Consider the following 72,089-nt stretch of genomic DNA (forward strand, 5'->3'; position numbering starts at 1 on the left):
GCCAGAATAAGCGGGTTGCGGCGTTCGAGATTATTGTGCCGCACAGACCACATCAGCAAGTCACGAGCAAGTTCCTCTGCCTCGGCGGTTTTATTTTGTATGTCATAAGACAACATTTCCGCGTCGCTTAGGGTTTGAGCTAGCGAAATCTCTGAGTTAGCATGAAAATTACGTTGGTGCATTTCCTTGAGCGAAATGGCAAACCCCGTCAGGTCATTCTTTAAGTTAAGGACGTCATCTTCAGGCAAAAATATGGCCTGCATATCCACTTCTATGACTATATTACATGACACTATAAAAATGTCGTCGGTTCTCTCGATAATCGAGCCATGATTAAATTCTATTTCTTTCGTCTTAGCGCTCTTTCCATACAACAAAGATGTCTGAACACACAATATCACTCCTAACAATAACAGATTCATTTTTGAAAACCTGCAATGAGTAAAATATATGTAATAACTCGTGTAAAAGAATAGGTTTACATACAAATATGATTAATATATATATATATATATATATATATATATATATATATATATATATATATATATATATATATATATATATATTATATATATTATTATACAAGTTTCATAAATACAACCATTTTTTTCCCTCACTCCATCTACCTTTCTTTAGATTCTGGATATGTGCCAATGGAACTATCTCACATCAGTGGGTTTGGATACATTTTGAACCCTAAATCTACTGGCGTTAATATTTCTAAAATGTTAAACGGGCCTTCAAACTTAGGTGTCAGTTTATAATTTAAACCTTACGTACGTATACTTGTATGTATACCTGATCGCCCACGGCATATGTTCTAGTTGGCTTAGCTATTTTATCATGATTTCTTTCATTATTATTTGTGCTTCTAGATTCTTACGAAGTATATTATATCGACTTATGCTTGCATCCATAACATCCTTTAGAGGATTTGATAAATTAGTTGTAGGCGTTAATACATGGAAAGGTTGTTCTAGCTGGGATACCGTACAGTGCCTCGTGCGGTGTCATTTTAATAGACACATGATACGAGTGATTAAGTGTGCTTAGTACCGCAGGTTATGGCAAATGTCCAGTTTGGGGTCTGCCCCCCCCCTCCCCCCTAAGGTGTGACCCTTAAAATGTTTTAAAACCTTACGATTTGCCCTTTCCACTCTAGCCCATTAGACTCTGGGTGATAGATCATGGTATTGATTTTCTTATGCAAAGGAATTCGCACAAGGAGTTAAGGAAATGATTATTGAACTCCCCGCCCGAGTCTGATATAATGATGTGTGGAATTCCATGTTTACAAATGTAGCACTCGTAAACTTTCTAGCGCACTCACTGCGGTTTTTGTTTTAAGCGCTATCAGTTCTGTATATCGAGTCAAAGCATCTATGATTACTAGGAGGTGCTTATTTCCTCTGTCTGACTCGTAAATCCTGTTAATAAATCTAAGTGTACTCTTTCAAAGGGTTGATTTGGCACGGGGTAAGCCCCTAGGCTGACAGGTGTCTTCGTGTGCCCTTTGTATTCTTGACAAGTGCGACAATTTGCTATGTGCTTTTTTTTATATCTGTAAGACATCGTATGCCAATAAAATAAGGATTTGGCTTTCTGTGACATTAGGGAATAACCCGGGTGTCCATGCAGTGGATTTTCATGCAACCATTTTAAGACAGTGGGTATGAGTGAGATAGTACCACCACCTGGTTGTTATTCAACTGTGGTGTGTTGCGGGTTTTCCTCGTCACGGATCTACACAGGATATTATCTTTGATGATATAATTCTGCTGCTTATACTTTATGTATTCCTTTTCCTTCGGATTTCCGTTTAACGCAATGATGATTTTTTTCTATTTGCGGATCTTTTCTTTGTTCCGTCTGTAATAGTTCAGCACTCCAGCCCAGATCTTCCTGTTCAGATATAGTTTAAACAATGGGTGTGGAGGTTGAGATATCTATTAATTCAGCTAATGGCTCGGTACAGATGAAGAGGGGTTGCGTGATAATGCGTCAGCAATGATATTTGCTTTCCCAGGTAAATACCCGATCCTCGCGCCAAAGTCCTGGATGATCATGTGCCACCGAGTTCGCTTAGGGCTGTGACTAAAGCCTTTAAAGAAGTCGGTTAGGGGCTTATGATCAGTGAGAACCTTGACAGGATAACCGTATATTATAAATTTAAAATGCACGAGTGAATTAACAATAGCGAGCCCTTCCTTGTCTATTACTGCATATTTACTTTCGGGAAGGTCCTCGTTTACGTGAATAAAAAAGCTATAGGGAAAAACTGTATCATATTGTTGAAGCAATACCCCACCTACTCCTAGGTCTGAGGCGTCTGTTGCTATGAAGAATTCCTTACCGAAGTCAGGAAATTTCAAGATAGGAGAACTACACAGTTCATCTTTCAATTTATTGAACGCCTGTTGATGAATTTCAAGACCATATGAAATCTACGCCCTTTTTTATAAGATCGGTTAGGGGAGCGGCTATGATGGAGTAGTTCCTAATGAACCTCCTATAGTATCCGCTACACCCTAAAAATTGCTGTATTCCCTTGACGTTAGTAGGTATCGGAAAGTTACGGATAGCCGATACCTTATCATGGACTACTTTAAGACCTTCACTAGAAACCGTGAAACCTAAATAGACTAGTTCTGTTTTAAAAAATTCACACTTATCTTTATCCTTAAATTATGCTGCCTTAGTCTTTGTAGCACTAACTCTAATTTACGTAGATGTTCTTCTAATGTAGTTGGGAAGATTACTAGGTCGTCCATGTAGGCATGTAGGATATCTCCTAACAAGTCTCCAAACACAATGTTTATCATTCTAGTAAAAGTTATGGGAGCACAACGTAAACCAAAGGCATACACAAAAATTCATAATGTCCCCTGGCTGTGCTGAAGGCAGTGTATGGGAATACTCTCTTGTTCCAACGGAATCTGATGAAATCCTTTTAGTAGGTCCAAGCTGGTGAAATATTTGTTCTGACCTAGTAGAGATAGGATATCATCAGTACATGGTACTGGGAATCGGTCAGGGATTGTTTCTTCATTTAAACGACGAAAATCGACGCATATCCGCCAAGTTCGATCTTTTTTTCGGTACTACTATTAACGGAAAATTATAAGGCTGTTTGATTTCCTAATGACTCTTTTCTTTTAGCATTTTACCTACTTCCTCTGTTATCTCATTCTGAAATTTCATAAGGAAGTCGGGTATAACGAAGGTACATAGTTTACTTTCTGTTTGTCCTTGAGCCTTATTTGATGCTCGATGACATCCGTTTTTCTAAGGTTCCATCCGTAGTGGAAAAAACATCATGATATTCAGTTAAAAGATTCAAAAATTTCTGCTGAATTTCTTCTTCTTGAATGTCCTTATTGATTTTGTTCTTTATAGATTGCAAAAGGGATACATCCGCAACTGATTGAGCGTGATTTATCTCAGCTACGGTAAGAATGCGATGTTTATAAACTTCCGCATCCAAGATATGTTGATTTTTGTGGATTACTAAAGTGGTATTCAAATGATTACAGACTTCGATGTGACGTTGTTGTGAGCCGACTGTATAAATGGCTTGTGTGATGGATAATCCGTGTGTTTTCAGAGTTTCGGAAAGGATTAACGTTTCAGATCCTGGCAAGGTTTTCTTTACACACACTAATATGTTCGAAGTTACGTTCGGCTCGAGAGTTTGCGTGCAAGCTGATATTCTGTTGGGTTGCATGTATTATTTCTTGGTTCATGAGACAGGTGATTGGTTCTTCAATGTAAGTGACTACTCTGTCTGTCTCTTTATTATCTAAAACTGATTTAGGGTATTAGAAGACTTATAGAATTTTCCTTTGATATACACGCCGTGTTTTGCAGGTGCTAAGGTAATATTTTGAGTGCCCATAGACGGGTATCCGATAATTACTGCGGGATACATATTGTTTTGTACAACGATAAAGGTATCGGAAAACGTGCGCTTACCGACCTTGTACTGAACATGAGTTACTCCTACCACATTTAATTCATTATTTCCTATGCCTGAGAGTCTTATTCCGGACTTCTCTATAGGGAAGTTTGAAAAGAGTAAATGATGAGTCCTTAAATCCATGATATTACGTGGACTACCAGAATCAAAGAACAAAGTGAATGACTTATGGTCCAAATTTACTGCATGTAAGGTTGGTCGTAACTCGTCTTGACTAATAATTGCATGAATTTGTTGCAAATCTATGGGAACCTGCACAGATTTTTTGGATTCTGCCGTGTGTTTCATAGGAAAATCAATTGCCTCACAATGATCTGATAAATGATTAAACTGATTATTTGATACAAAAGATGTTGATATTGATGACCCAACATCGCCCTCTCCCCCCTTGGAGCGAACTACGTGGTATTTGCTTTGTTTAGCACACCTTGAAAATTCGCTTGACCTTGCAAGTTCTGGCTAGACGGCCCAGGAACAGAGGTACCTGAAGCACGATTTGTTTGACCAATTTTAGTCTCTTCGCTTTTGCGAAAGACTGTTTGTTTCTGCTGTTGTGCAGCATTGCCGTTTGCTTGTTTCTTTTTATAGTACTGAGGACCCTTCTTTTTATTTGCACTGGCAACTGGTTGCGTGTTTGTAGGATTCTGCTGTTGATTCCTCGAGTAGCAACGATTATATGAATGAGTGGAACTATTATGTATTGAACAAAAACGCGTCCGACAGTCTGAAATCATGTGACCTGGTCGTTTACAGTTATAACAAACCACCCCTGCAAATTGATTATTATTATGTACCACGTTTACTTGTTGTGACTTATTCTCATTTTTTGCAAAAACTTGAATGAGCGAAGGATCTAGGTCGGTACATTTAGACGTGTTTTTTTATTTGTTTATACACATCTTATTCCGTACTGCTGGGCTGCAATTTTTTGTCAAAACACCGCACTAAAGCTTCAGGCAACATTGCAGTAATACTCGTAAGGTAAATTAAACGGATAAAATCTTTCACGGCGATTCTGGCACTCATAACCCACCCGGAGTTACTTAAACTAACTTTATATTCATTTAGCCGGTCGGCAATTAGCGCCGCCCGCTCGACAACATTAAGCTGAGTCATGGAGGCTTGGTTAAGGATATTTCTCAATGCCAATACTACATCTAAAGCCTCTTCACTCCCATACACAGCACGTAATCTGATTTTGAACTCGTCCCATGTAGTCGCCTCTTGGAAAGAAACACCCCTTAGATAAGCACTTGCGTCTCCTTTAGCAAAGTCTATAAAGCTTTTGGCCTCCTGTAATTGTACTGCTGGGTCTGTGATGCTTTTTGCATTTAAATGAGCGTCTACAAATGAGATCCATGCCTCAACATTTTGAGGCAGGAACCCATTGACCCGACCTTGAAAAGGGACAATTGCTGACCTCGCGCTCACGAGAGTCACCACATTGGGGTTGCCAGCCGGAGTAGTTGCCATGTTCACTTTTACTTTTTTCTTATCACTTCTATTCCTTGCGGTCCTATCAAAATATCTATAAGAGTACACTCGACCACTACGTAAACGCATATGCAATATACTGTATAAATGTGTTATAGTAATAGGAAAATCCCCCAAAAGATACAAAAATACAGATAATTTGATAAAAATATTATACGGAGAATTCCTGCAAGAAACAATTAGCAACAACGAGAAGAACAAAAATAATCTGCGGGCGAGAACTCGTAGTTGAAGATTGATTCTGTAATGAAGGAAGATTAAGATGGCGAACAACTCACCCCCAGAATACTGGACGATCAACTCTGATGAACACACTTCACTGAGGAAAAAACCTGAATAGATAAAATGGTACTTAGCTCAGGATTATATGCTGAAGGATTGTTGACATGGGATGACGTCACAGTTCCTGTCGTCTTCGCGTCGGAAGTCGTGATGACGTCACGGTCTCCTCTCTGGCTCACGTTGCATGAAGAAGTCCAAGATTGATGACGTCACAGCCTCCGTCCTCGCATTGCTTCCTCTTGCCCTACTCTTTGCGTCCTTGCTAGTGATCGCGCGTTGTTTCCTTTGTGTTTCCTTTATGTGTTTTCTTCTTTCTGTTGAAGTTCGATGCTGCTCTCGTCCGGTGTTGATTCTCGGAGATAAGTGACAACAGTCATTCAAACGTCGATGTTGATGCTTGTATTCTTCTCGATGAAGGACATATCTTCGTCTTCATAAAATGTTGCGTTGATTGAAGATCCCGTTTCCTCTGTTTAGTATTGATTTTGTAGGTGGAAGTTGGTTATTGTAGTTCTTCGGTCGGCTGATATGGGTCTTGTTAATCTTATTCTTCGTCTAAAGCTGCCACCAATTTTAGTCTCTTCGCTTTTGCGAAAGACTGTTTGTTTCTCCTTACGACTGTCATTTGTAAGTATTTCTGGTTCCTTCCGTCTCCTATATGATATCTTAGTAGAGTGGTTCTTCTTAAACTAAAGGAGAGGATTCAAACAGATAAGTTGAAAAAGGTATAACAACTTTATTCTGTAACTCCATAATAAGAGAGACAGTTCGGTCAGGAGACCGATATGTTTGATCGCTGGTACAGAACTGAACTTCTAAAGCATCACGTCAATAGCGAAACATTAGCTATCTCAGCGATTCACATAAAAACATACGTAGTCCGCCGGCTCGGAAGTTACAAGTTTCCGGCGTAGGTTAACAGGTCAACCGCTTCCCATGGAAGTTGTTGTGCAAAGTTATCAGTAATGCAAAACGATGACATATCTAAACAGATTTAAACCAGGCTACTGCAGACAGCGCATAGCGTAATCTAGATCTGCATTGGTCACGTAGGACCCTCCTAATGCCATGACCTCAGGTCATGGGTTTTTATTTACAGATAATGTAATTCTAAAAATGTATTTATTACATATACAATTAAATGGCCCACCCAGCCTCCCCTCAGGAGACAGCTGGAAGAAAAAATATGAATTAGAAAACGGGTATGGTTCCTATTCCCGCCACTGGGGTAGATCACCTGACCTACCTGCTGCGTGTGCCGCGAAATTCGAATTTCTGTCGGGGACGACGGAGTAATAGCTATGTATATATCTGCCAGGTAAGTATGTATAAAACTTTATTGTATCATAACAATATCATTTTTCTTTGTGCTTTAGCATTGGCTAGAAGGATCAGTGAGCTCCATGCGATTGATAAGAGGGTTGGGTTTGCTAAGGGAAAGGCCATTTGCTCATCAATATTGGGATTTTTGGCTAAGAATGAAAATCCCTCCCATCCTTGGCCTCGTTCTTTCTCTATAAAGAACATTGCGGAGCTAGTGGGGCCTAATGAGCCTGAATGTCTTCTCTGTCCAGTGAGAGCACTTAGACATTATGTGCAAAGAACCAAAGGTATAAGAGGTAAGAGTGATAACCTGTGGTGTTCAGTGAAAGATCCTTCTCGTCCTCTTTCTAAAAATGCGCTCTCCTTTTTAAGGAATTTGATTACTGAGGCACACAAAGAATGTCAGGACTCAGATATCAAAGTGCTTAGAGTCAAAGCTTATGAAATAAGAGCAGTGGCTACGTCTATGGCGTTTAGACGTAATCTGTCTTTGAAAGACATTATTAAATCTACATATTGGAGAAGCAATTCTGTCTTCGCATATCATTATCTGACAGATTTGCAAACCACATATGAAAATTGCAGTACATTGGGGCCATTCATTGTGACTGACACGGTATTGGGTGAGGGAGAGAAGGATGTCTCCCATCCTCACTAACTTTTCTCCTTGATTTTGGTTTTTGTTTTAAGGTTGTCTGAAGATACATGGGGTTTTTGAGTATCTTTCAGTCTTTTAATGTCTTGGTGTATATTTTTTAACTGGGTGTGGTGATCCCTCGTTTCTTTGTGTTTTTTGTGCTTTGTACTGCGCCCTGAGCAGGGGCATTATAGTCTTGTCCTTTACGGTCACGTCCTCAACGACAAGTACTTATTATTGTGTCCCGGATCCATATATCCTGTCGGTACAATAAAGGCCAGCAGACTACAGAGGCAGTAACCACTGAGTCAGCTGTCTTTAAAGGTAAGGAACCTATATCTTCGGATAATTCCAACAATTGTTATTTTAGCTGCCATTGTCCCACCACTTAAATGTGTCAATCAGCTATATGTAACCACTGGGGAAGTTGTATAAGTGAAAATGACATTTTTATAATAATATAAAGTTTCACTTATACTTACCCGGTGGTTACGTATAGCTGTCGTCTCCTGACGTCACGGCAGAATTTGAAATTCGCGGTAGCGCTAATGGTTTGACAGGTGATCCCTCTACCCCCGCCCTCTACCGGGTAACAGGAACCATTCCAGCAAAATGTCAGAAGTTTCATGCCTACCTGTCCATATGAGGGGAGGCGGGCAGGCTTCGTTAAACCACCGGGTAAGTATAAGTGAAACTTTATATTATTATAAAAATGTCATTTTCATACAATCAACTTACCTGTCAGATATATACTTAGCTAAGACTCCGTTGTCCCCGACAGAAATTCAAATTTCGCGCCACTCGCTACAGGTAGGTCAGGTGATCTACCGGCCTGCCCTGGGTGGCAGGACTAGGAACCATTCCCGTTTTCTATCATATTTTCTCTGTCGCCGGTGGTATCAACATTGTTGTTACTACCTCCTGACTGGAATTCGCTTTTCAAGGCAATTGATCAACTTTATTGGACTTTTTGGTGACGTACCTGGATCGTTGTTTTGGCATTCGCTACCGTGGACTGGATTTGGACTTGCTTTTGATTTTTCTACTAGAATGTCTGATTCAAGTGTTAGTGTGAGAGTGTGTGAATGTAGGCTGCAAGGTGAGGATACCGAAGGCTTCGGTTGATCCTCACACTGTATGTCGTAAGTGTAGAGGGTTTGAATGTTCTTTAGCTAACACCTGTCATGAGTGTGAAAGGTTGAATCCTAATGAATGGAAGACTAACTTCTTACTTGAAGAAGTTAGAGAGGGATAGATTTAGACGGGCTGCACAAAAGGGTGTGAGTACAAGGCCTATTGAGCCTTTTTCTGAGTAACTCTCCTTTAAATAATGTATTTGATTCTCCCTCTGTATCTGAACCCTCACAGGCTTTGCATTCAGATTCGGCTTCTGAAATCGCCGATTTGAAGGCTACTCTTCATAAGATGAGGACAAAAATGGCGGCTATGCAAGGTAAGGGAAGTGATAGCGATATGCTTAGTGAAGTGAGTGTTCCCAGTGTTGTGGAGGGGGCGTCTGACCGTCCTTGCGATGCTCCCAGGCCTAGACCTCTTCCAAGCTCACATACCCAGAGGAGAAGGAAAGTCGAAAGCCTTACGGAGGTCGTGGGGAATCCCCAACGGTCAGGCGTCCCTTCAGCAGGCTCTGTTTCGCAACAGACTGCTCAGGACCGCTTCAAAAGGAGCGTCCTACGAGATTGTTTCTCTTCGTCCGGTTCTCCTTCACCTAAACGAGGGTGGAAGGACTTGGATCTATCTAGGCCACTGAAAAGGCACTGGAAGGAACCCGCTTTTGACTCGAGCCCAGAGCGCTTCTCGGAGGAAGCCCCCTCATCTATAAAGAAGGCAAAGATGGTCTCGACGTCTCCACTTTCTGAAGTTGAGGATCGTACACCTTCGAGGTCTCCTGCTTCTCCCATTGAAGAGGACGCGGGTGTGGCTTCAAAGAGGATATTATTAGCTGTGCAAGAACAGTTAGCCTCTTTAGTTGGAGTTCTTTCAAGAGATCCTCCTCGCAAAAAGGACGCTAGGCTTCCTATTAACCCTTAAACGCCGGAGCGGTAAATAAAAAAATGACTCCCGTATGCCGGAGGGGTTTGAGAGTGAGCGCTTAAGCGGAAAAAATATTTTTTTCAAAAAATCACAGCGCGCTTAGTTTTCAAGATTAAGAGTTCATTTTGGGCTCCTTTTTTTGTCATTGCTTGAAGTTTAGTATGCAACCATCAGAAATGAAAAAAATTATCATTATCATATATAAATAATGCGATATATGATAGCGCAAAAACGAAATTTCATATATAATTGTATTCAAATCGCGCTATGCGCAAAACGGTTGAAGTTAACAAGTTACTTTTTTTTTCGTTGTAATGTGCACTAAATTGCGATCATTTTGATATATAACACATTGTAAAACGATAAAAGCAACACAGAGAAAATATTATCACAAAATAATGCATGAATTCGTAACGCGCTTACGTAAACACATATTTTTTTCAAAAATTCACCATAAATCTAAATAATGTCCTAGAGACTTCCAATATGTTTCAGAATGAAGACAAATGATTGAATATTACTATACTGTAAGAATATTAGCTTACAAATGCAGTTTTCGACCATATCTGACGAGCTAAAGTTGACCGAATGTCGAATTTTTTATATATATATTTTTTTATATGCAATTATTTCGGAAATAAGAAAAGCTACAACTTTCAAATATTTTTCGTTTTATTCTACATGAAATTGCGCACATTTTCATATATAAAACTCTATGAAATGCCTAATATGAAACGGAGCAAATATTCCGAGAATGGGACTTACGCATTTCGGAGATTTGTGGCGGAGAATCCGCGCGGCGGAGGGAAGGAAAGTTTTTAAAAATTCACCATAAATTTAAATTTTCATACAATCAACTTACCTGTCAGATATATACATAGCTAAGACTCCGTCGTCCCCGACAGAAATTCAAATTTCGCGCCACTCGCTACAGGTAGGTCAGGTGATCTACCGGCCTGCCTGGGTGGCAGGACTAGGAACCATCCCCGTTTTCTATCATATTTTCTCTGTCGCCGGTGGTATCAACATTGTTGTTATTACCTCCTGACTTAGATTCATTTTTCAACATTTGATCAACGTTTTTCGGCTTTTTGGTGACGTATTTGGATCGTGTTTTGGCATTCGCTACTGTGGACTGTGTTTGGAATAACTCTTTTGGATTTTTCTCAGTATGTCTGATTCTAATGTGAGTGTGAGAATGTGTGAATGTAGGCTGCAAGTGAGGATACCGAAAGCTTCGGTTGATCCTCACATTGTATGCCGTAAATGTAGGGGGGTTCAGTGTTCTGCTATTAACACTTGTAAGGAATGCGAGGGTTTGAATGCAGAAGAGTGAAGACTTTGACTTCTTATTTGAAGAAGTTAGAGAGGGATAGAGTTAGACGACTGAAAGGTATGAGTTCAAGGCCTATTGAGCCTTTCACGGATAATTCTAACCCTACTACTGTAGATTCTCCCTATAGATCTCATTCTCAGAGTGTCTTTTCGGATTCGGCATCGGAATCGCCAATCTGAAAGCGACTATTAGAGACGTCAGCAAAAGACTTGAAGTCCAAGATGGCTGACTCGAAAGGTAAGGCTAGTGATAGTGAACATTTTAGTGAAGTGAGTCCTATCAGTGTTGTGGAGGGGGCGTTTGATCGTCCCTGCGGCGCTCCCAGGCCTAGACCTCTTCCAAGCTCCCATGCCCAGAGGAGAAGGAAAGTCGAAAGCCTTAAGGAGGTCGTGGGGAATCCCCAACGGTCAGACGTCCCTTCAGCTAGCTCTGCTTCATGGCAGCTAGCTCAAGGGCGCTATAGGAAAAGCGTCCTTCGCGAGTGTTTCTCGTCCTCTCCCTCTCCCTCACCTAAACGAGGGTGGAAGGAGTCGAACTTATCGAGACCGCTGAAGCGTCATATGAAGCAAGACATTGATTCGAGCCAAAGCGCTTCTCGGATGACGCCCCGTCTGCTATTAAGAAGGCGAATGGTGGGCGTCACGCCGTTACCTGACGCTTATGGGGAAGTACCCCATCATGCTTCTTCCCCGAGTGATGACGAGAGGCGTCATGCACTAGACGTGGGAGAAGCGTCAAGAAAGAGAATTATGGCGGTTCAGGAACAACTGTCATCTCTTGTGGGAGTTTTAGCGCCCCGTCGGAAGGACGTGACGCTTCCAATTAAGAAGTCTCGTCCTCTCGCACCTGCTCGAAGAACGGGGGCTGACGAGAGTGTTGTAAGACAAGAGAAACGAAAGACGTCTTTTAGAAGTGAAGCGTCATTTCAAGCGGATCTTAGACGTGACGCTCCGTCCAAGATTGTGACGCAAAGTAGGAAGCCCTTAGAGAGCGAAGCGTCTTCCAGACGCGAAGCGTCATCAAGACGTCAACAAGAGACGTCATAAATGACGCTCGAAGAGCGGGAAGCGTCATACAAGACGTCTTCTAAAGCGCAAGAGAAGCCGCAGGTTGTGACGCCTTCCAAGTCGATCAAAACGGGGAAAAGGAAAGACTTTCATTCCCTTAGCCCCTCTCCTATCAGGAGTTTGTCTCCTCCAGAAGAGGAAAGTTCTGAAAGGAGAACGGAAACTCAGAAGTATCACGAGTTTGAGGAAAACTCGGATGATGATGATCATGGAAGAGAGGGCTTGTCCAACTATAAAGTGTTGACTATCCTGCTTCTGGAGGAATACGGAGACGAGTTGACTCCGGCTGCTCCTCCTCATCCGCGCTCGCTCTTTTCGAGTGCGAAGGCGAAGAAGCCTTCGTCCTTTTCTGAAGATGAAGCCCACCATCTCGATGAAGCGGGCTTTACTCGCCTTAGACTCCTGGATTAGTCGAAGGAAGGACTTAGTCGGACAGTATTTTGCATGCCTCCAGCAAGGTTAGCTGGGAAAAGAGGCAGATGGTACAAGACGGGGGAGGATATGGGTATCGCTCTCCCTTCTACAACAGAGGCAGATTTTTCGACGTTAGTTGACGCTTCAAGGCGTCCAAGTCTTAATTCCGCTCGTATTACATGGAGTATTTCAGAACTGGATCATCTCCTCAAGGGACTTTTCCATGTATTGGAAGTCTTCAACTTCTTAGATTGGTCCCTTGGGATGATGTCCAAGAAAGCTCTCGATTCACAGGGAATCGAACCTGAAGCCCTGTATGCATTTTGTCGTGCATCGACAAAGCGGTACAGGATGTATCTTTTTTAAGTCTCTTCATTATTTGGAGCAGGTCTTTTGAAGAAAAGGACGGTGTATGGCGCCTTCTTAACAAAGGCAGTCTCACATGCGCAGAGGGCAGCTCTACTGGATGCACCTCTGTCTGACTATTTGTTCCCTTCTCAGTTAGTGAAGGACGTGGCTCACTCTTTAACTGAGAAGGCGACTCAAGATCTTCTGACGCAGTCAGCTAGAAAGAAGAAACCTCTTTTTGTTTCTGACAAGAAAGAACCTAGCACTTCTATGCAGCCCTTTCGAGGTGGTCCGATCTCCAGACCTCCCGCAAGAAGGAAGGCTCCAGAGAAGAGAGGTAGGTCCGCCTTTCGTCCCTTTAAAAAGGGAAAATGAAACATTTCTCCTCCAAGCACCAGTAGGTGCCAGGCTCCTGCGACGCTCCCAGGCCTAGACCTCTTCCAAGCTCACAAGCCCAGAGGAGAAGGAAAGTCGAAAGCCTTAAGGAGGTTGTGGGGAATCCCCAACAGTCAGACGTCCCTTCAGCTAGCTCTGCTTCGTTGCAGGCGGCTCAAGGGCACTATAGAAAAGCGTCCTTCGCGAGTGTTTCTCGTCCTCTCCCTCTCCCTCACCTAAACGAGGGTGGAGGGAATCGAACTTGTCGAAACCGCTGAAGCGTCATAGGACGCCTGACAGGGATTCTAGTCCGGAGCGTTTTCTCAGATGACTCTCCGTCTTCTAGCAAGAAAGCGAAGGGGGCGTCAGCGTCACCTGAAGTGTACGCAGAAGTACCCTTTCTTTTTTTTTCCCCAACGAGTGATGACGAAAGACGTCATGCACTGGACGTGGGAGAAGCGTCAAGAAAAATCATTATAGCAGTTCAAGAGCAAATGTCATCTTGAACGCAACGTCGGAAGGACGTGACGCTTCCAATTAAGAAGTCTCGTCCTCTCTTACCTGTTCAACGACAAGCGTCATACAGAAGGGAAACGGCTAAACGTCTTACAGAAGCGTTTAGTGCGAGAGCGAGAACAGGTGCTTACGAGAGTTTCGTAACGCCAGAGAGAGGTAAGACGTCTTTTAGACACGAAGCGTCATTGGAAACGGAGCATAGACATGACGCTCCGTCCAATATTATGACGCCAAGGAGGACGCCTTTGGAGAGCGGAGCGTCTTCCAAGCGAGAAGCGTCATCGAGACGTCAGCAAAAGACGTCATCCATGACGCTTGGCAAACGGGAAGCGTCATGTAAGCATGAAGAGTCTTCTAAAATTCTAGAGAAGCCGAAGCTTATGACGCCTTCCAAGACTATGAGAGCGGGAAAGAGGAAGGATTATCATTCTCTTAGCCCCTCTCCTGTTAGGAGTTTGTTTCCGCAAAGAAGAAGAATGTTCGGAAAGGAGAGCGGAGACGCTTTTAGATCCGAGTTAGAGGAAAACTCGGATGACGAATATAGTGGAAGAGAAGGTCTGTCTAACTAGAAGGTGTTGACTACCCTTCTTCTTGAGGAGTACGGGGACGAGTTGACGCCCAACACCACCCCACTTGCCTACATTCGGAAACAGGGAGGGACGCACTCCTCGTTCCTTCATACAGAAGGGACTCTACACGAGGAAGTGTGTCTCGATCTCTGGTCTCTGTGGGGAACTCCTCATGTGGAGTTCTTAGCAACATTCATTTCAATTAAGGCTCCCAGTGTTTTGCTCGGTCGTGGAAGATCCCAGAGCTCTTATGGTAGATGCCTTCCTGCTAAAATGGGTCTCGAGAGACGTTTATGCTTTTCCCCCATTCAAAATCCTGGGGTTAGTAATGAAAAGTTTGTGGCGTCAAATGAGACGAGGATGACGTTAATAGCCCCCTTTTGGCAGGCCCAGGAATGGTTCACGGAGGTGGTAGAGTGAATCGTAGACTTTCCAAGATCCCTACCCGGAAGGACGGATCTTCTCATACAAACATCAAACCTCTCCGCTCTCGCTCTGACTGCCTTTCGACTATCGAAAGACTTGTCAGAGCGAGAGGCTTTTCTCGCGAAGTAGCAAGCGCGATCGCGAGAGAACGCAGAACCTCCACTACGAAAGTATACCAGTCGAAGTGGAAGGTATTTAGGAGGAGGTGTAGATCCTAAGAAGTTGTGTCTCCTCCCTACCTCTATAGCGGAAATTTGCGGATTTCCTGCTATTCCTGAGAGAAAAATCTCATCTAGCCGTATCCACAATAGAGGAATATAGAAGTATGCTCCCGGCTGTATTCAGGAACAGAGGATTAGATCGGGCAGATAATGAAGATCCTCCTCATCTCATAAGTCTTTTGAGACTTCAAAGTCTAAGGAACCAGTACCTCCGAACTGGAACCTAGACGTAGTTCTGAAGTATCTGTCATCGGAAAGATTCGAACCTCCTCATCGGGCATCGTTTAGAGACATTACCCGAAAATGCCTATTCCTATTATCTTTAGCTACGGCAAAGAGAATTAGTGAATGGCATGCTCTGCAGGATGAAGTAGCATTCAATGGGAGACCCTCAGCGAGTTGTTGCTCGTTTAAGACCCTGTTTTTAGCGAAAAACGAGAATCCTATCGAATCCCTGGCCTAAGTCATTCGAAGTCAAAGGCATGTCGAGTCTCGTAGGCAGAGAAACAGAGAGGTCTCTCTGCCCTGTTAGAGCTCTGAAGTTCTACCTTCAGAGAAAGCATCAAATGGGAGGCTCTAGACAAGGTCTTTGGTGCGCGGTAAAAGACCCCACAAGACTGATGTCCAAGAATGCGCTGGCATTCGTTGTAAGAAACGTCATTACAGACACTCATAAGGCCTGTCCTGACGAACAGTTACAACTGTTGAGAATAAAAGCTCATGAAGTTAGAGCTATAGCGACGTCTCTCGTTTCATAAGAATATGTCGTTAAAAACATAATAGATACGACATTTTGGAGATGCAACTCAGTATTTGCATCTCATTACTTGAAAGACGTGCGTGTGACATATGAGAAGTGTTTTTCTCTAGGTCCTTTCGTATCGGCGGATACGATTCTGGTACGGGAGCAGACGCCAATCCTTAAATGTTTTATACTTTTCTTCTTTTGGATATGGGGTCGAGTCTCTTCTAACAATAGAGGACTTAGGCTAGCACGGGCGGCCGTCTATGTTGTTCAGTAAGAGAATTCTTGTCATATCCAATTAGTTGAGTATGAATTTGAAAATTATGTATGTGTGCTAGTGATTTGAGTTACGATTGTTGTGACGAGTTCGGGATAACTCTTAACAATCTGTAGTTCTAACATATGGTTAGGATCAGGTGGTCGGGATTGGTTGTGTGCTCCTTCATAAGTGTATTGTCATATAAGTGGATCAGCACCCATTGACAAAGTCCTTTTAGGCTCTGCCGAGTAAGTGGGTAAGACCCCATCGGCAGACCCACAAGAACTCTTGGCCATAGATCATATATCTCGCTAAAGTTTCTTGAGGTGATGCAGACTACTGGGCAAACACCCACGAAGTCTACCACCTATCAGGTAGGAACCAAGGTTTTATTTATACCTACAACATATGTTGTTTACCTGTCTATTCCATATAGAAGCTGTCTCTTACCCTCCACCGAAGGGTGCCAATCAGCTATGTATATATCTGACAGGTAAGTTGATTGTATGAAAATGATATTGTTATGTTACAATAAAGTTTCATACATACTTACCTGGCAGATATATACAATTAAAGGCCCACCCAGCCTCCCCGCAGGAGACAGGTGAAGAGAGAAAATATGATAGAAAACGGGGATGGTTTCCTAGTCCTGCCACCCAGGGCAGGCCGGTAGATCACCTGACCTACCTAGTAGCGAGTGGCGCGAAATTTGAATTTCTGTCGGGACGACGGAGTCTTAGCTATGTATATATCTGCCAGGTAAGTATGTATGAAACTTTATTGTAACATAACAATATCATATTGTGCTAGAGACTTCGAATTTGTTTCACGATGAAGATAAATGACTGAATATTACTAGACTGTAAGAATTTTATCTTACAATTGCGTTTTTCGACCATTTCGGTAGAGTCAAATTTGACCGAACGTGGTTTTTTTTCCATTTATCGTGATTTATATGCAAATATTTCGAAAATGAGAATAGCTACAACCTTCAACTATTTATTGTTGTATTATACATGAAATTGCGCACATTTTCATATATAAAACGTTATGTAACGGCTAATTTAAAATGGTGCAAACATTCACCACAATCGCACGTATGATTTTTTCGGAAGAGTTACCGCGCGGACGTAAAGAAAATGTTATTTTTTTCATAAATTCACCATAAATCGAAATATTGCGCTAGAGACTTCCAATTAGTTGCAAAATTAAGGTAAATGCTTGAATATTACTAGAATATAGGCGTTTTAGCTTACAATTGCGTTTTTCGACCATTTCGGTAGTCAAAATTGACCGAAGGTTGAAAATTTGTCACTTATCATTTTTTATATGAAAATATTTCAAAATTGATAAAAGCTACAACCATGGGTTGTTTTTTAGTTGTATTGTGCATGAATTGCGCACATTTTCATATATAAAACTTTATGTAACGGCTAATTTAAAATGGTGCAAACATTACCACAATCGCATGTATGATTATTTTCGGAAGAGTTACCGCGTGGACGTAAGGAAAAAGTTTTTTCATAAATTCACCATAAATCGAAATATTGTGCTAGAGACTTCCAATTAGTTGCAAAATTAAGATAAAATGATTGAATATTACTAAAAAAAAAAAAAAAAAAAAATAATTTTAAGAGTTTTAGCTTTTTTTTTTTACAATTGCGTTTTCGACCATTTCGGTAGAGTCAAAGTTTGACGAAGAAGGTTGAAATTTGGCACTTATCGTTATTATATGAAAAATATCCCCTTTAAAACTGATAAAAGCTACAATCATGAGTATTTTTTTGTTGTATTCTACATAAAAATGCGCACATTTTCATATATAATACTCTATGTAACGGCCTAATTTAAAATTGGTACAACAAAATTATGTCAAAGTGACGAAATAATTTCAGAGATGTGTCACAGATACTTTTTAGTGCGGCAAGAAAGAAATTCGCGCTTGCGCGCCTGCGTAACGATTGTAAACAAAACAACACCTTGATCCGTGAACTCCCAGCATCCCCCAAGGCGCGTGATTCAAGAGTTTTCGGCTGGTAGGCCTAAAAGTATTTTTCCGCAAATTTTAAAAAAACTTTTGTATGTCGACGTAAAATACGTCCAGTCGGCACCCGAGAGACAAAAAATGTCGACGTAAAATACGTCCAGTCGGCGTTTAAGGGTCAAGAAGTCTCGTCTCCTTTCTCCTGCCAGGCGCGAGACTCCGGCCAGAAGTGAGGCCTCCTTTTCCAGGCACGAAGCGTCCGCCAGACTTACGGTACAAGATAGGCTAGAAAAGTCTTACAGGTCCGAACAGCTTTCTAGGCACGAACAACCTACCAGATATGGAAATCTTTATAGGCATGAAGAGCCTTCCAGGCGCGAGACGTCTTCCAGACGCGAAGAGCCTAACAGGCACGAAACGCCAGCCAAGCGCGATGCCCCAGACAAGGATCCTGACAGGCGCGAGATACCAGCCAGGTGCGAGACGCCAGCCAGGCGCGAGGCGCCAGCCAGGCGTGAGGAGTCAGCCAAGCGAGAAGCGCCAGCCGAGCGCGAGGCGCCAGTCAGGCGTGAGGAGTCAGCCAAGCGCGAGGCGCGAGGCATCAGCCAGGCGTGAGACGCCAGCCAAGCGAGAAGCGCCAGCCGGGCGCGAGGAGCCAGCCAGGCGTGAGAAGTCAAGAAGGCGCGAGGCACCAAGAGAGAGAGACTCGGTTCACTCGATGAGTCCTTCTCCTAGTAGGAGTTTGTCTCCCGCAGGGAGAGAAGTTTGTGAAGATCCTCTCGTATTTAAAGCGGATTCTCCTCCCGGTTTCGACGAAGATTCGGGAGACGAGGCTATTGGTAGAGAAGGTTTCTCTAATTATAAAATTTTGACAGCCCTTCTTTTGCAAGAGTATGGAGATTCTTTGACTCCCGCTGCTCCTCCTTCTCCTCGATCGCTATTTTCGAGTGCAATTGTGCCAAAGTCTTCGTCGGTTCTGAAGATGAGACCGACTATCTTTATAAAGAGAGCTCTACAGTCTCTTGACAATTGGATGTTGACAAAGAAGGAACTTGTCAGAACCACCTTCTGTATGCCTCCAGCCATACTTTCTGGAAAGAGAGGTGTGTGGTACTGGACTGGGGAGAACATGGGCCTTTCTCTCCCAGCCTCGGCTGAAGCTGATTTTTCAACCTTAGTTGATTCCTCGCGTAGACACGCATTGAACGGAGCTCGTGTGAATTGGTCTATTTCTGAGACTGATCATCTCCTCAAGGGACTCTTCCATATTTTGGAAGTGATGTCAAAGAAAGCCCATGACTCGGAAGGTCTAGACCCCCAAGTCATTCTTAGTATACTGTCATGTATTGACAAGGCAGTACAAGATGGATCGGGAGAAGTCTCCTCCCTCTTTGGAGCGGGACTCCTTAAGAAGAGGATTATTTTTAGTGCTTTTCTAACCAAGGCTGTTTCACACTCACAGAGAGCAGCCTTGGTTTTTGCTCCCATGTCAGACTTTTTGTTTCCTTCTCAGTTAGTGAAGGACATTTCTCGCTCACTGACTGAGAAGGCGACACAAGATCTTCTCCTTCAGACTGCAAGGAAGAAGAGACCGCCTGTTGTGGTTGAGAAGAAAGGACCTATTTCTTCTGTTCAGCCCTTTCGAGGAGGCCCTCCCTCCAGAGCTCCCTCAAAAAGGAGAGGCCCTGAGAGGAGAGGTAGACCTGCTTTCCGTTCCTTTAAGAAAGGGAAATGAGACAACCAGCCTCCAAACACCAGTAGGTGCCAGGCTACTCGAATTTGCAGACGCCTGGACAATCATAAACTCGGACGCCTCGTCGATGTCAATAATCAGGAAGGGATATCTTATCCCCTTCCAGGACAGTCCTCCCCTAACGACTATTCCGCGGGAACTGTCAGCCAGATACAGGGACCCTGTACTGAGGGATACTCTTCGTCTGATGGTGGATCAAATGTGGGACAAAAGAGCTATAGAATTAGTACTGGATCAAAACTCTCCGGGGTTTTACAATAGTCTTTTTCTGGTCGCAAAAGCCTCGGTGGGCTGGAGACCGGTACTAGACGTCAGCGCTCTAAACAAGTTTGTTCTAAAGGAGAAGTTCTCTATGGAGACTTCGGCCTCAGTCCTTGCGGCTTTACGACAAGGAGATTGGATGGTGTCTCTGGATCTCCAGGACGCTATTTCATGTCCCGATTCACCCTTCTTCGAAGAACTACCTCCGTTTCATGACTGGGGGAAGGATCTTACAGTTCAGGGCCTTGTGTTTCGGCCTGTCCACAGCTCCTCAGGTCTTCACAAACCTGATGAAGAATGTGGCGAGGTTTCTTCACCTCAAAGGCGTCAACATCTCTCTGTATCTGGACGATTGGCTCATCAGGGCCAGATCAGAGAGACAGTGTTTGGAGGACCTTACTTGACCCTAAACCTGATAAAGTCGTTGGGACTACTCGTCAACCTCGAGAAGTCACAGCTGATCCCCAGACAGAACTTAGTCTATCTGGGGATTCAGATGGATTCTCGGGGTTTTCGAGTATTTCCTTCTCAAGAGAGAATCGTGAGGGGCTTGGAGAAAGTCTCTCTCTTCTTAGGGAAAGAACGAACTTCGGCGAGGGAATGGTTAAGCCTTCTAGGGACCCTTTCCTCGCTAGAACAGTTCTTTCCTCTAGGAAGACTTCATCTTCGTCCTCTTCAGTTCTTCCTAAGGAGATCTTGGAATTGGAAGACGGGACTTCTCTCCGACAGTTTTCTCCTTCCAATAGAAATGAAACCACACCTGGAATGGTGGTTGTCCCCTCTAAAAGAGAACAAGGGAATTTCTCTGGAAGTTCCGAACCCAAGCCGAGTGTTATATTCAGACGCATCGGTAAAGGGTTGGGGAGCAACACTAGGACCGAGAGAAGTGTCAGGCACCTGGAAGGCAACACAGGTGCCCTGGCACATAAATTGCAAAAACTTCTAGCTGTACACTTGGCTCTAAAATTCTTCTAACCATTTGTGACAAACAGTGTGGTCCAAGTGAACGTGGACAACACTACCGCTCTTTCCTACATTCGGAAACAAGGAGGAACACACTCCTTGTTCCTATACGAAATAGCAAGAGATCTGCTACTTTGGACCTCCCAGAGGAACATCTCCCTACTAACGAGATTTGTTCAGGGAGCAAGGAACGTCAGGGCAGACAGGCTGAGCAGGAGAAGCCAGGTCCTTCACACGGAGTGGACCCTTCACTCAGAAGTGTGTCAGAGTCTCTGGTCTCTTTGGGGCACTCCCCATGTAGACCTATTCGCCACATTCCTTTCCAAAAGGCGGAAAGGTCTTTGCTCAGTGGTGGAAGACCCAAGAGCTCTCGTGGTCGACGCCTTCCTGCTAGATTGGTCACATGTAGACGTGTACGCTTTTCCCCCTTTCAAGATCCTGGGGCAAGTATTGAAAAAGTTTGTAACGTCCAACGGAACAAGAATGACCCTGATAGCCCCCTTTTGGCCAGCACAGGATTGGTTCGCAGAGGTGCTGGAGTGGACAGTAGACTTTCCCAGATCCCTTCCAAGAAGGATAGATCTTCTCAGACAACCACACTTCGAGAGGTATCATCAAAATCTCCCCGCTCTCGCTCTGACTGCCTTTCGACTATCGAAAGACTTGTCAGAGCGAGAGGGTTTTCTCACAAGGCTGCAAGCGCTATCGCTAGAGCCCGCAGAGCTTCCACTAGATGAGTCTATCAGTCTAAGTGGGAGGTTTTTTAGAAGGTGGTGTAAGTCTTAAGAAAGTTGTCCTCCTCCAGTACCTCTGTAACCGAAATCGCTGATTTCCTTTTGTTCCTGAGAGAGGACTCTCACTTGTCTGTATCTACTATAAAAGGATACAGAAGCATGCTTTCGGCGGTCTTCAGAAATAGAGGCCTAGAGCTTGCTGACAATAAAGATCTACACGATCTTATTAGATCGTTTGAGACCACTAAGTCTAGAGAACCAGCTCCTCCCAGCTGGAACCTTGATGTGGTTCTCAAGTTCCTTTCGTCTGAAAGATTCGAGCCTCCTCATTTAGCTTCGTTTAGAGATTTGACAAGGAAATGCTTGTTTCTCTTATCTCTGGCGACAGCCAAAAGAATTTGTGAACTTCATGCCCTAGAAGATGTAGTCGGATTCAACAGAGACTCGGCCTTCTGCTCGTTTAGAACCCTTTTTCTTGCGAAAAACGAAAACCCCTCGAATCCCTGGCCCAAGAGATTTGAGATTAAAGGCTTATCAAGTCTCGTTGGAAGAGAAGCAGAAAGGTCTCTTTGCCCTGTAAGAGCCCTGAAATTCTACTTGCACAGAAAGAAACAAATGGGAGGCTCTAGACAAGGTCTTTGGTGTTCGATTAAAGACCCCACAAGAATCATGTCAAAGAATGCGTTAGCTTTCTTCGTAAGGAGCGTCATTACAGATGCTCACAATTTCTGTCCTGATGACTCTTTTCCACTTTTAAGAGTGAAGGCTCATGAAGTGAGAGCAGTGGCGACGTCTCTCTCTTTTCAGAAGAACATGTCGCTTAAGAAAATCCTTGATACGACATATTGGAGGTGCAACTCGGTATTTGCATCTCACTATCTGAAAGACGTTCGCGTAACCTACGAGAAATGTTTTTCTCTGGGTCCATTCGTATCGGCGGATACGATACTGGGTACGGGAGCCAAACACCTAATCCTTAACTTTGTACATACCTTCTACTAGATATGTTCTAGATTTCTGCTGACAAAGAGGGCTCGATGCTGCACAGGCGGCCAGTCACTGTTGTTCAGTAAGGAACTCTTGTGATATCTTTTTGGAGGAGTATGGTAAAAAAAAATTTTGGAATTTAATGTATGTATGCGTTTTGTGTTTTTGAGTTATGGTTGTTGTAATGAGTTTGGGGATAACTCAGAACAATTCTTTCTACTAACATGGTGGTTAGGATCAGGTGGTCGGGATTGGTTGTGTGCTCCTTCATAAGGTGTATTGTCATAGAAGTGGTCCAGTACCCATTGACAAAGTCCTTTCAGGCTCTGCCGAGTAAGCGGTTCATACCCCATCGGCAGACCCACAAGAACTCTTAGCCATAGATCACATATCTCGCTAAAGTCTTGAGGTGATGCAGACTACCGGGCAACAGCCACGAAGTCTACCACCTATCAGGTAGGAACCAAGGTTTTTCTTTTATACCTACAACATATGTTGTTTACCTGTCTATTCCATTTTAGCTGTCTCTTACCCTCCACCAAAGGGTGCCAATCAGCTAAGTATATATCTGACAGGTAAGTTGATTGTATGAAAATGATATTGTTATGATACAATAAAGTTTCATACATACTTACCTGGCAGATATATACGATTATTGGCCCACCCAGCCTCCCCGCAGGAGACAGGTGGAAGAGAGAAAATATGATAGAAAACGGGAATGGTTCCTAGTCCTGCCACCCAGGGCAGGCCGGTAGATCACCTGACCTACCTGTAGCGAGTGGCGCGAAATTTGAATTTCTGTCGGGGACGACGGAGTCTTAGCTAAGTATATATCTGCCAGGTAAGTATGTATGAAACTTTATTGTATCATAACAATATCATTTTTCATATGAAACTTGAATAACCTCAACCCAGTATACTTCAGTTTCACTTACTGATAAAAAATGTTCCATCATGACGAAGAGGTTTCATTCAAGCCCTGTAAAAGACAGGGTCATAAAGGAGAAAGTCGAGGTAACACGTGACCTCCACTAAAGATTCTTATTAAGCAGTGGTTTGTAACTACGAAATCTCGAAATGATTTAAGCATGGTCTTGGTTATGTTTATTATAGATTTCATTATAAACTAAGACAGGTTCATACCTTTTACAAGGGAGATATGTGGTATTTCATGAAAACAATTGGAGTACATTCTTTTCCCCTTCAGCATTGCTTTACGCTTCTCGAACAGTGCAATTTGCGATTACAAAACCACGCTCTTGCTTAATTTGCACACTTATGTAAGGTCATGAATCACAGTCAAACTTACCTTTGAGTGGTTAACAACATCTTGAGATGAAAACCAGTTTGTATTTCCAGTCCATCAATTATGAAGGTTATTGCTATTAAATGAAAGATTACCATCACTACACAGGGACCAAGTCTATCCCTGGACAAGGACATCTAAAAATAAAGAATGATAAAATTGCAATGGATTTTGATGACTGACTCCAGAAATGTGCTACTCATACAAGAAGGTATTTTGAAGGAGCTGTTAAATTTTTCCAGAAGAGTTACTTAGATTTGAAAGAATTGAATTGAACAATTTAGAAGACTAATTAAACTAGAATTTAATCCACTGTCCTTTATATGTCCATAGATTTTAATTGTATTATCAGTTCCTTAAACACCCATGAGATTTGTCAGAAATAAAGAAAAGGATATGATGGGGTACCTTTTTTTGATTTTGCTATGCCAAGATGTTGCCCAAGAATCAATTTTCTGTGTCATTAGTGTTCATCACCAATGGGTGTATTGACCCCCTTGATCATCTTTGGAAGTGCCGCCTCAGTGCTTGGCTTGTCAGTCCAAGGTTCATCTATCATTATAATCATCATAAACATTAAGTTGTAGACAACAAACTTGACCAACTATTGTCTGAGTTTATTTTGAAAGGTACTTTGGTTTCCATTTTTTTGGCCCCCAAAAAAAATTTTTTTTTTTTTTTGAAGGTTACTGAAAGTTTCTACTTTATTTCAGGGCTTCCCTCAAGTCATCAGTTGAGTCAAGCATGCCACCTGCCTTTGTAGGAGTTGATGGAACTCCTTTCCAGATCTTTCAAGATAAGATGCTCATAGATTTCAGCCTTATTTGCCAAAGCCTAAAGGTAAGTTTTTCACTTGATATTAGTATCTATATAAAAAAAAACAGGTAAATGTATGTTTGTGTCACAGATTGTGAAGGCAGAAGCCTCTAAAAGGAATTTAGAGAACTAGACAGGAAAAAGGGCTAATTACAGTACAATACATGGAGCTAAAATACAATAGAGACCTGGACCTCGTTCGTATTAGCACTCGAAATAATCGGATTTCAACGGAAAATTTTGAGTAAATGTTGCATCTGAGCTCGACCAAAAATCTGGAACCGACCCAAGGAATCATATGATTTTTGTAAACAAAAGTGGTTCAGTCAGTTTTGGTTTAAAGCTGGGGACATAGCTTTAAACCAAAGTGTTTTAAGAGTGTTTAAACCTTTAAAATGACTCTTGATTGAAAAAATACATCTATTTTGATGTAATAGGTGTTCCCATGCTAATAGGTGTTCCCGTGCTTATTTGGGGAGGAAAACGGTAAGAATCACAATTGAACTTGAGATAGTTGAAAATATATAAAGTAAGAGGCATTCTGCGACAACTTGAAATCCTGTGATAATTTTAATGATAGGCTAACCCTTGAAGTGCTGATAGTTGTATCAGTAGTAGGCTACAGTTACAACTATCGACACTAAAGAAACATTTGTAACCTAATATTAATGGTAAAAACCAGGCTATCCAAGTGAATCACTAGTGATACAACTTTTGATACCGTAAACAAAACAACTAATTACAGCAATTACCGTAATTACCATAATTAGATGTTAGGAGTTCTTACTTTGTTACCGGAGTGGGATCTCTATCCATAATTCTAAAAACCGAAAAGGTCTCTAAGCCTAAACATAGATATTTTCTGGAGAAAATGATAATTCGAATAAGTGAAACATATTTTATAGAATATGTACAAGCACTGTCATCGTAAGCCGCTTGCACTCTTGTAAATTAACAAAGTTGGGTTTAAAAGTGGCACAATACTTGATTGTATAAGCGTTAAGTGTGATTTCGCTAGATTTGAACATCATTTCGCCTGCGCTTTATTTTTCTTATGGTGACAGCAGATGACGTCAGTCAGCTGTTTCTCGATTTTGTTGCTTATGTCTGTACTACAGGTTTACAATCGCTTCATCCGTAATTTATAAAATTGGGAATGAGAGAGAGAGAGAGAGAGAAGAGAGAGAGAGAGAGAGAGAGAGAGAGAGAGAGAGAGAGAGAGTGACTGTTGCCTGGGTTAGGTTGTTACACTGACACATATTCATTAGCAAAAGTCGAAAATATTTGTACTATATTGAGAATAGTCATGTAATGTCATCAGCACTTGACTTGAGGCACTAGGTGGTTATATTTCCCATATCATTTGAGCTCTTTCCAGTTTATTCTGTTTTGTGCACTCTTCTGTCTGCATTCCCACCAGATAGCAATGCAGACAGAATTTTCCAGCCTTTAAATCTTCCTCTTATTCCATTTCATTTCTTGTCTTATGTCCAGCTACTGGGATTGGCTGAAAGTAGTACCCCAGTGCATGTCTTCACAGCCTCATTTTCATGAATAGTTGTCATTCTCTTTGGCCCAGGCTTTCATGTATGGTTTTCCACCATAATAGCAGAACTTTCTTATTGGTCCTTGTTTCATGTTATTTCTTCATACTAACTGTTCCACATCCCTTGTCCAAACCATAGAGATTTTTGAGATCAGTGTCTCTCCACTTGCTGCTCAGCTCTACTTCACATGATACTCTCATACACTTGCTAAGATTCTCATCAGTTTTCACCCCCTGCAGGAACATAGCTGTGCCTTCAGTGCACCTGATGTGGTGCACTGCAGGCACTGCTAAAGGGTGTATTCAGCATCCCATGAGCCTTCCAGCCTGTCGTTAATTTTCTGAATTGATCTATCTCGCTTTCCAGCTGCTCCAACACCCTTTTCTCTTGAGTGCTGAATGGCCAAGATTGTCATAAAATCAACTTACCTGTTGTCACCTGCTTTCAAAGTAGTCTCCTTCTTTGCAAGGGCCACTTTTTTGCTGCAAAGAGTAGTATTGGCCATATAAATGCACCCAGTGGTCTTTTTACTTAATTGTAGCTGCTGGTATTTCCTTTTTCATACAACTTTTACTTAATTGTAGCTGCTTGTATTTCCTTTTTCATACCAGCTTTTACTTAATTGTAGCTGCTGGTATTTCCTTTTTCATACCAGCTTCTCAAGCAGCATTTCTTCAAGGCTGATTTGAGATGCAGTGTCAAATTCAAAACTTGCGTTTATGGTGTTTATATAGAATGAAGCCAAAGGTTCTGGAATTTCCTAGTGACCTTACACACCGTTGAATACCAGCATGAGAAATTGGAGAGTACAATGTGTGTCCAGTAGCAAAAACAAGTAATTTGTAAAAAGCATAAAAATACGATGAAATCAAGAGATAAAAGATAAGAAAAAGTGCTTTAGCAACCCTTGAGTAAGAAAAGACCAAATGTGTGACTGTGGAAGACCTTGACACAGTCAGTGTTGGAGATTTGTGTTTTATGGTTTTCATGAAGCCAAAAAGTTTGCATCTTGGATGACCTGGCAGCTGTGGTGAAAGCCACAGGCATACTTGATAAAGCAAAACTATTGAACAGTGAATTAAATCGATTTGAGCAGGCTTGTCATTATTCAGTAGATGGTGTGGCTGCATAACCTAATTCTGTTTTGAGTGGAATGATTAGAATTTCAAATGCTTTATGTGTAGAGCTGAATATCTTCATTACAGTTTAGTGGTGTAACATAAATCAAGTGGTAGTGTAAGGTTCTTGTAGAAATATTGAATCAGGTTGACTTGTAAATGACATTTTTGTGCATGTTTGCAATTCCTCGTATTATTGGATGTGCTGTCTTCAGGAAACTATGCACCCAGTAAGTGGCTAGTGCAATCACTGAATCTCAGAGTGCACTGCAGTCATTAAAAAAGTTTCTTTGCAGCCTCCCTTCATCCCATAGCTACAACCCCTTTCATTCCTTTTACTGTACCTCTGTTCATATTCTCTTTCATCTAACTTTCTACCCTCTCCTAACAATTGTTTCATAGTGCAACTTTCAAGATTTTCCTCCTATTACACCTTTCAAACCTTCTTGACACTATTTCTCTTTCAGCGCTGAATGACATCATAGGTTCTAGCACTTGGCCTTAGTCCTAAATTTTATATTCCATTCCATTCCATGACCCTATGTAGCATGCTTCCATGGCATTGAAACCTTGTTATGCAAAATAAAGAACTGAGAAAGTGGTTTAGTTGTTCAGATAACTGCTGTACAAAAATTTTAAGTTACAGTTGTCAACAAAGACAATAAATAAATCTTGTAATTGAATCCAATTAAGTAAGAAGTAAGATACATTCTGTTTGAATAGACAATACTAAGCCAGCAAGACAAATGAAGACGTGGTTCAAAGTACAGTGGTACCTCGAGATACGAAATTAATCCGTTCCGAGACGGCCTTCGTATTATGAGTTTTTCGTATCTCGGAACACATTTTACATGTAAAATGGCTAATCTGTTCCAAGCCCTCCAAAAACACCCCAGTAAATTATATTTCCAGGCCTAAAACACATGTTCTAGGGTTACGACGGAAGAAATATGTCTCTAAAAAGGCAAAATACTGTACATACTTGAGTAATATTCAACTGCATGTAATGTTCAACCCCATTTTTACTGCATGTATTAGGACTTTAGCATATGTCCCCTAGCAATAAGCATAGCCTATGTTAGCGGTTGCTACTGTAGCCTAGTCTATGATTCTGACATCTAAACCTAAGAGCTAAAAGCTTAGAATATGCCAATAAAATTATAAATAATCAGTATGTACTCATTTCAAATAATTATTAATTAATCATTAACTATAATACACAAACAAAGAAAAAACAAACCTTCCAATCGATTGTTTACATTCTTACGAGTATCGAACGAGCGCCAAGCTATCATTTTTCCTAGCACACAGTAAGCCATAAATTGTCATTAATATCTCTCTTCAACTAATGAAACCACCAAACAGTATAATAACCATTCATTTCTATTCTTTATTCTATCTTTACCTAATGGAGATACCGAGTTACTGACAGCTGTAATGAAACATACGTAATACGTAATGTAATAATAAAACAGAAGAAGAATTCTAAAAAATACCTATTTGTTGGCAGACTGATTTATTTTATATTTTCTGATATCTAATTCACAATTTTTTTATTAAATGTATTGCATGTACTCATTTCAAATAGTTATTAAGTAATCACTAACTATAATAAACAAAAAAAAAACAAAAAAAAAAAAACCTTCCAAACGTCTGTTTACATCCAGCACTTAGTACTAGTATCGAACGATCGCCAACCAATCACTTTTACACAGTAAGCCATAAATTTTCATTATCTCTCTTCAACTACTGAAACTACCAAACAGTATGATAACCATTCATTTCTATTCTTTATTCTATCTTTACCTAATTTTTTTTTTTTTTTTTATTAAATGTATTGCATGAATAAGTTTTTCAATTTACAGCAACTTTTTACCAATAGAATACTTGAAGCACAAGGGTTAGATGCTGACCAATAGGAGAGCAGGACCTTATGGGGTGACTAGCATCAGGAACCAATGGGAGAGCGGGAGGATGGTGGCAAGTTTACTCAGTTGGCGGCGCGGGAGTTTTAAAATTGTTCTCGGTGGTCCGGGCGAATCTCGGGACTTTACAGCAACAACCTTTCGTATCTTGAAAACTTTTCGTATGTAGAGCAGTAAAATTTTTCGCATTGGCTTTCGTATCTCGAGTTTTTCGTAAGTAGAGCCTTTCGTATCTCGAGGTACTACTGTATTGTTTTTGTGGTCACGAGATGACGAGAATTAGTCAATCAAGTAATCTTTTGAGGTTATGAATGGTTGGCAATAATTAAATGAAAATGTCTTTAGTACATTTTTAAACTGAATATTCTGTTAAACATCAACCTTCCGTAGTGGACATTAAAAAGCAAGTGGTTCAGTGTATAACCTTGGTATGTCGGCTCAGGTGTAGATAGTTGACAAAGCAAGTGTTGCTTTAGAATAGTGTACATAAATAATAATATGTACAGACTTTTCCTGTTGTGTAATTTCCAAAAACCAATTGTAATATTTACAAGTTGCATTTTTTGAGTTTTGGTTTAAAAAGGTTGATGAAGTATGAAAATATATATAGTATATTGTTTGACTTGTTTTTGTGTTTGAAAAATAATTTACAAGTGATTTGAAATTTGCTGGTAAGGGTTGAATCTTTTGCAGTATTCGCATGTAAATATCATTATTATTAATTTGTGATTTAGGTTTCAATGTGTGAATGAAATAGACTCCCTTTGTAAGCTTGTTTGTGAACTAGGCCTCATATTCTGAAATTAACACCCCGTTTGTGAGCACAGTTGTTGATTGGGCTTCATGTTGTGAAATACACTCCTTTTCATGTTGTTTCACTTTGTTTGGTTTTATGTACAGCCCTCCGCGGTGATAATTCCCTCTCTGGCAGGCCCCGTACAAATCCAAAATAGTCTGCTGGGAAGGTTTCTTCCTGACATCTCAACTTTTCTTTGTTTTAATATCACTAGCAGTTCACACCTTATTGGGCATTCTGTCCTAATTGGACATTCAGGTAGAGAGAGAGACCTTGTGCATAAAGTTGTATGGCTCTATATATATGTATTAGATGCTTTATTCTTTCTGCTTAGTGAAATATGCTTGGTGACATTCATGTTAATGTCCAATTTTTCCTTTCAGAAATGAGTGCCCTGGAGTCATGCACAGATCAGTACAGTATATCTTACTGGTATCCCCATGGCTTGGATTTGTCAGACCTGTGGAGCCTTTCAAAGGAGCACATTTCTGCCAATGAAGCCACAGTAAGTAACAAGGTTGTTTTAATAGTCATAAGCCTGTGAAAGGTTATTTAGAAACTAAATACTCAAACCTTATTCTATCAGTTTATTTAAAAAATCATGCACGGCAGACAGTCCAGTTCCACGTGACAGCACAAACCTTACTTAACCAGTCAGCTAACTTAAACCTAACGCAAGTTTACTTGAGGTTCTTTAAAACGTCCTTTTAGCCCCAAGCTGCAACCTCCTTCGTTTCTTTTTGTACTTCTGCTCAAATTTGCCTTCTTCCGTAGTACTTTCCACCCTCTCCTAACAATTTTATTATAGTGCAACTGCAAAAGTTTACTTCCTGTTGCACCTTTCAAACCTCTACTCTCGGTTTTCCTTTTGGTGCTGAATGACCTCATAGGTGTCAGCACTCGACTTTTGGCCTAAATCTATATTCCTTCCATCCTTCCTGCTGAAGGAAAGCCAGATTTGATGAACAGCAGCACTGATAAGCAGTAAATGTGCCTTGTTGTTGAACGTCTCCCAGTTCCAGAGGTTCTTTATTCCTCGCACCTGTGGAACAGTCTCCTTACTGAGGATGTCGTGTGCAATATGTTGAGTTTCATACAGTTGCAAAGCAGTTTTACAAAACTAGTGTATATTATTTACTTACCAAGTTTTCATTTTTGAGTGTTTAAAATGCTGGCCAGGTAATTTTCCATTGCTTAGTATTATTTAGTGTTTTGTGGGAAAAGTTCTATAATTGCATTGTTATCACTTGTGGGAATTATTGGCAATCCATGCATGATATATGTTGGTGACACCTATGATACACCAGAGGTGTAGAGAAAGTGTTTTTATTTTGCACATTTCTTTGTTTTTACTTGCATGTTTTTCTCCTCTGTTTTGTGCACATGTTCAGTGAAGGTGACACATTGCCTGTTAGTGGAAGGTTAGACTATTCCGGATGTGCCTGAGGCTAGGTTAGCTACAGCAGGCTTCCAGTGCCATGTTTCAGATGTCTCCATCTCATTGATGTATTTATCCACAGGCTCTTTTTTTTCTGTAGGATTTTTTGTTTCCTATTTAATTTTATTATGGTGTATAATCTAGATTTTGAGACACCCGTCTTAGAGAACTTTGCCCATTAGTGGAAAGGATAAGCCTTGATACTTTGCTTGCTAATGGGAATTAGTGGGAAGGTTAGCTAGTTGGAATTGATAGGAAGGTTAGGGCATGATATGTTGGCTAGTCACATTGCTGCAAAGGGTTGCTGATGCCTGAACATCCCCAGATGGCATTTTGAATGACCTGTAGTACTCATGTGATCAAATTGACTGAGTCCCCATCTGGTAATTGGTCAGCAACCAAGCCTCAAGGCTTCTGTAACTTAGCAGCAGCAGTTTATGATAAAAAAAAAAAAAAAACTCAAGCTTTATACTATTATTTGATACGTACTAATATTAGTCCAGACTTTGGTGTCTGTGGTATGTCTGTATGTACAAAAAAAGGTATACTATATGTGTTTCTTACCAGTGTGGTTCAGAGAGAATCTTTTGGAATAGAAATATCAAAATAGATCGTTACATTACTTCCTTAATGTGCCAGAATTTAATTGCATTTAAGTTCCAAATAATGGTGAACTCTTGCTAAGGAGATATCAGGTATAGTGCACTGCTCAGGTATGTGACAAAAGGTGCAGATTCTGGCAAACCAATACTATCTAATGACACAATGCAAGTACTACACATTTTCTTGACAGAATATTAGAGGGAAGATTTTTGAAGTGTTGGTCATCAATCATTGCAGATGTCTGTTTGTGTGTTGTATCATTGCCACTGATTGTGAGCAGCAAAAGTAGTTTAGGCATTACAGGAAACTGAATTGATACTACGTTTCAGATTAAATTTTTATAAATCCTAGTCAGGTTGTTTACAGATTTTTTTTTTATTGGAGTAATAGTATGATATAAAATTTTTGTTGCAGGATTTAACTATTTCATATTTTACAGGGAAGGAGAAACAGCACCGTGAATAGTTTCAACTAGGATGTTTTAAGTTGGAAGGTCTATTAAAATGTGGGAGATTATCAAGTGCAGCCCAATGTGACACACCTGGACCTTAAAGATCTGCTCATGAAAACAACAATTTTCTGGGGAGTAAGTTGTATGGAGAGATTCACTATAAAGTTTGAAGTTAAAAGATATCTGCTGTCTAGTAGAACATTACTTGATGTCTTCACTGTTGTCTTGTCAGGTTTTGTTAAAAGATGAAGAGATGTGTGCTCCAATGATTATAAAATGCTGAAAATATTGACCTATACGTATATACATACTACATGTAAAGTAGTGTAACTTGAATGCGAACAATCTTTGACAACTGGTATTATAGCAGGAATCAGTTAGGTACTTGTCATGCCTTTTAAAATCAAGCTAATCAATTATGAAGAAATTTAATTGTGGAAAGGAGTCCAAAATTGTCTTAATATTTTTTTATTAATTTGCCTGTCATTTTATTTGATTCACTTAAGAATCGTATATCAAATTAGGGTTACAAAATGAGCCACTTTCAATATTTCATTCACAATTATGTAAGTGAACAATAAAATAAAGGTTTTAGTGATAATTTTGATTAGCTGAGACATAATATATAGTGTTTCTCAGGATAGTGCTCTCCGATCTATATACTGATTTTTGGATTTACTAGTGTCATACTTTTCAGGCCATGAAATTAAGATCATATAGTGCCATTTTTAATGCAGTGTGTATATGCTAGTGTCATACTTTTCAGGCCATGAAAGTATAGTACAGTGTGTAGATAGTACCACTTTTATTGTAGTTTGTATTTGCTAGTGTCATACTTTTCAGGCCATGAAAGTAAGATAGTACTTTATGCAGATAGTATCACCTTTATTGCAGTTTGTATTTGCTAGTCATACTTTTCAGGCCATGAAAATCAGACAGTACACTGTGCACATAGTGCTAATTGTATTGCATTTTGCAATTAGAGTATCACCTTAATGCATGTTGAAGTGTGTAGCAGCCTAGACTTAACATCTGAAGTTCTTCAGGATATTGTTTTTGGCTGTGCCAGTCTGATACTTTTCAGGCCTTGAAAAAGGGATGTATGCTGCAGATAGTGCTACTTTCATTGCAATATGCAATTATCATTATCCCCTTAATGTATAATAATGTATGTGGCAGCTAACCATATAATTATTGGAGTTTTAGAATTAATATGTAAATTGTGTAGTCTAGAGGGGATGAAGCTAAACTCTGGAAAAACCAAAGTTATTCATCAATCAATCCGTAGCCTGTTTCTGTTCTTCTGTTCCAGGACTCACTGTAGGTAACAGTGTCACAAGGCCTTTGCAATTAATCCTGTTGTGAATTTTTTTTTAGAAATAGTACGTTGATGGATAAAATTTAAACTCTTATACTAATTAAAGACAGATCCTTTGGGAGCCATGTGAAGGTTGAATGAATTAGGGTTGGGCTGTGAAAGTACTACTCATGATGAGGCACCTTATTTGATCTCATTTCAAAGCACATTACTCACACTTTGTATTAGAATGCCAGAAGAAGGGCAAGACACACAAGTGAAGGTAAATGGACGCGTTAGAAAATTGCTGGAAAGGTCACAGTATTGTAGGTGATACAAAGGCTCAAAGAACATACAAAGTATATGGCAAGAAGTTTGGGTATAATATGTACGTATTAGCATTTGCACATTAAGATTAGGGGTTGCATTACTATTAGCATTAATACGTTAAGATTAGGAATTGTATTACTAAGTAGCTCATGTCTTGGTGTGTTTTAGCCACTACCTGTGGCTTTAAAATCTATCCCCTGACAGGACTATGTAGCCAGTGAATCAGATTAGGGTAAATAGCTTGTATCTTATGACAGCCATATTTTTATTGCTTTGCATTCTTTCTATTAAGTTATATGATGGTGCAATGGCCCTCATCATTCATTTACCTGTCTTATTGCCATCCATAAAATCTGGATACACCCTTTTGGCATGAAGTAGTCTTCATTGTTAATATTTTTGTGCCTTTTTCCCGTCTTGAGGTTGAACATAAGATAACTGGTCCAATTCTGTAAGGTCACTTTCCATTGGTTTCTTGACCTTTTACTGCTGCTTTTATGTATATTTTTTATTGGAACCTATTTTGCACTATTGCTTTCACATGCACTTTTTCCAAGTAGTTATTGCTTAACTTTTCATCGCTGGTTCAATCATGAAAGCATCATATTTTCCAACCTGGGTCAGTCTTACAGAGTTCATGGTTCCAGAGGGACTGGAAATAGTCTAGCTTGGAATTGAGGTGTGTATTAAAGGTGAATAGGACTGGATTTATTCTTGTAATCGAAATGACTGTAAAATAGCATCATATTAATCCCTGGATCATTATATAAGTGCCACTCGCTGCATCATTCAAAATCCAAAACTGAAAGTCGTTCTTGATGCACTGACATGGCATTTTTGACCATTTTCCACTTGTTGCTTTGATGTTTGTCATAGTACACTTATTCTGCTTTAAAATGACACTAGCACGAGTGCCGTGTTAGGAATAATGACATCACAGAGAACGTATAAAGTCTTATATTGTCTGACATCATCTCTGTTTGGGACAGACAGGACGTGAGCGAGTTCTAGGACAAACCTGAAATCTTCATACTAATCAATTTCACCTTCATTGTCATTTTATACCTCCAGAGATCCCTTGATCTTTGAGTCTAATTCCGTCCAGGTCATGAAGCGTCTAGGTATAGTAATTAGTCGTGTATGTATGTCATCAGCACTTGACTTGAGGCAGTAGGTGGTTATATTTTCTATATCATTTGAGCTCTTTCAGTTTATTCTGTTTTGTGCACTCCTCTGTCTGCATTCCCACCAGATAGCAATGCAGACAGAATTTTCCAGCCTTTTAATTCTCTTCTTATTCCATTTCATTTCTTGTCTTATGTCCAGCTACTGGGATTGGCTGAAAGTAGTACCCCAGTGCATGTCTTTACAGCCTCATTTTCATAAATAGTTGTCATCTCTTTGGCCCAGGCTTTCATTTATGGTTTTCCACCATAATAGCAGAACCTTCTTATTGGTCCTTGTTTCATGTTATTTCTTCATACTAACTGTTCCACATCCCTTGTCCAAACCATAGAGATTTTTGAGATCAGTGTCTCTCTTTCCACTTGCTGCTCAGCTCTACTTCATATGATACTCTCATACACTTGCTAAGATTCTCATCAGTTTTCACCCCCTGCAGGAACATAGCTGTGCCTTCAGTGCACCTGATGTGGTGCACTGCAGGCACTGCTAAAGGGTGTATTCAGCATCCCATGAGCCTTCCAGCCTGTCGTTAATTTTCTGAATTGATCTATCTCGCTTTCCAGCTGCTCCAACACCCTCTTTTCTCGAGTGCTGAATGGCCAAGAGTGTTCCAGTGCTTGGCTTGGCAGCCTAAATTTCATAAAACCAACTTACCCGTTGTCACCTGCTTTCAAAGTAGTCTCCTTCTTTGCAAGTGCAACTTTTTTGCTGCAAAGAGTAGTATGGGCCATATAAATGCACCCAGTGGTCTTTTTACTTAATTGTAGCTTCTTGTATTTCCTTTTTCATACCAGCTTCTCAAGCAGCATTTCTACAAGGCTGATTTGAGGTTTAGTGTCAAAATCAAAACACATTTTTGGTGTTTGTATAGAATGAAGCCGAAGGTTCTGGAATTTCCTAGTGAGCTTACACACCGTTGAATACCAGCATGAGAAATTGGAGAGTACAACGTGTCTCTAGTAGCAAAAACAAATAATTTGTAAAACGGATAAAAATACGGTGAAGTCAAGAGATAAAAGATGAGAAAAAGTGCTTTAGCAACCCTTTAGTAAGAAAAGACCAAATGTGTGACTGTGGAAGACCTTGACACAGTCAGTGTTGGAGATTTGTGTTTTATGGTTTTCATGAAGCCAAAAAGTTTGCATCTTGGATGACCTGGCAGCTGTGGTGAAAGCCACAGGCATACTTGATAAAGCAAAACTATTGAACAGTGAATTAAATCGATTTGAGCAGGCTTGTCATTATTCAGTAGATGGTGTGGCTGCATAACCTAATTCTGTTTTGGGTGGAATGATTAGAATTTCAAATGCTTTGTGTAGAGCTGAATATTTTCATTACAGTTTAGTGGAGTAACATAGCTTAAGTGGTATGTAAGGTTCTTGTAGAAATATTGAATCAGGTTAACTTGTAAATGACAGTTTTGTGTATGTTTGTAATTCCTCGTATTAATGGATGTGCTGTCTTCTGGAACAGGGAAACAGTACATGAACCTGTACCCAGTAAGTGGCTAGTGCAATCACTGAACCTCAGAGTGCACTGCAGTCTTTAAAAAAGTTTCTTTGCAGCCTCCCTTCAGCCCATAGCTACAACCTCTTTCATTCCTTTTACTGTACCTCTGTTCATATTCTCTTTCATCTAACTTTCTACCCTCTCCTAACAATTGTTTCATAGTGCAACTCTCAAGGTTTTCCTCCTATTACACCTTTCAAACCTTCTTGACATTATTTCTCTTTCGGCACTGAATGACATCATAGGTACTGACACTTGGCCTGATGCCTAAATTTTATATTCCATGCTTCCATGGCATTGAAACCTTGTTATGCAAAATAAAAGACTTAGAAAGTGGTTTGGTTGTTCAGATAACTGCTGTACACAAATTTTAAGTGACAGTTGTTAACAAAGACAGTAAATAAAATTTGTAATTGAATCAAGTGAGAAGTTGAAGTAATGATTCAAGTAAGAAGTGAGATTGAATCAAGTAAGAAGTGAGATTGAATCAAGTAAGAAGTGAGATACATTATGTTTGAATAGACTATTCTAAGCTAGCTTATTTAATGGCAAGACAAATGAAGACATGGTTCAAAGTATTGTTTTGTGGTCACGAGATGACGAGAATTAGTCGATCAAGTAATCTTCTAAGGTTAAGATGTTTGGCAGTAATGAAATGAAAATGTCTTTAGTACATTTTCAAACTGAATATTCGGTTAAACACCAACCTTCCATAGTGTACATTAAAAAACGACTTGGCACCTCGACTCGGGTGTAGATAGTTGACAAAGCAAGTGTTATTTTAGACTTAGTGTAGCTGTGGCTATAACACCCACACTTTTCTTGTTGTGTAGTGTAAATATTAATATGTACAGACTTTTCCTGTTATGTAATGTCCAAAAACCAATTGTAATATTTACAAGTTGCATTTTTTGAGTTTTGGTTTAAAAAGGTCGATAAAGTATGTAAATATATACAGGTAGTCGTCTACTTACGACCTATGCAACTTATGACAAACCGACTTTACGACAATGTAATAATATATAATAATATTTAATTTTATATTTGGCTAAAATACATCGAGCGCGCGTATGATAGTTTTTCCCGCTACCGGCAGCGCACTCATCTCCGAGAGATGCTCAGCTTTCGGCAGTGTTTCTGTGTGTTTGAGTCCTTGTTGTTAGCCTATATTGTACATTGTTTCTTTGCTCCAAACCCCAATCAAAGATGTCTCCAAAGAGAAAATCTTGCTCAATTTCCAAGCCTGCTAAGAAAGAAAGAAAAGCTATTGATCTAGACATGAAAGTGAAAGTGATAAAGCAGTCTGAAGGGGGGAAGAAAGTGAGTGTAATAGCCCGTGATCTTCACCTACCGCATTCTACTGTGTTGACAATTTTGAAGGATAAGGAACTTATTCGTGAAGCAGTAAAGGGTTCAGCACCTATGAGATCATCTGTGATAATGAAACAACGAAGTGGACCCATACACGAAATGGAAAAACTATTAAATGTGTGGATTGAAAGCCAACTCCAAAAACATGTCCCATTAAGCCTTCACATACTGCAAACGAAAGCTTTAAGTATTTTTAAGACGTTGAAGGAGCGTGCTGGAGTAGATCATTCTCAAGAATTTTCAGCAAGTACAGGATGGTTCACACGATTTAAGAAAATATTTCAATTGCATAATGTCCGAATCACTGGGGAAGCAGCGAGTGCAGATGAGGAAGGTGCGAAAAAATTCATTGAAAGTTTGGATGAAGTCATTGTAGAAGAAGCCTCTTTACCAGAAAAATTTTTTAATGTTGATGAGAGTTGATTATTCTGGAAACGAATGCCGGAACGCTCCTACATTTACCAAGAAGAGAAATCCATGCCTGGATTTAAGGCATTTAAAGATAGGCTGACTTTGTTGCTTGGCGGTAACATCGCCAGGTTTAAGCTGAAGCCATTTTTTATTTATCATTCCGAAAACCCGTGAGCTTTTAAAAATGTGAATAGGCATACGCTACCAGTCTACTATCGTTCCAACAAAAAGGCATGGATGACTCAAGCACTTTTCGAAGACTGGTATGTAAACTGCTTTATTCCCCAGGTTCGTGAATATTGTTTCCAAAACACTAATCCATTCAAGGTGTTATTACTTTTGGGCAACGCACCCGGGCATCCCCCTCATCTGGCCGATCTCCATCCTAACATAAAAGTGATATTTTTACCACCCAATACAACTCCCCTCATCCAACCTATGGACCAAGGAGCTATTGCTACCTTTAAGGCAAATTATCTAAAAACCACCTTTTCCCAAGCTATATCTGCTACAGATGATGATCCTGACTTAACTTTATGCGATTTTTGGAAAAAATACGATATTCTTAAATGCATCAAGAACATCTCTGCGGCATGGGAAGCTGTCACAAAGAAATGCATGAACGGTGTTTGGAAGAATTTGCGCTAAACGCTATGTGAATACTTTTTGATGGGTTTTGATAATGAGAATGAACTAATAATGATTCGTAGAAAAATTATGAAATTAGCCAAAGGTGTATCGTTGAAATGTGAAATGGAAGAAATCGAGGAATTGCTTGACAAAGAGTTGGAAGAACTAACAACTGAAGGTCTGATTGCTCTGGAAGAGGAAAAAGTTGCAGAAGAAGAAAGGAGAGAAGCAGCAGCAGAAAAGGCGGATGAGGAGGAGCCACAAGAATTTTCACGAACCATAAGGCTTAACAGAAGGTTTATCAGAGTTAAATAAACTTCTAGCTCATTTTGAAGGAATGGATCCAAATATTGAAAGATTTTCAAGAATTGAACGCATGGTTCTTGATGCTTTTCGCCCATACTGGGAAATTTATGAAGAGAGTAAAAAAAAAACGGACCATTCAAACAAAACTAAGCATGTTTATGTTTAAACCAACATCTCGGTCTACCCCTGCCCCCTCTACCAGTACTACCATGGATGACCCCGACGATCCCCAGCCATCCACTAGCAGACAATAATTTTTGTATGTTCATGTTTTTGCTGTACTGTAAATCAATTCTATGTATGCATTACTGTAGTTTGCCTGAAATATATAAAGAAAAAATAATTTACTGTAAAATCAAACTTTGTGTATTACTATGTACATAGACGTGTTGGTAACAGTACAAATGGTCGGTAGAGAAAACAGAAGATGATGTTTTGTTTTATGTTTTCAGATGTAAGGTTTTGTTCGAAAATGGTAAAAGATTCGTATTTTTGTAATTCATTTTGTATTTTTATGTTTTGCAAATAAATCAAATGTAATAACAAATTATGTATTTAATTCAAACCTATAAATAAATAAAAGTAAATAATACATGTAGCCGATTATCAATGCAAATGGCGGATAAGAAAATGTAAACAGGCCAGACAGATGGTTTGAATGCCTACAATAAAAATGTTAAATACAGTAATAAAAGTAAGTATTAATCAAGGAGTTCAAGAATGATAAGATTTCATATGCTAAACGTAATAATAGGTACTATACATGCACATTTTTGGGATATTAAATGTATATTAGGCTAGTCAGTTGTCAATGAAAATGTAAACGTAAAATATACGTACATGTACATGCATGTGTGTTTGAATATGGTAAAAAGGATAAAAAGACAGCTCAAACATGATTCAACTTATTCAATATGCTAAAAGAAAGACATTATACAGTGCATACTTTGGATATAATATATGATGGATAATATACGGTAGGTACAGAATACATGTACATAGGGTATGTGGTTCGTAGGTATAGAATATATGTACATAGGCTATGTGGTTCGTCGACTTTTGACGAGATCAACTTTCGACAGCTCTGTCAGAACCTAATGCCGTTGTAAGTAGACGACTACCTTATGTATTGTTTGACTTGTTTTTGTGTTCAAAAAGTAATTTACAAATAATTTGAAATTTGCTGGTAAGGGTTGAATCTCTTGCAGTATTCGCATGTAAATGTCATTATTATTAATTTGTGATTTAGGTTTCATGTTGTGAATGAAATGGACTCCCTTTGTAAGCTTGTTTGTGAACTAGGCCTCATATTCTGAAATTAACACCCCGTTTGTGAGCACAGTTGTTGATTGTGCTTCATGTTGTGAAATACACCCCTTTTCATGTTGTTTCACTTTATTTGGTTTTATGTACAGCCCTCCGCGGTGATAATTCCCTCTCTGGCAGGCCCCGTACAAATCCAAAATAGTCTGCTGGGAAGGTTTCTTCCTGACATCTCAACTTTTCTTTGTTTTAATATCAGTAGCAGTTCACACCTTATTGGGCATTCTGTCCTAATTGGACATTCAGGTAGAGAGAGAGACCTTGTGCATAAAGTTGTATGGCTCTATATATGTATTAGATGCTATTATTCTTTCTGCTTAGTAAAATATGCTTGATGTAGTGAAATATGCTTGGTGACATTCATGTTAATGTTCAATTTTTCCTTTCAGAAATGAGTGGCCAGGAGTCGTGTTCAGATCAATACAGTAAGATTACTGGTATCCCCATGGCGTGGTCTGACCCCAAGGCGTGGATTTGTCAGACCTGTGGAGCCTTTCAAAGGAGCACATAACTGCCAATGAAGCCACAGTAAGTGACAAGGTTACTTTAATTAGTCATAATCCTGGGAAAGGTTATTTAGAAACAAAATACTCAAGCCGTATTCTAATAGTTTATTTAAAAAATCATGCACAGCAAACAGTCCACAGTTCCATGTAACAGCCCAAACAAAACTTTGCTTAAACGCCAGTCGGCTAACTTAAACCTAAGCAAATGTATGCATAGAAGGATATTCTATCTTTTCCTTTTAGATTTTGACGGCCTTCAAATCCCCCTTACCCTAATGATATTGCCACTAGCAATCTTATTTAATTTTTTTTTTACAATCCTTATTTTGCAATAACCATAAGAGGTTCTTTAAATCTAAAAGCTTAGATTTACTCTTAATAAACAGATACTGTTGTTTCTCCTTCATCAAGGAACCAAATGTCCTCTGTACTTCTACATACGAAATGCGATCATACAATTTATATAGTTCTTCCAATCCTTGAGAACTGCTCTGAATAAAAATGTCTTTTAATAACATTAACACAGTGAAAACTGGACCCACAAATCAAGGTTCAAAATAGTCATCTTCATCTATGCAGGTTGTAGGATTTGTACAGATTTTCTACAGGTACTTATAAAGGTAACAACTTTTGTAAGTGTGGATCTACACTGGCATTAAATGACAGTGCAGACAAAGCTAGCAACACTTTGGCTGTTATAATTAGACCAATACTATAGCTGTAGGTGCTAGTGATGATTCCAGTAATTCTGGATGCACATTTAGCCAGGGGTCTGGAATGACTCAAGTTTATTGAGGGTCTTTGAAACGTCCTTTCAGCCCCAAGCTGCAACCTCCTTTGTTCCTTTCTGTACCTCTGCTCAGATTTGCTTTCTTTCGTATTACTTTTCACCCTCTCCTAACAATTGTATTATGTATTGTGCAACTGCAAAAGTTTACCTCCTGTTGCACCTTTCAAACCTCCTCTACTTTCGGTTTTCCTTTCGGTGCAGAATGACCTCACAGGTGTCAGCACTCGGCTTCTGGCCTAAATCTTATATTCCTTCCGTCCTTCCTGCTGAAGGAAAGCCAGATTTGCTGAACAGCAGCACTGATAAGCAGTAAATGTGCCTTGTTGTTGAACGTCTCCCAGTTCCAGAGGTTCTTTATTCCTCGCACCTGTGGAACAGTCTCTTTACTGAGGATGTCGTGTGCAATATGTTGAGTTTCATACAGTTGCAAAGCAGTTTTACAAAACTAATGTGTATATTTACTTTCCAGGTTTTCATTTTTGAGTGTTTAAAATGCTGGGTAGGCCATTTTCCATTGCTTAGTATTATTTAGTGTTTAGTGGGAAAAGTTTTATAATTGCATTGCTATCATTAGTGGGAATTATTGGCAATCCATGCATGATATATGTTGGTGACAACTATGGTACACCAGAGGTGTAGAGAAAGTGTTTTTATTTTGCACATTTCTTTATGTTTCTACTTGCATGTTTTTCCCCTCTGTGTTTTGTGTAATGTTCAGTGAAGGCGACACATTGCCTGTTAGTGGAAGGTTAGGCTATTCCAGATGTGCCTGAGGCTAGGTTAGCTATTGCAGGCTTTCAGTGCCATGTTTCAGATGTCTCCATCTCATTGATATATTTATCCAAAGGCTTTTTTTTTCCTGTAGGTTTTTTTTAGTTTCCTATTTAATTTTATTATGGCATCAGTAACCTAGATGCTGAGACGCCCGTTTTGGAGAACTGTGCCCATTAGTGGAAAGGATAGACCTTGATACTTTGCCTGCTAATGGGATTTGTAGATTCATCTACTTGTGAACATTTTTTTTTTTTTGGTCAAGTGATCCAAATTCTATCATATTTTAACCTTCTGTCATAATCACCGGGTAACTCCCAGGTAAAACTTAATATCATTTCACCTGTTGCATTGATGGTATTCCTTTTTTAAAGTGTTAACAACACCCCAAGGGTGTGTTGTTAACACTTTAAGTGACTGAATCTACGAATCAGTCACTTCAAAGATGACAAGGTCAGACAGCTCCTCTTCGATTCTATAACAGAGTGAAAGTAGAAGTCTCAAGCTCTTGGACCAGTGTTTTCGCATCTGGTCAGCTATAGAGGTCATTTGGAGGTCCGGAGGTGATTTGACTATACTCTGTTTTTTTTCATCTGTCCATCCGCCTGTGGTGTTTTTGTATGGTAACACTGCGTCCCAGGCTTTAGATAGTTACGCAATGTGTAAGTTTTCGGTAAATAAAAGGATATCTGGGTGCACATTTGCAACTGAAAAGTGTTTTAATAATTTATTGTATGTGAATTACACCATTAATATTCGAAATAGGATATTATAATCATTGAATGTAAGCTGAATGTAACTATCTAAAGCCCGGGACGCAGTGTTACCATACAAAAACACCACAGGCAGATGGACAGATGGAAAAAAAACAGAGTATAGGTACCAAGACCTGACAAATGTTGAATTTGGTATCTTGGGTAGAGAGAGAGAAGAAAATGCACAGGTTGAGAGAGAAATGCAGTGCTGGTACTATAAAGAGAACAATCCACTGGTGTAGAGAGAAAAAATGCACTGCTGGTATAAAGAGAACAATGCACTGGTAGAGAGAGATGTAGTACTATCTATATTACTGAGTAAATTGAGTAATATAAAAAGGCCAACTGGTTGCGGGTAAGGGAGTAAAGTAAGTAGTCAATAATGAACAGTAAAAACTACGTAACGAGTTAAAGTATAAGTGGCCGAGGCTATTTTAAAGGTGTGGTAAGAGCCAGTGCCAGTTATGGCTGGGCCACCAAATTTAAGGTGTAAATGTCTCCATTGGATGGTCAATGTAAAGTTTCTAAAGCGAAATGAAGAAAAGATGGTTGAGAGTAAAGTAACGTCACGTCTTTCAATGACGTCATGATTGCGTCACTCGAAAGGTGTGCAAGCTTATTGCAACTTACACCAGCTGTATTATTTGGAAAGTATTACGTCGTGGGTACATAAGGTGACATCCTAGGTTTGACGTAAACTGGTAAAACCTTTTTAGTGACATCATACCTTTGATTTAGGTAAGGTATTGTGACAGTCATACTGTTATGACAAGTACAGGTAAGACATCCTTTTCAAATTGACATAGATGACGCAAGCATTGTAGACCAGTTGTATAATAAGAGGAAATAAAGACAATTATATAAACTGACATTCTTTTATTTAAACCCATGAAAATTAATTCATGTAAAAGGTTAATTAACCCTCTTACGCCGAAGCCCTAAAAATCAAAATCTCTCCTGTATGCCGGCGCCGGTTTGGAGTGAGCGTGGAAGCGGAAAAATTATTTTTTTCAAAAAATCACAGCGTGCTTAGTTTTGAAGATTAAGAGTTCATTTTGGCTCATTTTTTTTCCATTGCCTGAAGTTTAGTATGCAATCATCAGAAATGAAAAATAATATCATTATCATATGTAAATAATGCAATATATGGTAGCGAAAAAAAAAAATCCATAGATAATTGTATTCAAATCACGCTGTGCAAAAAACGATCAAAGCTAACGAGTTACTTTTTTTTTCGTTGTATTGTACACTAAATTGCAATCCTTTTGATATATAATACATAGTAAAACAATAAAATCAACACCGAAAAATATTATCACAAATGATGTACGAATTCGTAACTAACGCGCGGACGTAAAAAAATGTTATTTTTCAAAAACAAAAATTCAATGTAATTCTAAATATTGTTCTAGAGACTTCCAATTTGTTTCAAAATTAAGACAAATGATTGAATATTACGATACTGTAAGAGTTTTGGATTAGAATTGCAGATTTCGACCATTTCGGACAAGTTAAATTTGACAGAATGTCGAAATTTTTATATATATATTTTTTTATATGCACATATTTCGGAGATGGAAAAAGCTACAACCTTCAATTATTTTTAATTGTATTTTTCATGAATTTGCGCACATTTTGATATATGAAACACCCTCTATAAAAAGGCTAATATGAAAAGGAGCAAATATTAGGATAATGCGATGTACGTATTTCGGGAGACTTGCGGCCGCGAATCGGCACGCGTAGTGAAGGTAATATATTTTTCAAAAATTCACAATAAATCACAATATTGTTTTAGAGACTTCAAATTTGTTTCAAAATGAAGAAAAATGACGGAATATTACTAGGCTGTAAGAGTTTTAGCTTACAATTGTGTTTTTCAACTATTTCGGTAGAGTCAAATTGGATTACCCTAACGTGGTTTTTTTTCTATTTATCGTGATTTATATGCAAATATTTCGAAAAAAGAGAAAAGCTACAACCTTCAATCATTTTAGTTGTATTCTACATGAAATTGCGCACATTTTCATATATAAAAACTTTATGTAACAGCTAATTTTAAATGGTGCAAACATTTCGACAATCGCACAAAAAATTCTGATTTTTTCGGAAGAGTTACCGCGCGAACGTAAGGAAATTTTTTTTTTTTTTTTTTTCATAAATTCACCATAAATCGAAATATTGTGCTAGAGACTTCCAAGTCGTTGCAAAATGAAGGTAAATGATTGAATACTAGAATATTAAGAGTTTTAGCTTACAATTGCGTTTTTCGACCATTTCGGTAGAGTCAAAGTTGACTGAGGGTTGAAATTTTTGCACTTAACGTTATTTATATGAAAATATTTCGAAACTGATAAAAGCTACAACCATGCGTTGTTTTTTGTTGTATTGTGCATGAAATTGCACGCATTTCCATATATAAAACTTTATGTAACGGCAAATTTAAAAGGGTGCAAACATTAGGACAATCGCACAAAAAAATTTATCGGAAGAGTTATCGCACGAACGTAAGGAAAAAGTTTTTTCATAAATTCACCATAAATCGAAATATTGTGCTAGACGTCAAATTTGTTGCAAAATGAAGGCAAATGATTGAATATTACTATAATATAAGAATTTTAGCTTACAATTGCGTTTCTCGACCATTTCTGTAGAGTCAAAGTTGACTGAAGGTTGAAATTTTTGCACTTATCGTTATTTATATGAAAATATCTCAAAACTGATAAAAGCTGCAATCATGAGCATTTTTTTGTTGTATTTTACATGAAATTGCAAAAATTATGTCAAAGTGACGAAATAATTTCTGAGATGTGTCACTGATACTTTTTAGTGCGATAAGAAAGAAATTCGCGCTTGCGCGCCTGCGTAGCGATTGTAAACAAAACAACGCCTTGATCCGTGAACTCCCAGCATCCCCCAAGGAGCGTGATACAAAAGTTTTCGGCTGGTAGGCCTATAAGTATTTTTCCGCGAATTTTTAAAAAAACTTTTTTGAGCCGACGTATGATACGTCCAATCGGCATACGGGAGACATTTTGACTCGACGTTTAATACGTCCAATCGGCGTAAGAGGGTTAATGATGATGAGTTAATGAAAATATCATTTTTATTACTATGCCAACACTGCAGTGCCCCGAGGGGGAGAGAGAGAGAGAGAGAGAGAGAACCCCCTCAGCTGGAGGTAATGAAACCAGTCAGTTACCAACTTTGAAGTCGACCCAATAAAGGACTTATTATAATAATTAAGTCTAAACTAACGGCTGACCAGTTGGGAAGAAGTCTTGTATGTACTTACTTCATGCTTTCTAAGATGTCTGCCAGTTTTCTGTGTAAATAGGGACGATATATAGACGGATCCATCTATCATACATCCGATATATAGACCGCCCAAGCCTTATAGTACCACCAAGACAAGCCTACACTTACGTTCACTCTCATGTATGTAGTTTCGTACTTAGGCAAATTTTTTGGTTGATTTTGGTGTCTTATGGCATGAAATTCCAGTATACTTAAACCGCCAGACTTTCGTCCTGAAGTATAATGGCCCAGCCCCCAAAAATGTTCAAAGTCCAGTTCTCTATGGATGACTTGTGGATAAACCCTATGGGTGTAAGACATATTTTGACATGACGTTTTCCCTTTCAGTCAAGATTTCTAGTCTTTTAAGAGTTTCTCCAATGGTTCCTTATTAGAAAATGGATGTATTTTGTATAGTTAGGCCTCTTACACCTCATAGAAAACAGGAGAAAGAATGATTAACGACAGTAGCTTAGATAAAATATGCAGGGGGGTGGTCCATAAAGTCCCAGAAAACCATTCTGTACATAAATATTTGGTAATGGTACCGGACTTTATGAACACCCTGTATCTTTTGAAATATATCACCTGACGGAATCCTTGACTTTGAGAGCTGGAGATATTATTTTACTTCTAATTTATTAATTGATAAGGCTAATTCAACCTCATTTCCATAGGTTTTTATATATAAAACAATACTTATTTTTTAATTGTTTTCAACAGAGAAATTAAGGGCATTTAAAGTCTCACACAGCTTGTTAACCTGTCATATTTTCCAGCATTTTGACGTCAAGTATGATATCAAAATGTAAATAATTGTGTCCAAAATGAAGTCTGGTCATGATTATAAACAAGATAGACTTCAATTTACCACAAATATCGCCATTTTGTTGCCAAATCTGACTTCAAAAAGTTTAAATATGTCAGAATATTAGCTCCTATCTGATGCAGAAATGCTCTGTATGTCATTTCAAATTAATTCAATAATTTTCAAGTAAATCTCATTTAGCTGTAACAAATTCACATAATTAATTCAACTTTTAAAAGTTATATCTACTTGATTTGGTGCTATTTTCACTTCACATGATTTTTCCATCTACACCCCCTCATTTTGGGACCACCTTGACGTGGTGAGGGGGCTCTCGAACCTCAGGAATCTCTTCCCAGGTTCGAACCCAAGAGTCCCATATGACATTATATATTTTCGAGTAAACTTATGTGGACTTTTCCATTTTTTGCCAAAATTTTTGAAAGCAAATAAATGAGAAAACATATCATGGCTTAACGTGGAGTTAAATCCGAAGCTAAATAGTGAGAACTGTGGTAGAGCCATCATCTACCCGACAATGTTCGGACCTGTTTTTCAGGCGGAACTATTCTGTGGAGCTGGACCACGGATTCCAGGGGGGGCCTGGTTCTAGGAATAGAACTCTCGGCATTCTATCCAGTTTGCCCATAATGTGATTAGGATGGGGATGTAATTGTATTAACATAATACTCTTAGTCCTAGCAAGCGGGTTCTGCTTACACTTGGGCCATACTAATCATGTTATGCCATCCCTTTTGGGGTAGGGTAGGGATGCGGACATTTGGGAGTCTTTTCTCACTTGTGCCTTTGGCAGAAGATTTAACTTTGCAAAGGGCCAATGATATTTTTTCAAGAATTTTTTTTTTTTTTTTTTTTTTTTTTTTTTTTTTTTTTTTTTTTTTTTTTTTTTAAACTCAAAATTTATGAACTGTGAAATAAATGATTTGAGTACCCCTGGGCCCCATGATGGAAAAACTACGGCACAGTTGATGACAATTGGCACGTCACTCCCGAATTTCCTAGGTACTGCCACAAGTAGTGAAAGTACTATAAAAGATACTAAGGAACACCCTGTTCCAAGTAAAGCAGCAGAGCCAGAAAACCAAATAGAGTGCATAAATAAAAAAGAAACAAACAAAAATAAATTGGTAAACTCCATATCGTAACAATGGACCATATATGATGAACAATAATCTGAATTAGAGACAAATAATCCTCCAGCAATACAGAAAAATATAAAAATCATAATAGACAAGCAACATACATAAAACAAGACCAAAGAGAAACAAAAATTACCGACTTAATCCCACATTGGTAACATTTTGATGACCTCTTTGGACCTGATAATTGGTCAAGATTTCTAGTCCTCAAAGCTGCTGACAAAATCTCAGCAGCGATGCTAGAAAACAAATTACTTAACATATATCCAACACAAGACATGGAATGCAGACACATCAAGGACAATGAATGGCTTATCCAAGTAACCAATAAAAAGCAGTCCACTGCCTTTTTAAGTATAACAAATAAATAATATAAAGGTAATAATTACAAGCCACGAAACATTGAATTATGTCAGGGTACAGTCATCCTACCCAATAGCAAGCAGGAGCTTCCTTCAAAACAACTATTGCTAGACTCCCTAAAATTGAGATATAACAATATCCACGATTTAGAAATATACTCTATTTCAAGTAGGAAAGATAAAAGTAAAACTATCCACAGTTGCCAAAACTAAAAGAAATTTACAGGCCAAGAACTTACCATTTAAAATAAAAATTCTTGGACAAAATAGAGAAGTTCGTCCTTTTTGTTCCTAAACCATTACAATGTACACAGTGCTCAAGGTATGGACACACATACAAAAGATGCCGTAATAAGGCTATATGTGCAGTCTGTGCATCAGATGACCATACCACTAATTGGAACTGTAATCAATCAAAATGTATTAATTGTGGACTAGCCCATCATGCAAAATCTAAGGAGTGTTCATCATTTACCCAATAATAAACACAGAACTTCAGTTGTTAATAAATAGGACAGGAATGTCAGTCATGGAAGCCAGACTTGAGCTAAAAGTAAGAGGCGTTAACAATCCATCCAAAACCCCCACCTTTTCAAATGTGACTAAAAATCAAGACATCAAACAAGCACAATGACAAACAAGATAGTATAAACATGGAAACTGGATTTCATACCAATAATACTGAAACCCAAAATAAAAGTGATATTACAACAACCAATACCACCACTAACATAGATGATTCAGTTATCCATGGAAAAGAACTTCCAATAGAAGAAGAATTAAATAATGATGATAATCGAACTGGCGAAATGAAAAGAATTCTAGAAAGAACCCCACCTAAGGGAAAAAAAGTAAATATTGAAAATTACAATCAATCCAGAGAGACTCAACTACACCGGAGGAACATTTTAAAAAAGAATACATTTTATTTTGACTATAAAGCACTACTGAAAATCATACCATTAAACCAAACCAAAATATAACTATCACCCACCAACCATCCACAAGACCGAAATATCCCATTAACAACAACAAAACAAATAACCCCTCAACCAACAGTCCTTATCACTACAGAAAAGGAACAATAGAATTACAAAACCAGAAATTTCTAAAGCTAGACCAAAAACTTCTGAACCAATAATTAACATTACCAAACATGCTTCATCTTGTGGTTGTAATGAATGCTTTGTAAGTACATATAACCAACTAACTACCAAGACCAGAGGACACAGTACAATTGTATTGACAATTTTACCAAATTAAGGAGGTGCCCTTTAACACACCAACATGAGAACGAATTATGTTCTGAATCCTTAAAATACAAAAAGGAAATTATAAAATAAAAAATAGACTTATTAATATTCAACTATGAAAAACAAACAACTGCAGAATCTAATAACCAACATACAAATACAATGATTAAAAAAACCACAAATAAATTCAAATGCATATAAACTACGAGATAAAGTAAAATCAGCAATCAATTTACAGAATTTAACACCAATTCCTCCCAATAATGGAATATAAAATCATTCAATGGAATATAAATGGTCTCTTAACCCGACTACGTCTGGGTGAATTACAAAGAATCATAAGAGACCACAACCCAATGTTGGTATGTCTACAACATATAGGAAGTAACCCTACAAATATCCAACACTATAAAATTGCCTGTTATTCACCAACTGACGGTGGAAAATTAGGCACAGCCATATACGTTCATAATAGCATTACATATGAACCTGTTGACATACCATCTATGCCATATCAAATAACATCAATTAAACTGTATATGCCTGATAAAAGTAAAATTACTATTTGTAATTTATATAACCAACCAAATTTCAATACAAATTTCAGTGATTTTTCTGAACTTATTAGCAAAAGTATACAGGAACCACTACTTTATAGTAGGAGATTTTAATGCACATAATCCATTATGGGATATTAATAACCCACTGACACATCCGGAATCAACATAGAGAATACTATAATGAAACACAACCTGTATTGTCTCAATGAAAGTGAAGTTCCAACATATTTTTCAAATACACACCTAACCTTTTCTTCAATTGACATTTCATTATGTTCAAATGATGTAGCGGAGAAATTTGAATGGAACGTCCTAGTACGATTCATACACAAGTGACCATTTCCCAATCATTCTGAACTACTTAAGTAATATCAAAATATTGCCACCTACAAGATATAAATATCCAAAAAGCTAACTGGGATAAATATTTTCCTATACACACGAAACATACCACCATTCCCACATCATGAAGATCACAATACTACATGTGAATCCTTCTCAAACTTCATAATAAATGCTGCAGAAAAAGATTCCCCCCCCCCCCTCCAAAACACATTTCAATCCCCTGTCCCATGGGTGAAATCCACATTAACAACATTAAGTAAAATAAAACATATATTGAGTCGCAATCTAAACAGACTCAAAACTCGCCTTAAATCACTCAACAAAATGCCCTATAGTAATAAACATATTAAACAAAATAGTTATAACAAATATAACAATTAACCACATTAAACCACTATATAACAAAATATACAGCCAAATTTAGAAAAACGGTAATAGCTGAAAAAATCGCATCATGGAAGGAATATGTCTCAAACATATCTTCAAACACATCCACAAGGGATGTCTGGCAAAGATAAGGAAAATCAATGGAAAACATATAAAGACCCTCCAAGCAAGTGCAATACATTTAAATGGAAAAATATACCATGATACTTATGAAATATCAAACATAATTGGGAAACATTTTGAAAACATCCAGTGCTTACTCCAGCCTAGATACATTTCAAAAGTATCAGAAAACAAAAAAGAAAATATAATACTCAATTTTGAAACTCTTGAAGACCTGGAATATAACTATATTTTTAACATGGATGAACTAGATAATGCCATCAACTCTTGTCATCCCCTCTGCACCAGGATATGATAAAATATCATTTGAAATGATAGAAAAATTAGCTCCTATAGCTAAATCATATTTATTAAAATTTTACAATAGTATCTGGCTAAAACGTGTCTTTCCTGATAAATGGAAACATGCCATAATTATTCCAATAAACAAACCAGGAAAGGATGCAAGTAATCCATCCAATTATAGACCGATATCTCTAACAAGTTGCCTATGCAAAATCTTAGAAAAAATGGTTAATGCACGATTAACGTATGTAATAACCAAAGAAAACCATTTTAACACCAACACAATCTGGTTCAATAGCTGGCAGATCAACCCTAGATCCCTTAACACATTTAGAAGATCATATCAAAAAAGGCTTTGAACAAAAGAAATTAACAGTAGCTATATTTTTTGATATAGAAAAAGCATACGATACAACATGGAAACATAACATCATGCAAAAACTCCACTCCAAGGGACTAAGAGGCCACTTACCAATATTTATTAAGAACTTCTTAACAAACAGAACTTTTCAAGTAAGAGTAGAAAATTCCTACTCAGTAACCTATAAACTGGAAGAAGGAATCCCTCAAGGTAGTGTCTTGAGCTGTACATTGTTTGCTTTAGCAATCAATGACATTACTATAAATTTACCAAGTGGTGTAAAAAAACAGTTTATATGTTGATGAACTTTGTCATTTACTATACGAGTAGTAATTTGAGACATGCCTCAGAGAGTTCTCAGTACTGCCATTTCAAATATATGTAGTTGGACAAATTCAGTTGGATTTAATTTTCAACTGATAAAACAAAAGCAATCGTCTTCTACAAAGACAAAAGGTGGATGAAGAACCAAACATCAAACTGCATCTTTATAGCACTGAAATACAATTTTGTACAAAAATCAAGTATCTAGGAGTAATATTTGATCAACATTTTAAGTTGGAAAGAGCACATCAAATACATTAAAGCCAAGGGCATCAAAGCCCTTGCCATATTAAAAAAGTTATCACACACTAATTGGGGAGCAAAGCGAGACATTTTATTAATGATATATAAGGCAACAGTCTTATCCATAATAGATTACTGCTGTCCAATATATTCATCCGCCTCAGAATCTGCATTAAAATCTCTTGATGCAGTGCACCATGAAGGCGTGCGATTGTGCACAGGAGCTTTCCGATCGTCCCCAACAAACTCACTTTTGGTCGAGGCAGGTGTTTTGCCCTTCCCTTAAAACATCACCGTAATTTTAATAACAATACAAAGAGGTCTTTCAATGCAAGCGGGATCGTCTCCTGCAACTTACTGCTTCCAAAACTGTAATCAAGTAACAGCAGTTAATAGTACTAGCTCTTTCCCAAAAAGAGCTAGATACATAATGAAACATACATAATGTGAATCCAATTTTTCACTCCACCAATGGAATTGCCACCACCATGGATTTTAAATAGAGTAAAGATATGTACCTCCCTGTCTTACCTACTCAAAAAACAAATGACAATACGGAAATGTACCGCCAACATGCTTTGGAGCAACATTAGAAGAAAAGGCGATAAATTTATTTATATACAGACGGCTCCAAAAATAATGTTGGAGTAGGAGCATCTGCATATTCGAAAAATATGTTAAGTAAAAAAAGCCTACCTTCAATATCATCAGTATTTACTGCCGAAGTCACAGCCATACAGATGGCTCTAGATATGATATCTGAGGCAAAAGCAAGTGTCTGTTACTTTCAGTGACTCACGTAGCGCTATAGATGCAATAAGACAGTATAAACCAGGAAACCAAATAGTACAGGAAATTCAAATAAAAATTCATCAACTCCTCCAATCAGGAATATCAATGGAAATATGTTGGATCCCAGCACACGTGGGAATAAAAGGAAATGAATATGCAGACTCTGCTGCCAAATTAGCCTGCACTATCCCTCCAACAATTTCATATGCCCCAGTTCAGACTGGGTAAAATCAGTTAAAACATTAATTTACCAGGATTGGAAAGAAGAATGGGCCTCGGTGCCAACAACAAATAAACTCAAAAATATAAAAACTGAAGTCTATGCATGGAGAACATCCTCACAGGAGGAAAGAGCAAAAGAGGTGAACCTAGCAAGGCTACGTATAGGACACACAAGATTCTCACATGGTCACTTGATGTCAACACCACATGCTGACCCAGTGAAATGTAACAGATGTCAAACACCCATGACAGTACAGCATTTGCTTGTTGAGTGCCCAAATTGGACCCAGGAAAGATCTATTTATCTGCGGAGTTCGGAAATGAAAAATATTCTTGCGGAAAGCAGGGATTTTCAATTAATAAAATCATAAATTTTTTAAATAAGACAGGTTTCTCAAATAGTCTATTTTTTTTTTTTTTTTTTTTTTAGGATTGATCCCTGAGAACCAGCCCGAGAAGAGTCTACTTGAGACTCGGAGGTCTGGAAAAACTAACCCCTATTAATAATAATTCCATCTACAAGATTTATTTCAGATGTCTCTCTGAGCAAAAGAATTAACAGGAATTTCACATATAAACCAAAGAAAAACTAAATTAACTTTAAGATGACTTTGTAATTTGAAGTAAAATATATTCTTTTACAACAAAGGCAATTAATTACACCAAGACACACACACACTCTCCGAAAGCAGACGTGTGACTGAAACTCCTTCAGGTGGAACAAGCGCGCCTTGAGGCACTCCTCCCCTCCCCAAAAATGCCACCACTTCGTCTCATAGGCCTAAAGGCACCATTCAATGTAAGTGATTGAGTCGGGTAAATGGGCAAGAGACGTGCAAAGCTAATGTCCTCCTGCCCCGAGTTCTTCCTCCCCCAGCAGGACAGCAGGTCGGACTAACGTTAGCCTTCACCGTACACGTGGACCACCGGGTCATAATTTTAGGTTGTGTGTGATTCATCTTGCCAAAATTCATCCCATTGCCAGTATAATTAGAGGTAGGACTAGGCCAGACTAGTAATGATCCAATCAAGGACTAAACAAGTTCATTTACAAGTAATTTGGTAATTTGGTATGAATAAACCTTTCCAATAATATGGAATTTGATAGGATTAGATATAACTAGTGATTAGGGATATGATTAGACCTACTAATAGTAATTAAGAATAGGACTTGTCCTAACTAGTAATTATGTAATCAAGGATAAAACTTTAGCTCATTAACATGTAATTTGGTAGAATAAACCTTTCAGTAACATGGAATTTGGGCAAGAAATCTTCCTCTTGAAGAGGTAAATACCCAATTAGAGAGCAATATTCTACCTCCCATTGCCTTATTATTAAGGAATAATCTGCTTCATAACCTTGTAATTAGGGGGCAAAGGTTCAGGTAATTATGGAAGAATGTCCAGGATTTGATTAGAACATTCCTTCGGGTGTTTTGAAGTAAGGAATCCATCACAAATCTTTCAGATTCCAGGTTTAGCAAAAGTAGGAAGACCAGTTTTATATTGATTACCAGAACAGGACTGAGCATTATAAAGAATTAGTTTCATATATCTCAACAAATGGACTGACAATAAAAAAATAAAAACTTTGTTATGCTTATCAGAATAAGGCCACGTGTCTAAAAATGTCATAAAAATAAAAAAACTGTTTAATATTGCACATAAAATCGTTTCACATACTAGAAAATGCCTACAATGTACCAAGAATTGCAACTTTGTATTGATCGTCAGTCCAGAGCTAGAGAATAATTGCCATTGCTATTTCATCTCGGACAATTTATGGAAATCGTTGTCACACCCACGACCAATGAGTACTAGTTAGGAAAAGCTTCATGGAAAGTTTACTTTTTGTAATTTATGCATTATGCCTCAAGATCTGCCTTTCATGTGCTAATACCAGACCTACAAGTTTCAATAACTTTTTTTTCCAGCTTTTAGGCCCCACTAAATCTTTGTCTTTTATCTTATTATTGGTGAATTAGGTAACCCTTTACATCCAGAATTTTGAAGAGAATACTAAACGTCTATTCTCGTGAGTACTATTAGGAAAAATACACTTTACCTGATAGCTTCTGTCCATAAAAAAAGCTACACTTCTTTTTGTCTAACAGAAACTTTCCCATCTGACATACTTTGTGACCAAAATCTCTCATTCGAGCTGACTCTTTCTAAACAAAAATTGCCCTCTATATATACTTCATAGGTAGAAAGGTGATGAAACCCTATCAATCAAGTGATAAAAATAACAAGCTTTTAAGGCAAATTTCCACATTCTGGAAAGAATCAACTCTGACTCCCAAACTGACAAACTTGGCAGGCCTATAAACACCACTTTCTGGGCAGAATCAACTCTGGGTACTGAGTTGACAAACCTGGCAGGCCTATAAAACAAAATTCTTCCCACACAACAAACTTTTTAGGCCAGTAAATGAGAACTTTAACAGGAAAATAACTTGCAGAACAACAGATCTTTAGGCTAAAAATATCACTATCTGATCATTTCCAGTCAAAATGAAAACCTCTCCTGAATCACCAGACTTTTCACAAAGAAAACATCACCCAAACTAACTCTCCTTCTAGGCAATAAATATATAGATAAAATAAAACAATAAAAAAAATAAATATCGAACTAAACACTTTCCAGTCACCAAAAATTTTCTCAAGAACCAACTGAAGAAAAAGCCCACTGATTAACAGCCTAAATGGAAGTAAAAAGCAACACACACACATTTTAAACAGAAATATGCCACAACTGACATTTACTTTAGAGAGAATCTCACAAACTACTAAGTACAATTTAAGCCTAAAAGTATTACAAACCAAGAGACCACATGAATGGACAAAAATATGAAAAACAGACCTTCTGAAAGTAGATTATCATGAAGAATTGGACTTTCCAGAGACTGACTTTCTTAAAGTGAAAGTATATATAACACAAGGACGAACTTCCTGAATGCATAACTGTTACGGACCCAAAGATCTCAGAGACAATATTACGGCCTCTGAGGGAGGTCCGCTTCAGGTTCGATATGAAATAAAAAAAAAAACTAATCAACACAAACAGTTGAAACTGGGGATATGAATATAGAAAGAAACACTAACACAACAAAGGTTTATTTACAAGCTTATTAACAAAGGTAAATGCAGAATGGTATCTCCTATTTACATAAACAGATAGAATCTTACACTGCGTGAACTGGGGGAAACAGTGAGGTAATAAGAATACTTGCTAAACAGTTTGGCACTTCGACGAGATGGCTTCATAAATGTAGATCGGCGATTGCGGACATCCTCTTGACTCCGTATTGCAGAAACTAACCTTCTTGTAAGGCAGGAATTCCCCAACACCTGTAACAGGTCCTTTTCTTCTCTGAAGTCTGCTCGACGTCGAGATAACACGGTAGACCACACCTGAAGACGACTAGACCAATATCCAATCAACTCTCGAGCAACTCTTCTTTTGATTGATCCTTCGTCGGTTCCTTTTTTTTCTCGTATCTCACGGAAGATCTCTGCTGCTGCTGATCTCTCACTAATAAACTGATCTGTGGCTCTCTGTGACTAAACTGGTGATCTCTCTTTTACGATCTCTCTCTCTTCTACGATCACTGTTTGCTCCTACTTCCTCCGTCGTATTTATATGGCATCCTGGGGGCGGAGCCTACGGCGAACGTCACCGACTCCAGGGATTTCTAGAACTTCTTAGATGAATCTAGACGAGGTATTGCATCAGAAATCGCAGCGTTTCTCACATCCCGACGAGATCCACAACACTCCTGCTGATTCTGGAACAACCACGAACATAGGCGCCTCCAACAGTGGCGCGAAAACCTCCTTGCTGCCGAACTTCTCGAAAATGCGTTCTCCTTTTCTTTATCTTTCTTTGCTATGAAGCAATTACCATCACACGCCCCCCCAAAAGAGAAAAAAAAATGAAATAAAATGATTTTATTTTTTTTCTAAAGAAGAGCAAGAATTAAACAGCGGGGAAACAATTCTGCATAAAGCTTTAATACTTCTTCATTCACTCAACCACTCGTGACAAAACAGAAAACGGTCATTAGGCTACTCATTCTGAGGAATCTCTAGAGAGGCTATCAGCTAATACATTGTTTCTCTCTTACTTTTTCCGTTTTCTGAACTCTGATTAAAACTTATAAATACTATAACACCTCTTGTGTTTTTTTCTCAAAACTAATCTCACTCAGTAACACTGTTACAAGGGCGGAGGCCACGGCAAGGGCCGTTGTTTATAATTCTGAAGCAAATTTACATTCATTGCCTTTGCTCTATTCTTACCCACATTAATTCTATAATGTATACTTCCCCTCTCCTCTAACACTGAATAAAGATCTTCGTACTTATAAGGTAAAAATGGACTTCCTCTCGAGACTAGTACTAAAACTTTATCTCTTACACACAAACTTCTTTTGTTTGCTCTTAGCTTATGTTTCCTTTAAGTTCCCCTTGTCTTCCTTTCGCGTTTTCTTTCGCTAAGTGCCAAGCGCTTCCGTTCTCCTCCGCTAATTGCCAAACATCTCTTAGATTGTTTTTATAATAATGAATATTAGTTATGCAATCATCTCTATACCCTTACTTCTAGACAAAGTTCCAAACTTATTTATAATTACATCATCAAAAGATTCGCCTACTGAAGAAATATTACACAACGGAACTCTGGTAATTACTTGATTCGGTTTCCCGGTAATTTGATATTCAAGACAGCTTAAAACATATCTCTTAAAACATACATAATTTTTCATCTTAGGCCAAAAGTACGCCCTACTAATACACTTGAAAGTTTCATTTACTCCCAAATGTCCTTGCTCATCATATGCTAACTTCAAAACTAATTCATGAAGCTTCCTAGAAACTACAAATTTTCCTGTGATTCCCCTTTCACTACCTGGCTTAGGACAAACATGACACAAAACTTCGTCCTTTACACAAAAGGTTTCCTTACACACATCGAGATCATAATCATCCAGCTCACATTCAAAAATTCGGGTTAGTGTCTCATCCTCTTTCTGCAACTTGACTAGCTCATCCTTATCCAAAACGTTAGAGCCTAATTCATCACCGTAACTAGGACTACATACAGGTACATTTACTACGTTACTCTCGACAGCTACGCCTTCCCCTTGGCTATCACTGTCAACGATAGAGTTAGGTCTCTCAGCCACACTCATGCTAAGATCAACCTCGCTACCTCTATCACACTCGTTCGAATCCACGAACTCACTCACGTTCGAATCCACGAACTCACACTCGTTCGAATCCACGAACAAATTATGATCGTAGTCTATGTCTGTATCTAAACCCGACCTAGTTACTACCATTTCAGACACTGGAATATTCCTCACAACAGGATTCACATTCTTGGATAAAGCTAAGTCATTACCGACAATAATGTCAACGCCTTCAACGGGCAAACTGTCCACAACTGCAAGTTTTAAGGCGCTGTCACACTAGCGAAATTTCCGTTGACTTTTGAATTTGACGTCGACTTTTCATGTTTTGACGACGACTTTCTGGTGTCGTCGTCACGAATTTTGAAAACGGTACCGATCGAATTCAACCCATCGCTACCGTCGACTTTTACTGTTTTTTCATATCTCGGAGAGCGGGCATTTCATGTCATCAGATGCAATATGGAGTTCTTGGTACAGTGGACAAGATTGCCAGAACAGTTTTTGGTTGAAGATATGGGGGAGAGACGATGCTTATGGGACCATAAGCATGATAGTTTCACGAAAAAGGGTCTTAGATGAAAAAATTACCAAGAGATCACCATGCGACTCAGGGAAAACTTTCCTGAACTTGCTGATCTTTATACAGATAAGCATGCTATTTCGTGAATATCAGATTGTTATATAGCCTAGGTCTGCTCTCAGTTATTTTATTATTTTTTTTTTTTTTGCATTAGCAAATAATATAAAAAAGATCTTTAAAATTTGTGCAGTGTTTCTCTAGCTTAATTTATAATAGTCCTTGACTGGGTTTGTGTCAAACAATGGTTACGAATAGCCTTATCTAGCTAGCCCGAGCTTGTTATTTTTTAAATCAAAAACTGTTCACAGTCTTTTTAACCAGGACCGAATCCAAAGACTTTTTTTTTTTTTTTTTTTTTTTTTAATTCTATGCAGCATCATTAAACACATGCAAGCACGACCCACTAGTTGTTTTGTGTTATAAAACAGTTGTTTTATCATTCCAGGAAGTCACAGCTTAGATGGTTTTTGTTTACGTTTTGACGACAACAACCACGTTATGAAGAAGATCGTGTGTGACAATCAGTGTACGGAATGACGTCGACTTCTTTGGAAAGTTGACGACAAACTCAGAGAAAAAGTCGACGGAAATTTCGCTAGTGTGACAGCGCCTTTACTTCTCCTGACACTACCTGACTTTCTAAATTCAACTTCAACAAAGGACAAAGAACACAAGTGTTAGGAAATCCACCTAACATAACTTTCTCTTCCATATTGATTTCTGCCCTGTTCGGCACACACTCTCTTCGAATAAGTGAGACAGCAGCCCCTGTGTCTCGAAGCAAGACCACTTCTATCGAATCTACTCCTCCAAGAGGAAACTACGCCTTCCGACAGAAATTCACCAAAAACTTTCCTAGTTTCTCTCATCACATCATTCCTACTTGACGAAAGGTTAACTAGCGATACTTGTTTCTTACCGTCCTTCTTTTCTAATGCACAATTTCTTGCTAAATGCCCTTTCCCATTACATCGGAAACAAGTTAATTCTGAGCCACTAGATGCCATTCTACTCTTACAAACCTTAGACGTATGACCAGGTTTTCCGCATGTATAACAGGAATAGTCACCTTTACTCGCATTGCTATTACTAGGACTGAAACCTTTACTGCTTTGTACTCTACCAGACGAAGGATCATTTCGTTTCCTACTAACACTCAAATTATGAGTTAGACTATATTCGTCAGCTAGGCTAGTTGCTCCTGCAAAAGATACTTCTCGCCTATCCTCTATATAAAGTTTAATCTCAGGGGATACGTTATCTTTGAAGTTTTCTAACAACACTAAGTTCTTCAAACCGTCAAAATCCTCAAACTTGGCAGAAGTTAACCAATCAAAAAACAGCCTATCTAACTTCTTACCGTATTCTACATACGTAATATTTTCATCCTTTCTCAAATTTCTAAATTTCTTACGGTACGCCTCTGGTACTAGCCTATACGCGCTAAGAATGGTTTCTTTCACGATATCGTAATTATCACATTCCTTCTTAGACATAACTATACACAGTAAGCGCCCTACCACTCAAAACTGATTGCAAATATAAAGTCCACGTTTCTTTAGGAGAACCTACTCGTTCCATTAACTTCTCAAAACACATGAAATATGTCGTAACATCTCCCTCATCAAACTTTTGGTTACTAATTTTGTAGCACTGTCCATTCATACCTAACGTATCAGCTTCGTTTTCGTTCTCGCCTGACCGACTGTTACGAGTACTTTCCCTTAACCGAGCAATTTCCAACTCATGCATACGTTCTCTCTCTCTTTTCCTGCTGCATTACCAACATCTCTCTCTCTTGCTGCATTACCAACATCTCTCTCTCTTGCTGCATTCTCATTGCCTCTCTCTCTTGCTGCATCATTGCTTCTCTCTCTTGTTGCATTTTCATTGCTTCTCTCTCTTGTTGCATTTTCATTACTTCTCTCTCTTGTTGCATTTTCATTGCTTCTCTCTCAGCCGCTCTTTCATCTCTCTCATACTTTTCTCTTTCTTTCTTCTCAACATACTCACGGAGATCATTCCCCTCTAGACCTAGTAGCTTACCCGACTCAATAAACTCTTTCACCATCTCACTCATTCTGATTCTTTCTATATTTTCCCTGTTTCAAACTGTTGAAGTGTTGATAGCCTAGGCAAGGTCGCCACAAATGTTACGGGCCCAAAGATCTCAGAGACAATATTACGGCCTCTGAGGGAGGTCCGCTTCAGGTTCAATATGAAATAAAGAAAAAAACTTATCAACACAAACAGTTGAAACTGGGGATATGAATATAGAAAGAAACACTAACACAACAAAGGTTTATTTACAAGCTTACTAACAAAGGTAAATGCAGAATGGTATCTCCTATTTACATAAACAGATAGAATCTTACACTGCGTGAACTGGGGGAAACAGTGAGGTAATAAGAATACTTGCTAAACAGTTTGGCACTTCGAAGAGATGGCTTCATAAATGTAGATCGGCGATTGCAGACATCCTCTTGACTCCGTATTGCAGAAACTAACCTTCTTGTAAGGCAGGAATTCCCCAGCACCTGTAACAGGTCCTTTTCTTCTCTGAAGTCTGCTCGACGTCGAGATAACATGGTAGACCACACCTGAAGACGACTAGACCAATATCCAATCAACTCTCGAGCAACTCTTCTTTTGATTGATCCTTCGTCGGTTCCTTTTTTTTCTCGTATCTCAGGGAAGATCTCTGCTGCTGCTGATCTCTCACTAATAAACTGATCTGTGGCTCTATGTGACTAAACTGGTGATCTCTCTTTTACGATCTCTCTCTCTTCTACGATCACTGTTTGTTCCTACTTCCTCCGTCGTATTTATATGGCATCCTGGGGGCGGAGCCTACGGCGAACGTCACCGACTCCAGGGATTTCTAGAACTTCTTAGATGAATCTAGACGAGGTATTGCATCAGAAATCGCGGCGTTTCTCACGTCCCGACGAGATCCACAACACTCCTGCCGATTCTGGAACAACCACGAACATAGGCGCCTCCAACAGTGGCGCGAAAACCTCCTTGCTGCCAAACTTCTCGAAAATGCGTTCTCCTTTTCTTTATCTTTCTTTGCTGTGAAGCAATTACCATCACAATAACTTAAAAAAAAAATTCCCAACAAAACTTCAGACCAAGAAATGTTTAAGCATCACAGATTAACAGACTTTCTAGAAACCAAAATTATCATAAACTAACATAAGACACTCTAGAAACCAAAACTATCATAAACCAAGACACTTTCTAAACAAAATGTTACAGAAGCAAAGACTTCCTGAATCCTAACTGATCTTGAACCAGTTTCTTTCTTGAATCCAGGACCTCTTGCAAACACTAGCAAACTCTGTTGTATCCTGTATTCAGACGATACTAACAAGATGAATCCTGATTGTCTTCGTGCACCAAAAACACATTCCCAGATTTTTACAGGCCATTGCAAACAGCATCTACATGTCCAACACCACTGCCCTGGACTAATTTGGTCATAAACCAAAGGAATGAAGGAGAGAGAGAGAGATACGTACACATAATAGGAAATGTCAGCAAACAGCAGGAATGAATTTGCTCCTGTCTTAAAACATCTGGAGATGAGGAGATCCAATACTGCATTAAGCTAACGATTCTACTTTTTTTTTTTTTTTTTGTGTAGCAAAGATGAAACTTACTAAAACCCTAACAAAGCTAGACATTATCAAGGTTTCCTGTACACCAAAGTTTACCACTTACAAACTATGAAATCCTTCAATCCTTCAATTATTCCAAAACTTGACTTTCGTGGAATAACACTTAGAATCCCAAGGCAATCATGAGTAAGGATTAATCACAAATCAACATCATAAAACTAACCTTAAAGTAACATAGCATCATCCAGGATGACATTACCGTATCACACTGAAAACCTCTACACAAATCCACTGACATCTAGAAATTTAAGTTGCACATCAATCAATATAAAAACCAAAGACATTTCTAACTACCAATCGTGACCAGTGTATTTAAGTTACCCAAGATCAGGTACATTAATGTAAAATCAGTTGATTTTTGAGTGACTTCTCAACGGTACCATGACTCGGTGAAGCCTGCCAAGATCAGTTTTGGAGCAATGTAAAAAGCTACACCGGTTATACATCTAAATATCCCCAAAGCCAAAGCCACCAAATCAAATCTTGTATCAAATATTCTCTAAGCAACAAAATGGCCCAGACAGGACTATACCACCTTTCCTATCCTAGAGCCAGTCATGTTTGAAGAAATCGAATGGATGAAGAAGAAAATGAAGTTAAGCTCGGCGCCAGGCCCAGACGGTGTGGAAAGCCGTCGGACATCAGAGGCAGCTGAAACAACAGAAAAAAAATCAAAGAGTTCTATGATCTTGTCCTTAGGACAAAAGTATGTATTGTGGAGTGGTCCAAAGGGAGGACTACCTTATTGCCCAAAATCAGATAGTCCAGGAGATCCAGGACTATAGACCGATCACAATCACCTCTGGTTTAACGAGAGGCCTTCACAGATACTAGCAAAGAGACTATCAGAGCACCTCCCAACATCAGAACGTCAAAAAGGATTTAAACCAGAAGAAGGGTGAAGCGCAAATATCCTGATCGTGAAGGAACTTATGAAGCGAGACGAAAGAAGATCACACGAATTTATATATCGCCTTCATAGACTTCAAAAAGGCGTTCGACTCTATCAGTCACCCGGCACTGCTCAGAGCCCCTGAGAAGGCGGGACTCAAACAAATGAGTCCGTGTCATACCTGAAAAACTTCTATCAGGAGATAAGTACCGACATCAATGGGGTGACCGTAAAAATCAAGAGAGGAGTGATGCAAGGAGACCCTATGTCTCCTCTTCTGTTTAACATCGCATTAGATCAAGTGCTGAAGAAGATCCCTGAGGGTGTTGGGGCCACCCTGCAGGGCGAAAAGATCAACTACCTGGCATTTGCTGATGATATCGTGGTGGTGGCAACAACGAGAGACGGTCTAACATCGGCAATCAAGAACCTACTGGATGAAGCGGCTAAACTGGGATTAGAACCCGGAATAGGAAAGTGCGCCACCACCGAGATTATGGCAGATCCAGGGAGGAAACCTGGTATCACGACGACCGGGAATTCAATTCGTATCAAAGAGAAACCTTACCAAAGCTGTCAGTAACCAACTTCTATAAATATCTTGGAGTCGAAGTGGGGGTCATACAGACACCTAATGGCCCCAAATCAATAAGGAGAATACAAGTCGAATTGGGAAACCTGCAGAGAGCACTTCTTAAGCCGCAACAAAAACTTTGGGCACTTAAGACTGTGCTTATTCCGCATTACCACCACGTCCTCCATCAAGACGAAATTAGAGGGTACCAATTAAAGAAACTCGAACCTGCGAAATTAGAAAACATTCCCGTAAGGAATGGCAATTACATCTGCCAAAAGATACTCTTGAGTGTTCTACGCTAAAATTGCCGATGGAGGGTTGGGAATCGAATGTCTGGCGGATAGTACGCCAATCGCTAAGAAAAACCTATTAGGATGTCTGGAAAGATCAGGAGACAGAGTCGTGAGGTGCCATAGCGAGGAAACACCTGAAGGACATTCCCCCCTCCAGGCCCCTACGAACTGGAAAACGAAACTATATGGCTCCATAGATGGAACGGGACTGAAAGAAGCCTCCTTTGGTATAAAGCCCAAATGGCTAGACGCTGGGAACCGCCTCATGAGGGGAAGCACATATGTGAACGCAGTAAAACTTCGAATGGGAATTCTACCTAACCCCAGCCCGAACCGCTCGCGGCAGAGATACATCAAGCCGATGCGATCTAGGATGTACTCCCGGGCACACTACCCACCAATCTTTCAGGTGTGCCCCGCTGTTCAACCATTTGGTGGAGGATAAAGAGGCATGACAGCGTAGTAAAATACCTTAAATCGAAGGCTGAGGAGGCAGGATTCAAGACGTTATTAGAACCACGGATGACAACGAGAGAGGGCTTAAGGAAGCCGGACCTTCTGGTGTGGAAGGCAACCGGCTCCATGATTATAGACGCACAAGTTGTTGCCGACTCTAACGTTAACTCGATCAACGTATTCCATAAGAATAAAGTCTCGAAATACGACACACCGGATATAAAGAAGAGCAAAGAAATCACAGACACTCTTCCATCTATAGAAGCGGCAATGGGAAACTGGAGAGGGCGGTCCTTTCAAGCGATCCATTCCGCTGTTTTTGCCAAACAACCTGGGTATGAGGGTCCCCGACATCGAGACTGCTCTCCATCAAGATCATTGTGGGGGCGGTCCTGAGCATATACTTCCAACTTATAGGGGGTATTGTCGGGGGGCGGCGACGTCACGTAGGCAACGGGGCCATGGCTGGTTGGCCATTGACGTTCCTCCAGGTCTAAAGAACAATCGATCTGTTGAGTGGAGATTAGAATGGTAACCAGGGTTGTTGGTAGGAAGATCTGGGTAGCCCTGGTTAGTCTCTCAATGTATATATTGTATTAGGAACCTATGTAACTAGGGTAAAAGAGGCTACACCCTGCATAATGCGAATGATATATCTAGTATGTAATTTATAAGGCCTATGTAAGAGTAGTCAATAAAAAAAAAAATATTCACATCTGGGACATGCACCTCCAATTCTACGAGCTAACAAAAAGCCCATTAAACTCGTATGACACTTTCTGTCTAAAAACATTTGAGGAAACCTGTCAGCGCCTGAGGCCACTAAACCGTTACCAACAGACGTAAAAATTTAAAAAATAAGCATTAAAATGTGCTGCAGTTTCTGTAAAGAAATGACTAATAGCATGGTTCATCTTGAACTTTATTATCAAACTCGTTCATGGGATTACGCTCTATTTTATACAATTGAGCCTTACGTTAGAAAAGTAACCTAAGGACAGTTTCCTCATCTAATTAGACGATAGGGAAAACCTTTTGTTTTCAATCTTATTATCCCTCACAGCCTCAGAATCTCAGCATGACTTAATGGCAAGGTATTTGGTGAAAGTACTAGGCCTATAATAATCTTTCTAGTACATCCAAAGATACATTATTGCACACAAACAGTTTTGCAAAGGCTTCAATAAACCGTCCTTTACGATTAACACTTACAAACACCCGAGACTTTATCTAATTAACTGACGATGTTATGAAATTTGTTAAGGTTTCTCACACAGACTTTCAAACATGGCCATCGTGGTATTTTATCCTTCTTTATATCATGTACACGAATTAAATGCCAAGGCTAAGACGAGAAGGCATTTGAGCCCCCAGCTGGTACCACCTTTTGGAACGACGGCATGTGTCCGACATATAATCAAAAGTTTTGTCATAGACGTGACCAACAGGATGAGTTTTAACTTTCAGAATGTTTTTCAAGACTTACTTTAAAAGCTTTTAGCATGACTTTTAACTTTGTCTTGAGCAGACTTACTTCACATATAAGAAAATGTTTAACTTTTGCATCTTGGAACTTTATATCTTCTAGAATTACCTTTGATCTTTCAAGACGACTTTTAACTTTATAAGTTAGTTTAAAAACTTTACAGTACACGTTTTTAGACATCTGAAGATAAATGACACCAAATACACTTGAAAATAAATCTTGTAGGAAAATTTCATGTAAAGTAATAAAAACTTCCAGTAACACAATAATAATAGCAAACAGGACAAATTCTCTAATCTTGGTAAATAATGCTCATAAAGCCGGAATTTTTTCTTCCTGTCACTATAGCGAATTTACATAAATTAGGCCAGAAAATGGTATATGAAATAACAGAACCTAATGATAAAAAATATACATATTCCAGGGTCTTTTACGAGACTCAACACAACAAAAATTCTGTGACAAGATGCGAGACAAAATCTTACAAGATATTTAGAGAAAACAGAATTGTAGATTTTCTTAACGAATTATTCATAGCTATATCAATTAATATTTAGAGTAACATATTTTTCAGCTCTCAAAGTCAAGGATTCTGTCTGGTACTAAGAATGGCAAAACGGCTAATAATACATTCAAGATATATATTTGTCTTCGTCACCATCTTTCTTTATTTATTCTCCTGTTTTCTATGAGGCGTAATTATACCAAAAAACACTCATTTTCTAAGATGATGATGTCAGAGGAACTCTTCAAGATTAGAAATCTCGGCGGAAAACAGAATGCCAAAATGTACGTTTACACCTGCAGATATTACAAGTCATCCATAGAGGAAATGGACTTTGGAAATTTTTTGTGGGTGGGCCATTATACTTTAGGACGAAATTCTGGTGGTTTAAGGATATAGGCTCTCATACAATGTTTCACAAGACACTACGAATCAACCAGAACATTTACCGATGTACGAAACTACAGCCACGAGAGTGAACGTACGTCTATAAGGCTTGTCTTAGTGATTTGAGCCTTGCCACGCCCACCTTAGGCTTAACTGTACTTAACAACATTCTCTGACATTTGGGTCTAACATATCTTCCCTAGTGGCATACAAAACAGACAAACATATTAAAAAGCATGAAGGAAGTACATACGTACAAGACTTCTTCCCAACTGGCCGGCCATCAGTTTAGAAAACTTAATTATTATAATAAGCCCTATTTTGGGTCGTCGACCTCCAAAAGTTGGTAACCGACTGGTTTCATTACCTCCAGCTGAGGGGGTGCTCTCTCTCCCCCCAACCCCGGGGGCACTGCATTGCTGGCACCCAGAGCCTTTATTTTTAAATATTTCCAGATTTGTGTACATACAGTGTTTATCCACACACACACACACACACACACATCTATATTAATATTAATATATATTATATATATCTATATATATATATATATATATATATATATATATATATATATATTTATTATTTTTTTTCAAAAAAACCATTTTTTTGAACCAAAATTGTGTACATACAGTGTTTATACACGACACACACACACACACACACATATATATATATATATATATATATATATATATATATATATATATATATATATATATATATATACATACATACATACATACATATAAGAATACATCTATATTTCAACTTAGGTCTATTAATGAGAAGTCAAAATTCAGAAATTCTCTTCAAACTCCAGGTTAATATTTAACCTTGACAGACCACTGCTCCAGCTCTCACTTCGTCGACAGTGCTAAAGAAAGGCTTCCCTTCTCTAACATTAAGGACAATATTACCCTCTAAACTTAATCTCATTAAATTAACATGACAAAAAACAACAACAGAATTCACTTGAATTTAGGTACTAAAACAAATATTACTCACCCAAAGATCTACTACCTGTTTCATACCCTCACCTAACATCGTAATATCTTGTGATTATAGACATATTGAACATACAAATGTTTTTTGTTGTGTGTGTAGAGAGAGTTTAATGTGATCAAAGGAAGCTTTTAAGTGTGAGCATGTGAACAGAAGTGTGAGGTATTTAATCCCTGTGCCTAGAAGTCACGGAAAAAGCACTTTGAAGTATGTAGTGTGAATAAGCGGGAATAAAAGAAGTATTAAATTAAGCTTTAAAAAATCCATGTGGAGAGAGAGAGAGAGAGAATATGCAGTAATTGGTCAACAAATTGTGAAGGGTTTATTACAGCATGAAAAGTGAAAGATTGCAAATTGTGCTGTAAATCTGGAAAGTGTTTCAACGTAACAGCTTTAACAGCAGAACGAAACGATCCCCCTGAATGTATACTATAGAAGATTTCGACTTGACAAAAAAAAAAAAAAAAAAAAAAAAAGTTTAGGCAGACTGGAAGTTACTTACATCAATTTACAACAATATCTGGTCTTTATATTCAGACTTTTCTGGAACCTCTACAGTATTTACAGCAGTTTTTAGACTTATTTCGTTTCATTAGAACTTAACAAGAGCAATGGATACTCCTAGATAAATGAAGCCTTATACAGTACTTGGTGAGAACTGAGCAGAAAGCTAAAACATAGAGTTTCTGTACAAAATCAATTTACAATTTGGTATGACATTAATTTTCCCATTATTTAAAATTTAAAGTTAAATCTTTAACAATAACAGTTACTTTTTTTAACAATATCTGTTAAATCTTTAACTATGAACTCAGTGGGAACTCAATGCAATAATTCAACGCTAAAAAAAACATATCTTAAACAAAAATTCTCCATATGTCAAGACACTGTTGCCCTTTTTCTAAAAGTGACTAGGCCTATAACTAAAAATCAATCGCATTTCTCAAATAATTACTGTTAAGAGTCACAAGCAACTTAAGATGTACCCTCTTGCAATGTAACTACAGACAATTTCAGAATTGATTTGGGTCCTAAGTTTAGACAGTACGTACTCATCTGTTAAGATTTAATTTCGGGTAATTATTCTTGAAGCCAAGTCTATGTATAACAAAACTCAATAGTTATTAGATAGCTTCCCCTTAAGTGTCTTCCACTTTGCTGTTCAACCTCTTGAACCTAACTACTCCAATTTACAGTGTTCATGACAATCATTCTCCCTGTGAGAACCTTGCTAAGAGAGAAGGTGAATTGCATGCAACGCAAAACAGTAAAAAATCGTATTCAATTACATAGTAAATATCCCAATAGCTATGAGTCTCTTGAGTGTCCTAGAGAAAAATAAATGACTAGTTCTCAAGATGATTTTAATCTTCCAAGAAAGTCTATCTATCAATGTAACGAAGTCAAATAAACTGTTCACATAACTGAGAATGCTTATTCATTCATATGTCAAATATAGCCTTGTCAAAACTAGACTCCCTTTCAAAGATACCTCGAATTGACAGTCATATACCTAATAGGCACCTTGTTAACAATATCTATCTAAATTAATGTAACGCTTTGAATCCGAGTCTACTTACAGATTCACTGGCCTAGGATATTTTCGGAAAAACCAAATTACCCTCGAATAATGCATTCAGTATGACTGAATCTTGTACATAAAATGCCATTAACAGTATTGCATATGGCCCTTACAGTAACAGTGAAATTTAGAGATCATTTGTTAGATAATTCATCAATGATACATTTTGACAACAATACTAGATTGCCCTCAAAGTAACAATTTTAATGTGGAACTCCCCATGCCAGCCTCAGTGTCTTGAAATATGCAGCGATGCCAGGAAGATAATGCCCTTGATACAAGAGCTCTTTACACTTCTTGGAGATCAAAACTAGTAAATTAATTCTGAAACATCTCCGTCTTAAAAGTACAATCGTGTCAATGCTTTAAGATGAGTTCACTCTTTTGTATCAAAACAGCTTTTCAGTGACCAGAGTTTCTATAAACAACCAACATTCATATAACATTATACAATGACAGGACCTCGGAACTAACCCCAATTTTCTAAAGGAAATCTGATATAAATCACTAAAGAAACAAAATGTGAACAAAACTTTCAAAAATGTATACGAGAAGTTATTGATAGTTTTTGCTGAACTTCCGGAAATGACAGAAAATCATCATCATATCCTACCATTTATGGTTACTGGATACTGGATACTGCAAATCACAACTAGACAAAAGAAGTATTCTGTGAAACAGTCAATTACTTGACTGAAATATCAAACCAAGTTGATGGAAAACTATTCTTTAACATAAGTGACTTCTCGATATAGAATAGTCACAAAGTAGCCATGGCTGCCTAATAGGTGCTATTTCACTAACAAGAAATTTGTTTAAAATTATGTAGACTGAAGCACCCTTAACTGCCTGGTGGAACATATGAAACTAATGAGAACACAGGTGAAATTATGTAACCTGAATGAATGACTGACGCTCCTTGGCAGCTGATGTTAACACTGCTGAGAAATTCAAGTAAAAAATTTGCATGTTAAAACAGCAACTATTAAACGAATGAAATATTTAAGCAAGATAC

The 72,089-nt window shown here is 38.7% G+C and overlaps 1 long non-coding RNA gene across 1 annotated transcript; it reads left to right on the forward strand.

Annotated features, from left to right (window-relative positions):
* The first annotated feature begins 24,741 nt into the window (after nt 1-24,741).
* LOC135198636 (uncharacterized) lies at nt 24,742-41,684 on the forward strand. The gene is made up of 4 exons (XR_010310849.1): nt 24,742-24,871; nt 30,617-30,738; nt 32,714-32,860; nt 41,477-41,684. It is a non-coding gene; the product is annotated as an uncharacterized LOC135198636 (long non-coding RNA).
* Nucleotides 41,685-72,089: the final 30,405 nt, after the last annotated feature.

The sequence above is a fragment of the Macrobrachium nipponense genome, chromosome 22, assembly GCF_015104395.2.
Source record: "Macrobrachium nipponense isolate FS-2020 chromosome 22, ASM1510439v2, whole genome shotgun sequence".
In the NCBI taxonomy this organism is placed as follows: domain Eukaryota; kingdom Metazoa; phylum Arthropoda; class Malacostraca; order Decapoda; family Palaemonidae; genus Macrobrachium; species Macrobrachium nipponense.